Here is a 70,891-nt window from a genome sequence, read left to right on the forward strand (position 1 = left end):
TAATAAAAAAAATAGATATTTTTAAGAGAGTTAAATAAACCCAATATATACAAGAGTTAAGCAGGAATGAAATCTATGGAAAGAAGCCTTTTAGTATAGATAAATGATTTTCCACATAACAGCTTTTATTCAACGACTCTCGAACCTAAAATTAGATCTTTAGCTAAATCCTACTTCACCGGCATAAGAGAAGGGTGTCATGGGAGGAGAGGGTAAAATTCGTTAGCTACAAAAACCAATTAATTGCCAAAAACTATATGCCATCGCTTCATAATTAATTTGCCTTGAGGAGTCCTATATAGTTAGTTTCTTGGGGGATACTTCGGCGGTCACTTTTTTGAGCAAATGAGATGCCTTTCTATATTTTCCTTTCTTGTCTTTAGTGTTTTGTATTTTGACAGTTTTCTACTATTCTTGGATCTTGAGGTTGTAGCACTTTTAGCTTTTAGATCTGGTCGATTTTTAAGTTGTATAAGCTTGGATTTTTTTCTATTAATAATTTTTTTAGTATAAATATATTTCGATTAATAACTTTATATTGCCTTTCACCCAAAAAAAAATTATGAAAAATAATCTTCCTCATAAGTCCAATTTAAAAATATCATTTTTTATAATTATAATTATTTTTAGATAATTTTTTACATGACTTAACAACAATACCTTTTAAATAATTTCAGACAAATTAAAATGATTTCAGTTTTCTCTATCTTGTTATCTAGATAAAAATTTTAAAATTAAATCTCGATTTTTTTCTCTAGTCAAATACTATCTATCTCGCCATCCAAAAAGCATATATGACATCAAGCTCTTTCTTATTTTATTTTATTTTTTTTATGATGGATCTTGGGGTTCTCAAGGGCGATGAATAGCAATTTTACTTTTTTATGGTGATTGCACGCAATATTATGAATGTGGTAACTGAATGCTTTCTAGTGATGATTTGCTTTGAAACGTGTGCTGCGATGGAGATGCCTGCATTAATAAGTTGGATCGGATTGGTTAAGATGATGGGCTCAGGGAGAAGGAACAGCCAAAGCATGTTTGATGGGTTTTATGATGGTTCATGATTTTATTGTGTCTGGGATTAGAATGATTATTAAGTATGTTTGCTAAAGATTTTGATTTTTTTTATGAGATTTTGAGTTGAAATTGTTCAGGGAATATTTTATAAAAGAAGTCTATTTTGTTTTTGTATAAGGAGAGTGAGCAAGGCCCTCTCGATAAGGATATATTTTGTCTTGCATTAGAGGGATATGGAGTTTTATAACCTGTCTTTTATGAAATGCATAATTTCATGGCGTAACAAAAAAAAATATGTGTTTTAGGTTCTTGAGTTTATTAGTTTATTCATAGAACCCAAAAATTGAGGAGTTAAAATTGATTACACTAGATTTTAAGAATTACGAAATTAGTTTTTAGGCATTGCGTGACTTAATCATTGCGTGACTGATTTTTAGGCATTACGTGATTAGTTTTAGCCATTAAGTGATTAGTTTTTAGGCATTGTGTGACTGATTTTTAAGCAATGCCTAAGTCACACAATGCCTTACTGTCTAGTCACGTAATGCCTTACTAACAATTCACGCAATGCCTATCAACTAATCATGCAATGCCATATCAACCAGTCACGTAATATTTAAAAACTAGTTAAGCAATACTCAAAGTCAGTCATGCAATACCTAAAAACCAGTCACGTAATGCTCAAAATTAATCACGCAATGCCTAAAAACTAATCACGCAATGCACAAAAACCACCAAAACCACTGAATTTTATTTAACAAGATCAACAACTTCAAACGGTACACCATATTCTATTTAACAACATAATTGACTAATATACCTACTTGACAAAGAATACTCAAAATATTCAAAGGTTTTTCTTCATATATAAAAAATCTCTCCAAAATGCTAAAAAATGCTCAAAACGCTCAAAGGTTTTCTTCGTGTATCAAAAACTAATTCAAAATACTTCAAATGCTTAAACGTTTTTCTTTCTGGTAAAGAATATTCCAGAGATGAATAGTCTGAGGAGAAAAGCTCAAAGAATATGAGTCAATTTGAGGCACAGATCTAAACATACTTGACCCGTTAATAGGTTTCGGGTTGAGATACGGAACCAAATAAATGGGTTGGCTCATTAAGGGTAATTTTGTTCAAATTTTAATTCTCTTGACTAAAAATAGTTAAAATTATGGAAAGATTTATTGTCAGAAATGCCTTATGCATGAGACCCATTTAAAAAAAGAACAAAAAAAAAATGCAATGGTTGCTAAGCCCATTTCAGAAATGCATACTTGGGTTAGCCTAATGGTCACCATGATCAAACCCTCAAATTCAGTCACCTCTTCTTTAATATTTTATATATTTATGCAATTCCATTGACATTGAATTCTTAATGTTTCTTGAAATTCATAATTCTTCCAAGTTTTCAGTTTTATATGTTATTTAATATCCTTTCCAATTCTAACTACATGTTAGCTTTTTTTTTTTTTTCAATCAACGGAAAAATTTTTTTATTAAAATGTAGACAGGTCAGCTATATTATAAAACTATCAAAGCCCATGTTTTAGATTCCAATTTTTTATAAATTTCATAATTTGACAATAATATAATTAATTATATTAAAAATATATATAAAATAAATTAATTAATAAAATATTTATCTATTCGCTCAATTTTTAAATTAAGTGCTTAATAAATATATATTTTCTCTCACTTCCCACATCACTATTAATCTTCAATTATTTATCAAATTTCTTGTTAAAAAATCAAGATAATTAATAAAATGATATATTTTCTCACTTCTCTAATCATATACCTAATAAATTTCAATTTTTTATGATTTCTCAATTTTTACAATACTATTAATACTCATCTATTTCTCTAATTTCTAATCAACTAAAGATGATATGCATCTAACCACTAATGGTAAAATTTTTATTCCTCATTTGAATATATTGAGCCGCCGGGTCATTCCAATGAAAACTATACATAAAAGCTGCAGTCACATAAGACGTGAAGTAATGGTAGAAAAGAAAACATATAGCGCCTAAACACAATACAACAAAAATCACCCGGCAAAAAAAAAAAATACCAGTAATAATATAGAAGCCAACTCAAAATTTTACCCAGAAAAAACTACCACAGACACCAACAACAACATATATTTACCAATTTTCACCCAACAGGAACGACTATCAAACAATTCCCAAACCAATATAGAAGGTTGGGTATCAAATATTGGATAGAAGCAACCCCAAATGACATCCCAGGACAATCCCTTCTTCCACATCCAAATGGGATGAAGTGAAAATCTTGGCCATTGAAATCAATTGTTGAATTCTCGGACCTCTCCGGGAAGAACTCCTCTGGCTTGTCCCACTAATTGGGATCCCTCTGAATTGCCCAAACATTGAAAAAACTGTGGTGTTGGGAGGAATGTCATAACCTCCCAATTAATATTTGCCATCTTCTCACAATTCATAAATAAAAAAAAAAAAATTGTAAATAGCACATCTTTTGTATATCAGTGATGATTGACCACCCAAATCCATCCTCAATTTCCAAAGCAATGCATCAAGCAATTGACCTTGAATCAAACTTTTGAAAAAAAATATCCATCAAGTCCAATCATGTGTTGCATCCTCCAACAAATTCCATTTTAGAGCTCCAAAACATATATACATAAATTCTTTGAAAACCTTGTTCAGTGCCAGCTAGGGATTTAAGGCTACGTACTTCCCATCTCATCCTTTTAAGAATTCATAATCGAAAGGAAAAATATAAGCCTCGTCCAGTTTTTTTCTCAATTCAATCTTTGCAGTAATAGGTGTATTTGAGCTTTAAAAATTGTGAGAAAAAGTGCTACAATCAGATACTTGAAACTCTCTTTTCCTCACTCACGTAACGAGTGCCACAAGATTTTATGAAAATTGGAAGCAAAGCTACCAAAGCTGATCCAAACACAAAAACTCATATGATCTATGCGAATTTGAACCTCATCTTATCTAATTTGACTAGAAAGAGTCAGCAATCTGAATCCACCCAACCCAAACTCGAAAATGATATCAACTTGAAATGAGTTAAACTTGAAGGAATTGGTCTTGAATTTGAAATGACTCAAATAATGAATACTAATGATTCAAATTCAAACAATCTGAACTTAATTTTAAAAATCAATGATTTAAATAAAAAATAACTAAATTTCGAATGATCTGAATTTAAAATAATTCAAAATTAAAATAACTCGAATTTTGAAATGATATAAAGCCGAAACGACCGAATCCCAAAAATAATCGGAATTTTCTTGATCCGAGCGGACCGAACTTCCCAATTACAACATCTAATCGGAAGTGATGAATGATGATAATAGAACAATATGGTCAACTTGTCCAAGTCCGACGCACCAAAATTTCCATACCATCATAAGAACAAGGGCCTTTGTGGGCCTTCATGGTTGGGCTTTTTCTCTGCCCATAATGTTTAAGTTTTTATTTTTTTTGGAGCTCCGATACTTCGTTTGTTCTCTTTTTGTTTTTTATTTTTACAGATTTCTGTAACATTTTGGTTCATAGTAGTTATCCTTAATTCAACTTTTTCTTACTACCTGGTTCCTTCTATAATAAAATGTTAGGGATGAGATTTGATTAATTTTACCAGGATTGGGATTCCTAGCTAGCTGTCGCCAGTTTTACAACGCTGGAAAAATATCACTCGTAAGTGACAAACATAAATAATACTACAGGTATATCACGATGATCAGAATGTTTTAAGTTTGAAAACTCACTTTCTTTCCATTCAATCTAACGATTTTTAATTTTCTCAGTTTCTTCCTCCTCAACCCTAGCCAAGTTTTTAAGTATGTTCCAAGTGCAAGCGTTTTGATCAAGATTTAAATCGCTCCTCACTAAAAATCAATTTAAATTGTGAACAAAGATTTACGGTAAAATAAAAAAATATGACGCAACAGAGGACACAACAAATTCTAAAATTTTATTGAATCTAACAAACGATACATGAAACCATTTGACTTGGTGATAATCTGTTAGCTTGCACCACAATACAGCTTGTCGCACAAGATGGTGCTAACGTAAGAAGCAGTTCTTGTTAGAAAAACTTTACAAGCTGAGACATTGTCTACCAACCCAATTCCATGCTCATCTCCTAAATTGGTCCCTACTGAAAAAGGGATGCCTCAGTGCTTCACGAGCTGTAAGCCTATCAATAGGATCATACCTAAGCAATCCTTGCAATAGATGAATTAGATCCCCGGCTGAATGGTCCACATGCTGCATTATCAGGTTCTGCAATCATTGCGAAGAGAGTAAATAACAATCCGGTAACATGCTCAATTAAGATGTTTGAAATTCATAATGCAAAAAACCTGCAGACGAGGTAGCTTAAGCACAGCTTTGATACTCCCACTTGAGGTAGCACCATCTGGCCAATCCAATCTACACCTTCTAACATACTTCTCTGCGTGTCGGCTGAATCGCAAGATATCTTATGTTAATTATTAACATTACAGACAGAACAAGATACTGAGAAAAACTAACAGTCCATCACAAGAGTACATACTCTACTCTCTTCAACATGTGCTGAGGTAGTGGACCTAACACCCGCTCCATCATGGCAAGGTGCTCCAAATTCTCATGAGTTTGGAACAGCGCCTCACCCTGTCAAGTTATCAATATTTTACATAAATATAGCTCACATAGTCATATAATCTCCTCATAAAAATCCAAAAAGCAATTTCTATCTCATACCGTGCATAATTCAACTAAGATGCAACCAACACTCCATATGTCACACGGATAACTCCATCCAAGTCCTATAAAATCACAATATCAGAAAAAATATATCCACCCTCTAACCATTTACTAAAGCATCAAGACTTGGCCATAATAGCCTGAAAATACATACCAAGAATAACCTCCGGAGCACGATAATGCCGCGTGGAAACAATGTAAGTCTGATCTTGACGCTCGTAAGTTGTGCTACCAAAATCTATTACCTTAATAGCACTTGACTTTGGTAATCTTTTAAAGTAAGAATTATCCTTTGGGGATCGTGATGTACTCTGAAAGTACAAAAAATAATATAAAAGAACAATTAAGCCAACATATAACTATAAAGAATCCACAAAAAGGTAAAAGCAACTCTGCCATAAAGAAAAATAATAGAGACCAGGAAAAGGATAATACCTTGTAATCAGGAACTTTAACATACTCTGGAGAGACTAGAAGAATGTTTTCTGGCTTCAAGTCCGTGTGTATCAGATGCAAATCATGCATAACTGTGAACATTAACATGAGAAAAAAATAAGCAACCAGTGCCAGAGTGAGCAAAATGAATTGGCAGCATTCTTAATTTATTTTAATGCAACAGCACTTAATTGCTAAAGATGAGACTTTGACAACTTCTAGCAGTTACAGAAATATATTAATGTAATTACATGCTGGAATTCATGTTAAGAGGTATCAATCAGACACAAGGATAAATGAAAATATGGCAACATAAGAAGGGGATATGCAAAGAACTAGCTTAGTAATCATTACACACATGCTACACATTCCAATAGTTGTCTGCCAATCTCACGGACAAGATCAATGGGAAATGAGCGATAATTGTTTTTCCGTAGAAAATCGTATAAGCTTGGTCCAAGCTTCTCAAAGACCTGTTGAAACCATTTGAATTCACCCACAAGTTTTAACCCCCAAATTATTGGTGAGCTGGGGAAAACAATCCATCACAAATCAATCATATACTTACAATACAGATATGGTTACGATAGTCAAACCAGTTCCGTATTTGCACACAACTGCAAGGAATGAACCCATTTAACCATAGAAATAGAAGTTCAAAAATGTTGGTTATGAACTTGGTAGCTGCAACTAAATGGAAATATAATCCATAGATAACTCACCGATTGCCCCCTTTATCATGTTTTCCAAGCTGTTGCAGCATCTCAATTTCTATCATGGCTGCTTCACGATATTTCTTAATTCCACGGACAATTTTGATGGCCACGACATCCTTCGTCTCCCTATCCCAGCATTCTAGAACTTGACCAAAGGTACCTGAATAGAAAAAGTTCAGAGCAAAGATGCCACGTTAGATGAAGGAGCACCTAGATTGGAAAACAAACCGTGCAGCCAGTTTACTAAGGCATACCTTCACCCATTTTACTTTGTATCTTATCTGCAACCATAAAGCACAAAGAATTAGAAACAAAACATCACAACAAATTACATTCAATTCATTGTTATTTTGTTACATATTTCATGTACTTATAAAACTCACACATATTTAACATGACAAGGCTTCAACAAGAAAAAAGCTACTTATCAAAACTTAGATTTGAGAAGCCACAAAGATCTTGACAGAACTTTTCAAAGTTTTTTTTTTAAAAAATAACTATTCCTGTATTGGATTAGACTGTCATGCTTTAAATTACTATATTTCAGTTCATCAAAAAACTTGATTGAATGCATAATTTCTAGACCATCTGGACTTAATCATTCTAATCATTATATTTATCCTAATCACCAACTAACAACAATTATAGTAGTTATAACATTAAAAAAAAAAAACTGATTAAGATTGTTTTCAAGGCAACAACTAATTAATGAACATAAATTTGTCTATAATAATGGTAAAAGCGAAATTACAGCGGGAGGTTAAATTATCTCCAAGCTCAAACATGTAATGCCCATCCTTGTCATCTTCTCGCCATGGGGGAGAACCATTTCGAGCCACTCCTCCCTTTACAACTAGAGAAGAACTAGTAGTAATAGTACTAGTATAATCTGAGGGTGCTCTTGCAGTGGAAGAGGCAAAGCTTGTCAGATTCCCAACCTCTTGTGCACAAAACATTCCTACCTGGGCCTACACACAGCCATCCATTCATTGTACCACTAAGAGATTAACAATCAATATTTTTTTACCTTCCTTAATTACCTTAACACCCCCCCCCTTATTACCCATCAAAAATTACCATGGGTCATAAACGCCCAGCAAGCCAAAAAAAAAGAAAAAGAGACAATATAACATCTAATAGAAGCTTAAAAAAGCATCCTCATCCCAAAAATTATAACAGTAATCCTTCGGTTAATATAAAATTCGTCTTCTTGCCTTCTTAAGGGAAAAAAAAACCTAATTTTTTTGTCACAAAGATCATGAGATTTTATGAATTGACAGAAAGATCCATATCCACGGAATTTTTAAGAAAATAGAATAAATTTATAGTTAGATATAAATTATATAATATCCAAATTGATCCGAAAAAAGAAGGTATAATATAATTGCAGATCTGAGCCAAAAAGGCGCAAAAATAAGCTAGCTTTGCAGGAAAAAATCATAAATTGGAAAACCCTAAATATAGGGGAAAAAACACCTAACCAGATCTGTCATAAGCGAATCAAGGATCTAACCAAGGAAAAGGGATTATACCTGCGGCGGCAACTGAGTTACGTCCCAGCCCAATCGCGGCCTCTTTCTAGGTCGCCGATCCATATGCGTATGAGGGAACTCCGTCACACGCTCCATCTCCATGATCGCAACACCTAGATCTAGACAAGCAAATTCCTTTTACCTCGAGAAAGTGTTAGAAAATCGAAAACAATATTTTTCCTTTTTTGACGATAAAAAAAGGCAGAAGAAGATGATAAGGTTTTCTTTTCGTGAAGAAAACGGGAAGAACCTTACCCTAGTTTATAACCTAACAATCAAAGGAGTGGAGTCGGTTGTGATTATATCTAGCCGTACACGTGTCACGAGTCTTGCCCTTGGTTTGACCGAATATGCTAATGTACGATTTGTTAAATTCGTGTTATTCCCGTCTTTTAAATCAGAAGCAAATTAGATTAGAAACAAAATAGATCCAATTTCTAACCGAAAATTAACTATTGAGAGAAAAATTTGTAAAAAATATTTTAATGCAAATTTTGTTATGAAATGTGGGAGTATTTAAAACGTGTAAAAAGATCTTATTTAAGTATATATTCACACAAATAAAGTAAGAGACTATTTATATACTAATAACTTTTAAATCTTAATTTTAATTTCATTAAATATATATTCAAATTTATATATATATAATATTAAATTTAAGAGTTGAAATCAGATTATACTTCTTGTATATAGCATATTACACTAGTTGACTTCGATTGAACTTCTTGGGTGATAATATAATCGATTTTTACACATATATTCATAACACTCCCAATTGAATGTCAGTTGTATTAAGAATATATTTCATTAAAATCTTACTAAAAAAAACCCATGAGAAAAAATCAGAGCGAAGGAAAAAAAATTACATAATTCTTTTCATATTATAACTCAAAAATTATATCTTATGAAATGAATAATTATTCTTTCATAAGATAATTATTGAAATAAAAGATTATATCTTACAAAATGCAAAAATATTTTAAGATAAAGAGGTACATTAATAAAAAGATTGTGTCCTTGAGAAGAAACACTTTCAAGCCTATATAAAAGACTTGTTACCAACCATCTGACACATCGAAACAATTCAGATAAGAGTAGAAAAATCAAGAGAGATAGATGTGTTATGTTCTACAAATAAATATAAACACGTGAGTTCCTATCATCTATCAAAGGAATCCAAATTCCTTATAATCTACTTGTTGTAGAAAGTATCACATCGAACAACTTTTCAAACCTTCGAGTGTATCTAGCAGTCTACTCTCAAAAAGTACAAGTGCAAAGTTAAATGTTGACGTCATTATATCCGTAAAGCTATTCACAATTCCCTTTTTACATACCGAGTAATGAGAGCGAAATAAGTCTTAAAAATAACGTCTATTGAAAGACTCATTTTGAAGTCAATTTTGTTAGTTCTTTGAATAGCTAGATGATTAGACATGTCATGCGAGAAGCAAATGAGAGAGCTAATAATTTGGCAAAGGAAGGTGTGCAACTTCAATATGATATTATTCGAATATTCTAGTTAGTTTATTTTTACTTATTGTTGTTTTCGTGGCTTACTAGATGAGAACTCGCTGAAAGGTGCTAGACTATAGATGCAGAGGGTTCTATAATTTGGGTTCCTTAAGTATTAGTTTGACGCATCCAGACTATTATGTGCTGATAACTCTCTGATATAGAGCTATTTGAACTTAATTTTGATAGTAATTTAGTTTAATTCTTATTGTAATGTATAAAAATTAGTAAGTTTATTTAAATTATTGTAGGTTAGTTAATTTAGGTGAGTCAATCTAATTTTAGTTAATTTTATAATTAATTTGGTGTTAATGTGATTAAGATAGGTTGTTATTGATTTATTTGTACTTTTTGTAAGTGTTTAATGAAAGAAAAATTTTAATTAAAGAAGAATTTTAATGAAAGAAGAGAGCAATTTTGAGGTGTAGATTTTCACTGCACATATTTTGGTATTTTAACCATAACTCTTTCTGCAGAGCTTCAAATAAAATAATTCTTGAACCATCGGAAAGATAAAAGAAAAATCTACAATTTTCATGTTTACCACTTCACCAGTTTGTCTTGGAAGGTAGTCAAAAATCTTATCGAATTTGGAGCACTGTAGCAATCCTAGAATAATTACGATTTCTGCTATTTAAATGGTCAAGGCCGCAACTTTGGAGGGGGTAGGCCGTGACCCACATAGTCTGATGAGGAAATCATGATTGGAATTGACTTATTTCTTCACTCAACTTGGCCTAACTTCAAAGCCCTATAAAAATAATCTTTTGAAGGTCTTTTAGGAAATAACGAAACATCGAATTGAAAGTTAAGATTCAAGCCTCAAAGTCATTGAAGCTAAGAAGAATTTGAAGGATTCAAGGAGATTTGGAGATCAAGATTACAACTCTTGGTTTTTTCTATCTTTTTGTTATTCTCTTATTTTTTGGGTTTTGCTTTTAATGTTTAAACTTTATTTGATGATAATATGTGACTTGATGATGAACTAAATTATTTATCTAAGATTATGATTAAACTCAATATGTAGTCTAATTTATTTATCTCTCTTTTACTTATGTTTGATGGATTTAAGTTGTTTATTTTATTCTGTTCGTAATGCTTTTAGTTGATTGGCCACCAATTAGATTGAATTGGAAACCTAAGTTAAATCTTGAACAAGGAGATTTAGGTAGACTTTGAATAGAATAACTTATGATCGAATACACTTTAGTTGATTAGGTGATTTAATTTGCATATAGGGTAAACATACACAGATAAGTCATACATAGCCAAAATTAAAGCACGAACGTAATGAATCTGTCTTTAATTTAATTTGCATAAACATATAGCAAATTAATTAGGAGATATTTTTATTATAAATTCAACAGAGACTTATAAATAATTTAAGACTCTAAGTTAGCAACTTAATACATTAAACTAAGTTAAGAGAGAGAGACAATAATCAGATAAAATATTGAGGGACATTATAATTTTAGGTCCGGTAATTACTAGAAGTTAATAAAATAATTTTGCTGAGTAAATTTAGAGCAGTTTTAATTTTTTAATTTCATTTTTTTAATTCAAATTTTAGTGTTTGAATAAAATTAGGGTATGTAATTTTAGTAATTAATAGTAAGAATTAATTCAATTCCTTATGGGATTGACATTCTACTCATTATTATAATATCTTTGTGATACATATACTTGCGTGAGTAGAAAATTGAACAACATGTGCTAAATTGAAATTTGACACAAGAGGGTTCGAATAGCTTTTTGACCGTATAGGATTTCGAGGTTAGGACTTTAAGGAATGCAAGTTGATGCCCCAAGGAAGTGTATAAAACTGTGGGCTATCATCCTTTGATTTTTGTTGTAAGTTAGATAGGAATTTTTTGGGTTCTCAAAAGGGGAAATATTGTGAGGGAGTATTGGATTTCTACACCAGTAGGGGTATAGCTTCCAATATTTCATAGGTTTTGAATTTGTTAACTGATGTCCCTCTGTAAAGGAATGCTTTATTCCTATTTATTTATGAAAGTTCACGAATGCTTTTCAAAAAACAAGTTTGCACCAATATTAACAATCGTAGTCGAATCACTTTCAATCAAGAGATCATAAGATGTAACTTATTTAGAAGCCAAAAAGATTAGAAAAGCTTCCTTTATGGCCAAAAGTTCTACCCTATTAGCATCACCAACCCCCGTAGCTTTACAAAAGGTGATAAAAACCCTTCCTTTATTATCCCTAAGAACGCCATCACTCCTAATTTAAAAACATCTTACAAATATATTATCTCAAGTAATAATAAAAGCATCCTATAAATATGCATCATGCATAATATAAACATCCTACAAATATTCATCTTACATGATAAAAGTATCTAAGGTTGTTACTCTTGATTGTAAACATCTTTGCTTACTTCTCATATTCAACTAAATAATCAAAGGCAGAGGCAAGAAATATCACATCAAACCCTTCCATCTCATCACTTGTTCATAAAACATCAATTTTGTGATGAGATCAGGTTAGTGAAGTTTCAATTCATAAAAATGGTTGCCTCCCTCTGGCATCTTCATCAATTTCATTTTCCAAGTGTTCAAGCATTGAATCGGCTTCAATGTTCTCTTCCAAATCTATACCACCAAAAGATTTGGCGAAACTTCCAATTGATATATCTCTCAATAACCAATGTCATTTCATTATACATGTCAATTTTCTTGTTAATGAAAGATCCATGCTTTAGGATGTGCCTATTTCAATTTATTAACAAAAAAATTTAAATTTTTTAACATATAATCTTAAAATATTAATATTAACTTTAAACAAAGTGTACATACCATCACTTCATACTCATAAACTTGTTTTTCTATAATGCTCATCTTTTAAGTTATCATCCCATCCTAATGCATTGCTAGAATTTTTGTGATAGTAGCAATGTAATTCTCATGGTCTTGAGATGATTCTTACATGGTTTGCTATACATTAAACATTGAGTTTTTCATTTATAATCTCCACAACTCAAATGTATGAGGATGACTTAAAGACATTGGATGGCTTATTTCCTTTTTGAATCTTATCAATAGGATATGAAGTAACATACATTCTATAGCTTTTATCCACCTAAATTGCTTTGACTTTTTATTTCTATCATAATTATTTATATTCAATCAAAATAAAAATACAATAATTAATCATACTCTAAGAAATGTCTATAAAATGTTAATAGCAACAACTTAAAAGTTCATGCCAACATTTTCAAATAAGTAAAAAGCATATATAATAAATACCTTAGTAGCATATCAATGTTTTTTTTTTTTGGAATGTAGTAGCATATCAATGTTAGAAAAGAAAAACAATTACATTCTCGTAGCCTTATAATTAATCCACATAGGATGTGGAATTTTCATTTCTCTTTATCATCCATTTTTTAGGTTCTTTTCTCTTTTCATGCGTTGTTTGAACAACTCTTGTGCTTTCAATCTTTGTATCAGATATTGATTCTTGATTAACTCCCATTATGTAGTCATAGACCATATAAAACTATAGATTTGTTTTTGTTATTCTGATCATTAAAGTCAACAGCCATTACTATTAAATTTTAAAAGCTCTAAAAAAGGTTTGGTGTAGTTGAAATACTTTATTAGGAAAACTCAAAGTCCAGCCCCAGATATATGTGTGTGTGTGTGTGTGAGAGAGAGTGTGTGTGTGTGTGTTAATAGGTAACCAATCAATAACCTGAAATGGTTTTATTTTCCAAGAACAAAGCAAGGTCCAAACAATAACCCAAGAAAACACAACAAAATATGACTATTGCTAAGATATAAGCAAATTTAATATTTTTTTATATAAATTGGGAAAGGGGGATTCGAACCTACTTTTAGGCAGGGGATCATGCACCAACCAATAATCCAAATGCTTGGGTGCATTTTAATATTCTTGTTGGAGTAAATTTGCATTTGAATAAGAAGTTGGATGGTGTTGATCTTATCTTATCAATTGTTTGTTTATGTGATGAGATTTCTACCATCGATTCTCTTTCTCCTTCATTATGAAACACAATGACCATTGCCAAGCAATTATTGTTATAGTTTCTTTTGAAATTTACTATTGGATATAGGATCAAACTAATGATTTTTGGATAATTGAATCTACATTCATTTAGATAAAGTAGCCCAGATTGCTAGAAAAATAACAGAGGACTTTACAATTGTTAAAATTGTAGAAAAGAAACTGACAATGATGAACTGAAGTATCGAGAGATGAAGGAACGAAGAACAGTTGAAGAATTTGTAGAATCTTCATTTAGCTGAACTATCTACAAGAAAGCTATTTATAATAATTTGTTAAAAGAGTAAAGTAAAACTATCAACCTATCAAGAAATTACAACTAACCAACTATTTACTGTTGCAGTAACTTAGTAAAAAATTAAATTTTACAATAAATAAAAATGAGTCACGTGACTTTTATGTGACTCGTTCCATCAACTTTAGTTTTTGGACTTCAACAATTTCAGCCTTTCATTCATTAGACTTTTGCTTTTTATATCTCTATTTACAATCAATGTCTAATACCTCTCTCAAGATGAAATGTGTATGTTGTGCACATTCATCTTGCTGAGTAATCAATGGAATCCTTTGGTGATAAAGCCTTGGTAAAAAGATCTACAAGTTGTGTTTCTATTGAAACATATGCTGGCTCTATAATACTTGTAAGCATCTTTTCCCTAATAAAATGATAATCTAATTTAATGTGTTTCGTACATTCATGAAATACAAGATTTCTACTAATGTAAATAGCAGATTGACTATCACAATACAACCTTACTGCATGTTTATGACAAATTCTAAAATCTTCCAACAAAGTTTTTAACCATATAATTTCACAGGATGTAGTTGCCCGTGGCACGATATTCAAATTCAGCAGAACTACGAGCAACAATAGACTGCTTTTTAGATTTCCAACTAACCATGGAATCTCTAACAAACACAACATATCTTGTGACAGACTTGTGAGTATTTGGATAGCCTCCTTAATCACTATCTAAATAAGCATGAATTTAAATAGCAAAATGTGAACTCATCAAGATTCCTTGTCTAAAAGCTCCTTTCAAGTACCTTAATATTCGAAATGCTACTAAAAGATGTTCATGTGTAGGCTTATCCATGAATTGTGAAAAATCCTGCACAGCATAACTGATATATGGCCTTGTGAATGTTAAATACAATAACTTTCCTACCAACTTTCTATAAATTGTAGGATCTGACAACTTATCTTCCTCTGTAGCCCTCTGTAACTTATGGTTATAATCCATAGGAGTTGATATTGGTTTAGTACCTAACATGCCATACTCTTCAAGCATATCCAAAGTATATTTGTGCTGACAAATCGATATTCTTTTAGGTGAACTAGTAATTTCTAGCCCCAAGAAATATTTGACTATGCCAAGATCCTTTAGTTTGAATTGTGAGTTCAAATATTCCTTTACACTATCAACCAACTAATTTGATGTACTATAAATAGCTATGTCATCTACATAAAAAAGAACTTGTTAGTATAAGCCCTACAAGCCAATCTATGATTGTATGGGATTTGTAATTTTGAGATATTCATGTATAGTATTTTGTTATTCATAATAACATTGAGGTAGTTCTTTATCCATAAGTTTGTGATTTAATTACTTTTTGTACTTATGTAGATAAATCCCATGGAACTATATATGCCTTGTAAAGGAATTGTATTAGGATACAATTATGAGATCCTTATGCATTAAAGCAATTCCTAAAAGTTCTTGATCATTATACTATTGAGACAAGGCATCAATAATGCTCAAAGATTGGCACATGTTATGTTCCTTACTTGTGAAGTAAGAAATCGTTTTCATAGGTTAAAATATAGAGATACTTAGAACTAGCATGTGGGTGCTTGCCATGAGAGATCAAGTTCACTGAACATGACCCGCCATGAGAAGTGCATTTGGTACCTCACTCAAGTGTCTATGCAATACTACTCATTTGTCAGTTATGTAACTACTCCCTAGACTTGAGACACCAAGTTGTTTTGTATGTGGAGTACTATGCTTTGATTTCATCCTTCTGAGTGCTTAATCAAGGATGCCAAAATAAGATATTTTTTAGTATAGTATGAAGCATATGAAGGCAAATGAGTAGTCAAGATAGGAATCATCACCCCAAGTGATTCAAGGGGAAATATCTCATTAGTTCTTGATTGACATTAGCTTAATCAAATTCTTGGCCAAGGTAATTAGGAGATTATGAAATGAGTTTCATAAGTCTCCATAAAACTAATGATCTAACTGCAAGAATAAATATGGAGATCAATAAGAGTAGGCACTACACCAAGCTTTTATCATCTTCGAGATATGATGAGGGAATAAATTACACTGAAAAACTATACACTGAAATGATGTCAAAGAATCCTTTGACTCTCATAATAATTGGGTGGCTATGATGCATTGCTAGATGCCAATCATGGTCTATAAAATTGAATTAGTTAATTTAAAATTGAATATGATTCATTTAAATTAATTAATTAATAATATTATAATTCAATTTTATTGCCAACATATTAGGAACCTAATGGATCACATACAAAGGTTGCAATTTGGATTAAATTGAGAGTGGGATGATTTAAGTTAGACTTAAATCAAATTCTAGGTTTTAACTACTAGGGACCTAATTAAACGAGTTTAATTAGGTTTTGGTTAAATATTATAATTGTTATAATATTAAAGACTTATTTTGTAAATTTTAATAAGTTAAACCTAGATATAAATATCACATTATAGCCACTTTTTTTTTGGAAGGAAACAAAAAAAAAGGTTTTTCTCTTGAGTGCTGCCATTCTTGAGAAGTTTATTTTTTATTTTTTGAAAACTTCTCCTTTGATTCTTTGCTAGAAATCAAAGAAGAAAAAGATGACAAATTATTGTCCACTTGCTAGCACAAGCTCGTGGCATAAAGCTCTCTTCTTGAGAAAGATTTGTTGTAATCGTGTGTACAATATTAGAGGCCAAGCGATTGAGTAACTAAGATTCTTTCACACAAAAGGTGTTCACGTTTTATCAAGAAAAGGATTCCATTTGATTACTATATCACTTGAAAAGGTACAATTTTTCTGATTTTACGTGGTGCTTAACTTTGCATTAAACAACCAAGGTGATCCAAAGGTAGGAAGCATGATTTTTATTTTATTTCAATTTTTTTATTTCGTTGCGTTGATGCTCTAATCATGCCGTTCCTAGCAGCACTGTCACAAAATTTCCATCTGTTGTTGACATAATGAACAAGGAATACTCTGAAATAGATTGCTTGAAGCCATACCTTAAAAGAGAAACAGTGAACTTGGCATTCCACTGCCTGAAAGCTTGCTTGAGTCCATATAGAGACTTGTGCAGCCTGCAAACCAGCTTTGAATCAGATGAATATGAGTGCTCCCTCTGTATTGAATAATCTGGAGGTATTTCCATGTAAACGTCCTCTTCAAGATCTTCATGAAGAAAAGCATTATTGACATCAAGTTGTCTCAAACACCATCCTTGTGCTATAGCCATGGCCATGGAAACTCTAATTGTAGTTTGCTTAGCAACATGACTGAAGGTTTCTTGATAATCAAATCCCTCAATTTGGCTATAACCCTTTGTTACTAAACGAGCTATATATCTTTCCACACTTCCATTAGCCATCATTTTCACTTTATATACCCATTTGCAACCAATGGTATGACAATTTGGGGGTAGAGGTACAACTGACCATGTTTTGTTACCTTCTAAGGCTTGTAATTCAAGAGCCATAGCATTTTTCCAATGAGAATGCTAAATTGCTTGATGATGAGTCAGGTTCATGAATTTGCAAAAGGAAAGAATAAAGGTCTTATGAAAAGATGACAATTTTTTATTGGACAAGTAGTTTGACATTGGATGTGTCGTAACGTGCTGGTCCAACAACCCGACCGCTAGATGTAGGCGAAAATAAAGTGGTTTAGGAGTCGCCACTAATCTTTTTTATCTAGGTGTGATTGGTCACCTATTAACCCGATTCTAATCGACGAAGTCCTAAATTAATTTTAGGTCCGTCGAAAAAACGAGAACTGATCCATGTTTTTTTTTTTTAGAAATGAGTTCGGGAGTGCGGTTACACACGGAGAAGGGTTAACACCTCCGTGGCGCCCGTTCCACGAACGGTACCATTTAATCTTAAGTTATCCTATTATAGCCTACTTTTGATTTAATCTCTACTTATTAACTAATTTTTTATTAAATTGGCCGATTGATTTTTTTATATTTGGTTTTACGTATGCACATGATGCAAGCGTAAAATGATGTCATGACTTGTTTATTTTAAATAATGGGGTCGACAATTTTTTATTGGAAAATCATTCGAAGACCATCCCAACGCTTTGGTGAAGTCTCAAAATTTTTCTCACCTAGAGATATCCCCAGAAAAACTCGTCTCTACAAGCTCCTTGGAGAAATCCCATCATCGAAATTTTTGCACCATTAACAAGATAAATGTGGCATGCTATGACAGGATAAAATGATAATATCTACATGCACGCGTTTATTAACTTAGGTGGTTCATAATTCATGTAATACTATGTTTAATAGTTTAGGTGATTTATTGCTTTATTTATTAATGTATATTATTTTTACAATGATTATTTGAGTTAATAACTATTAGAGTATGGAGTTCGGATTTATCCCGACGCTTCGGTGAAAATCCGTTTTAAACTCCACACCTAAGAAATCTACTCGAAAGAGGCTACTCTTTACCATTTTTAGGTGAAATTCTATCATCGGATCACTTAAAATAATTATTTTATTTTTTTAATAATTATATTTACATCATGTATTTTATTTTATTTTTATTGCTATTTTTATTCATTTATTGATTTTTTAGACCAAACCTAAGAACTCTCATAAATATGAATATTGATCCCAATTATAATATATATATATATATATATATATATATATATATATATACATTTACTATTACAACCATTATCATCTCTTTTTATTTTTTTTTGTATTTTTTTTCTTTTGTTCAAATATTTGTTTATATCTATTTTTTATCAAATATTTACCCATATTTTCATTTATCACTCTATATTTTATTGTTATTTTTCTACTTTTAAATATCACATAATCTCTTCATAATATATTTTTTGTCTTAATTAAATTATCCTTATGCTCCTAATAATATGTCTTTAACATAAACAATTGAGCCACCACAATGAACAAAAAAAAACATTAAAGTAAAAGGCATGCAAGTTGAATCTTACCTTGTGTAGGTTTAGATTAACTCAAAAAGGACAAAATTATGTGGCCAAGGCAAGCCACCAAAGGTACAACAACATGCACCATTTGATGCATTAGAATTTCTCCAAAAACTGCAGTCAAAAGCTCCCTTTTTGTTACAAATCTCTACCTCTTTTCTCTTTTTTCTTTTTCTTTTTCTTTTCTTTTTTTTTTCTTTCTTCTTCTCTTTCTCTCCTTTCCTTTCTCTCTCCCCGCTGGCTTCTTCTTTCTTTTTCCTCTTTCTTTCTTTCTCATTCTCTTTCTCTCATTTCTCCCTGCCGGCATCTCACCCTTCTTCTCTTCTCTCTTCCTCTTATCTCTACCGCCACAGATCAGCAGATCTACCCCTCAAAATCTCGATCCAAATCTCTTTTTTTTCGCCGTTGGTATACCAAATCTGAAAATCTTGGCTTCCACTCTCCTTTAGCGGCGCTCTAAAGATCCAACTCCTCCCTAGAAAACCCAAAACACCCTTCACCGGATCTAACTAACTTTTTTTTTATTTGTGTTATGTTTGTTTTGATTTTTGATCTTTTGTTATTGTGGCTAGGGTAGTCTGTTGGTAGTTTAGGATTTTTGGTGGTTGATTTGTGGTTTTGGTTGTTTGAATCTGGTTTTTTTTGTTCTTGAATCGGGTTTTTTTTTTTTTCAAATCCCCTTCCTTTCAAAATCTTTTTGGTTCTTATAGAGTGTAGTTGTCCAAATTTTGGACAATCAGAGAGGGTAATCGTGCTTTTCAGCATGGATCTCGGATGGGTGCCTTTTAGTCAAAAACAAATCTGCCAGAAGTGATCTTCAAATCCAGACCGTCGGAGGAGCATTTAATGCTCCGTATTTTGTTGACAATGGAAGCAAAACGTGTTTCAGCCTCTTTTTATTTTTTTACTTTTATTTTTTATTTTTATTATATTATATCATTATTTATTTTTATTTTTGTTATTTTTATTTTTTATTTATTGAATGAATGGGTGTCTACAGGATGTGAAGTAGAACATTTTAAGCTTGAAGGTAAATTAGTGTGATATGCCTCTAAGTATTTTGGAGTATGTCTGATTCTGGAGCTTTTTCTAGTTAAAGTAATATCAGATGAAACATGAGTAGGATTTACTTGAACATGTTCAACAATATCAACAGAAGTATTTTCAACAAAAGCAAGATTATTTTGAACATGCTCAACATTATCAAAAGATGAAATGGACAAATCTGGAACTAAATAATTTTCCAAAGAGACATCATTAGAATTTGAAGGGAATGGAACTTGTGAAGACACTACTTAAAATATCAGAATTAACAAAGAAATGATCAAGAGTAGAAACAGGTGCTTGATGAAATGAAGAAATATGATCATCATGATTCAAATTCAAGAAAGGAAACACATGCTCAAAGAAAATGACGTTCTTGGAAATTAAAACTTTATGAGCATTTACATCATATACCTTGTACCCTTTAACACCACTAGGATATCCCAAGAAGACACATTTGGTAGCTTTTTTATCAAATTTCTTTCTATGTTGAGACAAGGTGGAAACAAAACATAGACAACCAAACACTTTAAAATGGTTTTATGTAGGCAGAGTATGGTACAACAACTCAAATGGTGTCCTATTTGAAAGAATTTTAGAAGGCATCCTATTTATAATATGTACTGCAATCAAAGCAGCATCACCTTAGAATTTTAAAGGACAATGTGAATGATAAAGTAAAAACCTAGCTACTACCAAAATATGTTGGTGTTTTCTTTCCACCAACCCATTCTGCTCATGTGTTTCATTACAAGACAAATGATGAATTATTCTTGTTTTTGCATAAAAATCATTCAATCTAAATTCCAGTCCATTATCTAATCTCAAAACCTTAATTGATGTTTGAAATTGATTTTGAACTAATTTTTGAAAAAAAGGAATGATACTTGACACATCTTACTTGTATCTTATAAAAAATATCCAAGTAAATCGAGAAAAATCATCAACAATAGTAAGAAAACATCTATGACCAGATAATGTAGGAACTTCACAGGGTCCCCAGATATCTACATGAATAAGATCAAAAGAATTCTTTGAACTTTGAACATGGACTAGAAATGGGAGTTTTCTTTGTTTTGCCATAGGACATACTTCATAAAGCATATTATTGAACATTGTATGTCTAAAAACTGTATGTGCAACACATTTATTCTTTCCACAAGTGCATGACCTAATCTAAATGCCACAAGTCAAAAGGCATTAACGTTGTAGTACAAACATTGTTTTGAAAAGAATTACAACCATTAATATCTGAAATAGTTGAAGAGTTAACTAGTTTTTCAAGATTGAATTTGAATAAATCCTTTTCATCATTGTTATTCTACATGATATATAGTCCTGAGTATACTTTAGCTACACTAGTAACTGTCTAAGAGGCAAAATCCTGAATCATGTAGATTTTATCAGTGAAGAATACAACATTTAGTTATGAATCAGTGAGCTGAGAAACTGATATCAAATTGAATTTAAAACTGGGTACATAAAGGACATTTTTCAAGACGAGTAATGAAGTTACTTTTACTGTACCAATATGTGAAACAAGGGCTTTTGTATTATTTGGAAGCTGAACATAATGATTGAGAACAAGTTTAGCATAAGTGAAGTTATTTAAGGTACAAGATACATGATCTGTTGCTTTTGTGTCTACAATTCGAGAATTTTCTTAAGTATGAAAATATTCACAAGTTTATATCTAGTAGGAAGATTATTACTTGTATTGAAGCAAGCAATACCAAAAATAATACTTGTAAAAAAAGAATTTACTAGGGAATGTTTGGTCTGCTAAGAACTTGTTGAAGGATTGACTACTGTAGAATTGATTAGAAGACTCTAATCATCATTAACATTCAAACCACTCTTATTGAGAAGACTCATTAGCTTATGAACTTGCTGCCTTTTTATGGATATTCATGTCAGTGATTTAACACTAGTACTTAAACATTCAACTTCATTTTCATGATCATACTGTAGCTTTTCTGTGTCATTTACAGTTCCAGTAGCAATATGATTCACAGCAAATTTCCTTTTCTTAAAACTAGCTCATTTTCCTTTGGTTAACTTGAAATCATTAGGACAACCAATTATTTTATAACACCTTTCCTTGCTATGACCTTTTTTATTACAGTGCGAACATATAATGTCTTTCCTAGGCTTCTTTTTCCCTTCTGATACAACTGCCATAGCTGCTGAAGATTCCAAAACTGGATGAGCCTGAATTAACAGATTTTTCTGAGTTTCTTCCCTTAAGACTAGGCTATAAACTTTATCTAAAGGTGGAATACGATCCATTAAGATAATTTGAGACTTGATTCCTGAATATGTATCATTTAACCCATTTTAAAACCTGAAAGTCTTATCCTATTGGTACTGTTCAGTATATTTTTTAAAACAATTTAGATTACATTTCCCACATTCACAACTTGGTAGGGGTCTAAAATTCCTCATTCCTTCCCAAATGCCTTTCAACTTAATGAAATAGGCATGTACAGATCTAGTACCCCGTGTAACATTACCTAGTGTATATTGCAAACTGCACACCTTAGTATCACCCGACTGTGTAAAATTCTATTTTTATGTGTTTTAAATTTCCATGGCATTATCCATATATAAGATTGTTGAGGCTATTTGTGTAGTAATTGTCGTAACGTGCGAGTTCGGAAACCTGACCGCTAGACTTGGAGTGATTTGAGAGTCGCCACCAATTTTTTTTTTCTAGGTGTGATTGGCCACCTGTTAAATTTGTTCTATTCGACGAAATCCTAAATTGATTTTAGATTTGTCGAAAGAACAATAAACTGGTCCACATATTTTTTAAAGTTGGGTTCGGGAGTGCGGTTATGCATAAGGAATGATTAACACCCCTATGACACCCGTTCCATGAACGGTACCATTTAATCATATGTTATCTTAACCCATTGATTTTATTCTTATGTTTCCTTAATTATTATTTATTTATTTCATCTTTTATTAGAATATTTTATTTCATTTTTACGGGGTTTAACATGCACGTGATGCAATTGTGAAATGCATGACATAAAATCGGGATAATGCCAAACGAAAATATTTTATTGAGTGTATTTTCTGAATCCGCCCATCATACTGATGGAATCCGAAAGTATTCTCTCACCTAGAGAAATACCTTAGCAACCTGCCTTTGCAAGTTGACTAAGTAGATCTCATCATCGGGATAGTAGTTAGTGAGTAAAAAAAAGTATTTTATGAATGTAAATCCTAATACGCATAGAAGTCTTTTGTTAAAGATATTTATCCGGACCCTCCCATCGTATTGGTGTAACTCAGAGGTATCTTTTCACCTAGGGAGTTTACCGATGAAACTCGCCTTCACAAGCTTTCTCAAAAAGTCCCATCATCGGGGTTTAGACCTGTACACAAAATATATCTATATGCCATGACATTTAACAGTGCAACCATGGTACGTGATGCACTTGTAATCTTAATGTTTTTTTTTTTACTTTATTATTTTTTCTTGTGAGCATATATTCCATGACTAAATATCTTATATTTACTTATTGTTCCATTTTTATTTGGTTATGTATTTTGCCATGTAAGAGCTTATTTATTTTACTGTATGAAATTTTTCAAAATCATATTTTTAGATTAAGTATTTTTTTATTTCATAATTGTTACTTGTTTATATGTATATTATCCATTCTTTTTTGTGCTATTATTATTGTTAAAATACTTATTGTTATCATTAAGGCCTTATTTCTTTTGTTTGTATATTGTGATTAATTGATCATTAAGTATGTATAGTTTTTTATTTATTTAAGATTAGGAACATCGAAATTTCAAATCAAGGCCCTCCCATCGTACTGGTGGAGCCTTAATTTGAATTTCGAACCTAGAAAAAATTAGCCTGGGATTGCAACTCCTCGCGTCCCGACCAATTATCCCATCATCAGTATTGGTTATTTATCATTCCTATACATTTTATTACTATGTATATTTTATAAATATATATATTTTTTCGTTGGCATTATTTTTTTTAAAACTAGAAAAAGGGCAGTATTTATGTAATTCAGAACGTTTAGCTAAAGCAACTAAATCATCATCATTCTTAATTAAACATCAATTCTAAGAACCCACCAAAATCACACAACAAATTTGAGAAGAATATAAAAGGATTTACCTTCGTGGGTCAAATTAACCCAAATAGTCAACCCAACCTGCAGTCCGTTCCAAAGCACCATCCAGCCCTTTTGTCCAGCAGTCTTTAGTGTGCCAAAATGGCGCCGTTTGAAGGAGTGAAAATGAACCCTTTGTGGGTCCAAAAACAGCGTCATTTCAAAGTTATCCAACCCTCACTACAAAACCCCTTTTTTTCTCATTTACTTTTCATTTTCTCTCTTCTAGTTCTCTCTCTAGCCGTTGGCTTCTCAAACCTCTCTCTAAAAGCTTTCACCTTTTCTTTCAACCAAAACACTCCCTTTTACTCCCCATCGGTAGCACTTCTCGGATGGTCCCACTTCCGCCGCCGGCTACTCGACCAGCCCTTTGTCTTTTGTTGCCCGAATCGGGCTTTGCTCCCCTCGTCGATGTCGGTCGGATCTCCTCTCTCCGCCTCTTTCTTTTCACCGGTGGCAAGCTCAAACCCCTTTTCTCCTAGACGACGACAAACCCAGCTAATTTCCTCCTAATCGGAGGCAGTAGAAAACCTTAAACTTTCTTTCTTTGTCTGGCAGCAAACTTACAAACCATATCTCTTTTCCCACAACCGGCGGTACTAAAACCCCCTCCAAAGTTTCCCTAAAAACAAGCTACCAACCCCCCAAATGAAACCATTTTCCTATTCCCCATTTCATTCTATATTTTTTATTTTTTATTTTTTATATATATCTTGTGGATTTGTGGTTTTCGACTACTAGACTAGGAGTTTGATCTTTGCAGGTTGTTAGGGTTTTTTCTTTAGGGTTTTTGATTTCTCTGTGTTTTTGGGTTGCTAAGGATTCCTAGGGACTTTGATTGCTGATTCTCTCTAGTTTTTTGTTCTGAAAATTTTTTTGTCTCCTTTCATCATTTTGAAGCCCCCTTTTAAGAACTAGATTGTTCAAAAATTTGGACAATCTAGAGGTGAAATCAAATCATGCTCTTCTGAGCATGATTTCACAAGGCTCTAGCAAACAGAAAGGGTTGGTAGTTGGAAGTGACCACTCCTCCTCAAATCTGGCTACCTTTATGGGGCATTCATGTCCTGTAATGATGGACTGGGGAAGGGGTTGAGCACACGTTCAGTCCTTTCCTGTTCATCCATTTTTTCCCTTTTTTTAAATTCATTTTTTTTATTATTTTTTATTATTTTATTATTTTTTTAAATGAGTGTCTACAGTAACAGACTCCAATATTCAAGCCACAAATAAGTTATTACACATTTTCTATTGTTCAAACAGAGAATCTGTAGGTTTTGGCTTCAATATAGTACCATTGACAAAATCAAGTTTATTCCTAACAGACAATGCAAATAAGAATTACCTACACCAGGGTAATTGTCTGCAAACAATTTAGTGTTTATCATCAATGATCAGGATGATCATTGTGATGCAGGTAAAATGGTGATTGGGGATTCTCAAATCCTAATGAAACATTATTTCTTGGATTCATTGTGTTTACCGTGGGCAAACCCTTAAAAGAAGACGAGACAGATTTATCATTCACCATTGATATCAAAACTCATAAAGCAACAAATCAAGAAGGAGAAAAAAAAAAGCTTTGAAATCTGCAACTAAGACTTGATACTGATTGAATATCAAGCAAGGTAAAAAAAAAAAAAACTTGCCTCAACTAGAGTTGATCACAACAAGATCACATGAAGATCACATGGCTCTGATACCAAGTTAAAATTGAAGAAAAGAAACTAACAATGACGAACTGAAGTATCGAGAGATGAAGGAACGAAGAATAGTTGAAGAATTTGTAGAATTTTCATTCAGCTGAACTATCTACAAGAAAGCTATTTATAATAGTTTGTTGAAAGAGTTAAGTAAAATTGTTAACCCATCAAGTAATTACAACTAACCAACTATTTACTGTTATAGTAACTCAATAAAAGATTAAATTTTACAATAAATAAAAATAAGTCACGTGACTTTTATGTGACTTCTTTCATCAGCTTTAATCTTTGGACTTCAACAATTTCAGCCTTTCATTCATTAGACTTCAACTCTTTATATCTCTATTTACAATCAATGTATAATAACAATCATTTATAGATAACTCATTTGTTAACCTTGTTGTCTTTGTTAAAAACTATTGAACCTTGTTGTCTTTGTTAAAAACTATTGAACCTTGTCTCTTTTGTTAAAATTTTGGAATCTCGTTTTTAACTACCTTCTATACATATTAATTTTTAACAAACAATTAAAAATTCATCCAAAACAAATCTATAATTTGTAATAAATTGTCAAAACAATCAAGAAAATGAACTAAAAATTTTTGAACTATTCAAAAAAAATTCAAATAAGATTTTATTCTTATATTACATTCAATCAAATTCAAGTATTTTTATTGTAAATCAAATAAGTCCTTATGACTAATAGTTGATTAACTGTCATTAGTCAAAATGTCATTTATCATTTTTTATCCACATGGTATTAATGTGGCATTGACATAGAGATTAGAAAATCCAATATGATCACCCGTCATGCTAAGATAGCATATCACGTCATCATTCACTATAACATGTTAACATGTCTAGTGTCTTCTCAGTCCTCTCATTCTCCACCCCAAGAATTTAAAAAAAAAAACGATAATATTTAAATGAGTGCCAAAACAAAGTCCTTTGACCCCCAACTGAGAAAAAAAAAAAGATGACTTAATTGAATGACAACCAAAACCTTACTTTTATGTATAGTTATAAATTATAAATATTGTACTTAGCCGTTTGTCGTTGACAAATATAATTCATGATAATGATAAAATTACCACATAACACGTAAATAATGACGTAAGTTTCATGAAATTATCCATTATTTAATCTCTTATTTTATTTATAAAAAAATTGTTCATGGATTATTGTCTTTATTTTTTCTTAAAATTAGTGATTAGTATAATAAGATTTGAATGGTAAAAAAAGAATTAAACTTATCATATTTGAAAGAAGATAAAATCATTTTCACAGGCTTTCCCCTTCCTTCTTCTCCCTAACTTGGATTGAGATTGGGCCATTTGGCCTTCACTAATTGATTTGGGCTAAGCACTACAATCTCTCTTCCTTTCCCCAATCACCACGCCCGAAAACAACTATCGGATCTTTGGGAAAAGTTTTGTCTGCCTTAATGTGCCTAAATTTACCAAAAAAACAAAAAAATGGGGTTTAGTGGGGGGAAGATTTGTCAAATCTCTTGAAAATGACAGCAGTGGCAAATTATTTGTCCAAACTCGTACAAGTTATTTAATTGTCTATTGAAAGAAGCATCAATCTGATTATAATATTATATACAATTGAAAGCTTGTTAAGGCTTTTTTTTTTTATAAAAAAGAAAAAGCTTGTTAAGGCTTTAATATTTAGTTTATTTAATGTGACAAATATCATGATGATCAGTGAGATTAGCAAATTCAACAAGTTAAAAAAAACGTGTAGCCCATAAATTGTTTTCTAATGCAAATAAAATGATGCAAACAGTGGTTCTTATCCTATTAAATAAATCGGAAGCGCAAATGCATAAGACTAGTTGTTGAACAAAGTTTTTTATAAACATTATTAGGGTTCTTAATTAATCCATTCTGTCCCATCCCTCTTTAATACAAATTGGCGTTTTTCATGCCTTACTTGTACCCCAACCTATCTAATACATAGATGAAGAAGAATTTAACATGGGAAAGTCTACACTATATATAGGTATCTTTTTGCAATTCAAATGGCAGTTTTTGTTAGGGAAAAACACTTATACAGTAGTATATATCTTTGGCTCAATGTCACTTAAATTGCCTGCCACTATACATTTTATAATGGCTATACGTTTATCACCTCTCCTAAACGCGACACAAGAGGCACAGTAATGGTTTATTGGAATATATGCCTTTGATTAAATTAGTATGATATTAAAATTTTCTTTAGATTTAGGAAAAAGTAACACTACATAATATATATATGTAGTTAATATTTGATTAGCTTTGTCTGCCTTGTTACATGGGCTCATTATAAACACTCAAGCATTTGTATTTGATGTATTATCATATCATGTCACTAATCAAGTGTGTTTAAAATCTTTACAAAGAAAACTAGTTATTCGGATAGCATAGTTAATTATGTTTACTAGTAATGTATAGAACTATATGACAGTTGACATGTTTATCATATTCTACATTACGATGTGTCATTAATTTTAAATTATAAAGATTGTTATATATAATTTAATTTGCTTTTTTTAGCTACAAGTTAATTTGTGGGAATTGAATTTTTGTAATGTTTCTCATTTTGTTCATTGCTTTAGAAATTATCAATAAAATCACTAAGAAGGGAATGGCATATATGCACTCAAGTAATATCACAGTTCAAAATTTTAAGCCAAAACACACGAATTGTGCAAAAATTCTATTTTTGGGATCTTAAAAAAATATCTTAGCAAACTTAATAATGAATGTATATATTTTTTGCTTGAAGAGTTAGTATTGAATTTCTTGAGTTTTCCTCAAATAAAAAAAAATGTTGATACAACAAGATTAATATGGACGAGATTCATGATCATTTGCTTTAAAAATTCAAAATTGTCTCATTAAAAAAAAAATGCCATAGTCGACACTCTTTTTCAACATTTTTATATGTTGAACACGATACGATGATCTATTAACAAGCAACACTTTGTAAACGAGGCAATCAGACAAACAACCACCTCAGGCCTCAGCAACTGGTCCTTCAATTAGTATTTGATGAGCCATAACCTCGTAGCCAATATGTTCCACTATTTCTGTATCAATGTCCTTCCCTTACTCCTCTTCGTAATTTTCCTTGTCAAATGGCTCCTTGCTTCACCAAGTACTGCAAATAAAAGCCTACCACCGTCGCCACCAAAGCTGCCGATTCTTGGAAACCTCCACCAATTGGGCCGCCACCCTCACCGCTCTTTAAGGTCAATAGCTCAACGCTATGGTCCTGATTTCATGCTGCTCTATTTTAGTAGCATACCTGCACTTATCATCTCCTCTGCAGATGCAGCCCGTACGATAATGAAAACACAAGATGTCATCTTCTCTGATAGACCCCAAACAGGCGCTGCTAAGAAACTTCTCAATCAGAACATGTCGACTGCTAAGAAACTTCTCAATCAGGACGCCAAGTATTGGAGGCAGTTGAGAAGCATTTGCAGGCTGCAGCTCTTAAAAAACAAGAGGGTTCGAACTTTTAAAACCGTCCGAGAAGAAGACATCTCTCTCTTCCTGGGAAAAAATAAAGATTCCTGTTTGTTGTCAGGGCCTGTTGATTTGACAGGAATGTTAATCGCTCTGATCAACGATGTGATATGGAGGGTGGCATTTGGGAGGAAGTACAGTGGGGTTGGAGTTGGGAAAAATGTTCCAGTTGATGCTTGGGGAGTTGATGAAGTTGTTGGGCACTTTCAAAATTGGGGATTTTATCCCCGTGGCTTGCTTGGATAAACCTTGTCAATGGTACACATTTTAAAACCGAGAGAGTTGCTAAATGGTTTAATAGTTTTCTGGAGAAAGTACTTGACGAGCATATGGATGGAATCAAGAGAGAAGGAAGTGGTAATGGAAGTCTTGAAAGGGAAGACCGGAAGGACCTTGTGGATGTTTTGCTTGAGATTCAAAAGGACATGTCTGGCTTGTCCCTTGGAAGAGATAGCATTAAAGCTGTTGTCCTGGTATGGAGTCTCTAGCAGCCTCTCCATTTTCTAACATGGAAACCGTTCTTATATTTTACTCCACACTAATGACCAACGTCTTTCCTAATTACCCTGGTGTAGTTACGTCTTTCCTAATTACCATGATGGAGTTACACTATTGATTCTCTTATTCAGGTGAAAACAACCAGTAAAGATGGTTCTGTTAACCTTTCAAATTATACGAGTTTTTGGTCGGATTCTTCGGTGTTGATCACTTGTTTCTTCCCTCACCCATCCCCTCCTTAAAGTGTCTCAAAGTTTTTGCAGGGCTAAATTGAGATTTTACATGATTTCGTTTAAAATTCGTTTCTTGTATGATTTGTTTTCCGGTAAACTGATACAACTGACAGAGTCCTAGAATGGGCAAGGACGGAGCTCTTGAGACACCCGAGAGTCATAAAAATATTGCAAAATTAGGTAAGGGAAATTGGCAGTGGCAAACCAAATATAACAGAAGACGATATAAACAGAATGGATTACTTGAAGGCAGTAATCAAAGAGACTCTTCGCTTACATCCCCCACTTCCGCTACTAGTTCCTCGAGTATCAACCCAAGATGTTAATATAAAGGTCTATGACATAGAAGAACGAACACTGGTAATTGTAAATGCTTGGGCAATTGGAAGAGACCCAGTCCATTGGAATGAACCTGAGGAGTTTCGACCAGAGAGATTCTTAAACAATCCTATAGATTTCAAAGGGAATGACTTTCAATACACACCATTCGGAGATGGCCGGAGGGGTTGTCCTGGAATGGCATTTGCAATGGCTATGAATGAGATTATCTTAGTCAACCTAGTCCACAAGTTTGATTGGTCATTGCCTGGTGGAACAACAGGGGAGGATTTGGATATGACTGAGACTACAGGCATTGCCATCAATAGAAAAGTTCCTCTCCCCGCTGCTGCAACCCCAACTTCCTACTAGTGGCAGTCCAAGCTGCAGGACTGTATACCTTTAAAATAAAATCCAAGTGACATGAAATAATTAGACTGAATTCAAATCCAGTACTAGTCGTATTTTGGGCATGGCTCATTCTAATTTCTAATTAATTGAACTGAATAAAGCATGGTGGTGCAGCTCGTGTTTATTTCTAAAGTTGTTTTTACCTTACAGGAAAAGCCTATCATCCTTTGTCATGAAACTAATGGGTTGCAATTCTTTTTTCTTTTTTTGAAAGGTAATGAGTTGCAATTCTTAATTTCATATCTTAGCTATACTAATAAAGTTTTCAATTATAAATTTACAAATTAATAAAATTCAAATGATAATTTAATTACTATGAAACATATTTATGATGGAATTGTTTTTCCCTTCTAAGTTTGATACATGGTTGTGGTTTCAAGAAATTCCAAATTAAGGGTGGAGAAAATTAATGTTTAGTATCCCTTTTTTCAAGAGATAATCTTATAGTTGCAAAAGTTCAGAAAATTTACCTTTCTATAAAAGTTTTGACACGATATTTAAAAGTGAAAAGTATATAATTTTAAAATGAGTTAAACTATTAGTTAGTTCGTGAATTATTTAATTCAATCTCATTCTATGAATATTTAAATTTAATTTGTTATTATCTTATAGTTACTCAATAAATGAGTGAAGTCGAATTCTTGTACTACTCGGCTCAAATGATTTATGAGCTAGTCGAATTTCAATTTTTTAATATTTACATATATAAATAAAAAATAAAGATAGTAAGTGAAATCAAAGACATATAATGTCTATTTTGTTGATTTCTTAAGAAAAATTATTGCAGGAAAAGGTTTTGAATTAATTTAACAATCAATTAGTTAGTATTTAATTTAATAAAAATATTATAAATAAAGGAAAAAAATTTAATAAATCATCAAGGAAATACATATCATTCAATATATTCATTTTGGAGTTTGTTATATATAAAATAATGATAATGATGATAATACTTTTTGGCACAATATAAATTGCTGCTGAGTTCCTAAAAGAAGTTGAACTGAACCCCAGAATATAGATCGATACATCGAGTTTTCTACACTTTTTAGAGCGACATAAAGTCTATTTCATGTCATGTCCATTGTTTTTCTCCATGCTAGACTATTTTCTTTTCAGGGAACAATTGCAATTTCCCCACTTAGTACTTTATGCCTCTAACCCTGACGGCCTCACCCTGTAGAACATTAGAGCCCTCGGAGCTTCTTTATCGACTCTTTGGGATTTCTGTAGTATAAAGCAGCTGGAAATTATAGTAGAAGTATTCTTACATGACATTAACAACTGATATCATCCCTTGACTCTAGCAACGGATGTGCTAATTAAAACTAGTTTGTGTGCACAACCAAGTAGTTTAATGTTTTTGAAACTTTACTTAACCATTGTTTTTGTTCCAGAATTTTTAGCTTTACTTTCACACTAAATGAAGTTGATGTCTTCTTTCATTATAGGATACGTTTGCAGCTGGTACTGACACTACAAACACAGTCCTGGAGTGGGCAATGACAGAACTCTTAAGGCACCCAAAGATTGTGAAAGAACCGCAAAAACAGGTCAGGAAAGTTACCGGAGACAAATCAGACATATCGGAGGATGATCTGGATGAGATGCACTACTTTTTTTTTTTGAAAGAATGAAATGCACTACTTAAAGGCTGTGAGCAAAGAGACTCTACGTTTGCATCCTCCAGTTGCATTGCTAGTTCCAAGAATATCTACTAAAAATGTCAAGATTAAGGGCTCTGACATTGAAGGAGGAACTCAAGTTATTATCAATGCTTGGGCAATTGGAAGAGACACCAAGTCGTGGGATAAACCAGAAGAATATCTTCCAGACAGGTTCTTGGAACATTCCATAGATTTCAAAGGCCATCATTTGCAATTGATTCCATTTGGTTCTGGAAGGACGTCTTGTCCGGTCATCCTATTTGCAATGAAAATAAATGAACTCTCCGCAAATCTTGTGCACAAGTTTGATTGGTCACTGCCTGGTGGAGCGAATGAGAAGGATTTGGACATGAGTGAAACCTTTAGCATTACCACACACAGAAAATTAATCTCCTCTAGATTATCCTACTTGTTGTCAACAATAAAGGATGAGAACCACAAGACTTTGATATCTCAAAATATCGTCACACGTTTTTGGACGAAAGATTACGAAATTAAATCAACCAATAATATTGGAGGGTCAAAAGCACTGAAATGAACTCTAATGGAAACATGCGAAATATCAATTCTGGAAGTCTCTCCAACTTCAGAAATATAAAAAAATCACCATGGCTATTTTGTTCCTTACTGTCACGTAACGACATTTCAACACCTTTGCAGCCTGACAAGACGTCCACGGAACAAATTCTTGTGGTTAGAGAAATTTGTACACCAAACTAAGGCCAGTGGCAAGATCCCCACCACGGAATCAGCCTCCACAAGTGGAGTACCGGAAAACGTGGCTCATTCGCTATTTTTCGAACAGCGGAAAAATACCGACCAAATTAGAAAATGGCAGTGAAAAGGGACAATAAGGCACAGCTTATAGATATATGTTTCTCATTCCATACAATTAATTTATAGCACGATAAATACCCTCAGTCCCCAAGAAGATGTTGAATTGAAACTCAGAAGGGAGAAAGTTATGTCGAAATTTTTGCAATTTTCAGAGCAAGATGAAATCTTTTTCCTGTCATATCCCTGGTTGTTCGCCATTCTAGCCATTTTCTTCGTAGTCCTACTCAAGCATATTTTCAATCCTTCCACAAGCAACGCAAAGCTAGCATTGCCACCGTCTCCATCAAAATTTCCAATTTTCGGAAACCTCCACAATATTGGTTTGCAACCTCATCGGTCACTCCGTGCCTTAGCTCAACGGTTTGGCCCTCTCATGCTGCTTCGCCTTGGCAGTGTGCCAGTACTTGTTGTATCCTCTTCTGATGCTGCCCGTGAGATCATGAAAACACATGATCTGACATTCGCAAACAGACCGAAATCAAGTAGCTCCCAGAAGCTTCTCTACGATTATAAAGATGTATCATCCGCACCTTATGGTGAGTACTGGAGGCAAATGAAAAGCGCATGCGTGCTACATTTTCTAAGTAACAAAAGGGTTCAATCCTTTCGCGTTGTAAGAGAAGAAGAAACCGCTCTCATAATTGATAAGATTAAAGAGTCTAGTTCTTCTGCTTTGCCAGTAAATCTAACTGAAATATTTGCTATGCTGACAAACAATGTTATCTGTCGAGCCTCCTTAGGAAGAAAGTACAGTGAAGGGGAAGGTGGGAAGAAGTTTAAGAAGCTTTTGTGCGAGTTTGGTGAGTTGTTGGGCGGTTTCAATGTTGGGGACTATATTCCATGGCTTGCGTGGGTAAGCCGTATCAACGGATTGGAAGCGAAAATGGAGAAAGTGGCTAAGGAGTTTGATGCTTTTCTGGAAGGAGTGGTTGACGAACACATGGACCGGTATAAGAGGGGGCATAATGATCATGACGATACCAGGCTTCAACATGAAGAGCAAAAAAGCTTTGTGGATGTTTTGCTTGAAATTCAGAGGGAAAACACGGTCGGCTTTCCCCTTGAGAGAGTTAGCGTTAAGGCTCTTATCTTGGTAATCACTTCACCCTCTTCCAAACCGCACCACCTAAAAATGGAAAAACAAAGCAAGAAACAGGGCAAAATTATATTCATTCTTGCAACTTTATTAATACTTTTTAAAGCGATGATCTTCAGTACTTCCCTCTCCTAAATTAGAAGACAGTTGTTTTCTAGTATAAAGGGCAGATAAAAGAGGTGTTACTTTAAGAAGTGTTGATTACATTCATACCTTAATTTTCTCTAGCAACTTAATCTGCTAGAACATGTTTACTTCATGACTTTCTTTAATTATGCACCAACTAGTATAATTATTTTGAAACTAACTTCATTCCTTTCTTTTTCAGTTTCAACGTTTTAGCTTCACACTGAAATGACTTATTGAATTTTTTTTTCCCTTGATAGGATATGTTTGCCGCTGGTACTGACACTACATACACAGTCCTGGAGTGGGCAATGACAGAACTCTTGAGGCACCCAGAGATTATGAAAGAACTGCAAAAAGAGGTCAGGCAAGTTTGCGGTGACGAAACGTACGTATCGGAGGATGATCTGGATAAGATGCACTACTTAAAAGCTGTGATAAAAGAGTCTCTTCGTTTACATCCTCCAATTCCATTGCTAGTTCCAAGAATATCTACAGAAGATGTCAAGATCAAGGGCTATGACATTGCTCGAGGAACTCAAGTTATTATCAATGCTTGGGCAATCGGAAGAGACCCCCTGTCGTGGGCGAAACCAGAAGAATTCCTTCCGGAGAGGTTCTTGAACAATTCCATAGATTTCAAAGGACATGACTTTGAATTGATTCCATTTGGATCTGGAAGGAGGATTTGTCCAGGTATCCTATTTGCAATGAAAATAAATGAGCTCTTCCTAGCGAATCTGGTGCACAAGTTTGACTGGTCATTGCCTGGTGGAGCAAAGGAGGAGGATTTAGACATGGGTGAATCCTTTGGCCTTACCACTCACCGAAGATATCCTCTTATAGCTATTGCAAACCCATCTTCTTTCTAGCGGAAAGGTATTCTTTGTTTACTTCTTATTTGTTGAAAATAGGCCTTGAAGCAGGCTATTTGCTTATCTTAAGTTGAACGGCTGCGCTTTTCCTTGAAGCAGATTTTTATCTCCTGCCTTTTGCGTTTCGAAATAATGTAGGGTTTGGTATTAGGAGCACGTTCTTGTAGTATACTTAATTAAATTATATTACAATATTTATTTTATAATAAATTACTATAATATAAAATTATAATATAATTAAATTATAGTCAATAGATGTAATAAGATTATAATCTAAAATTAATGCAATCAGTTTGCATTGCATTCTATAATTTTATTAAACTTATTTTTACCTTTTTAACTTCGTTATTTTATTAAAAACATTTTGCAATATTATAATTTATTTTTTATATTGATTTCGAGGGATATCTATTTATTACTCTAGCCATTCTTTGTTGGAAGGTTGATGGTGATTGTCAATAAAATTTATATTATCTTTTAAAAAAAAAATTTTAATAAAATATATAAGATTATAATAAAAAATAAAAATAAAATATATGACATTAAAAATATATTTAAGAGATGATATTGTATTAAAAAATAATAATAAAAAAATACAAGTATATTAAACTTTCATTTTAATAAATAGGGATAATCTAAAAAATTAGCATTACATTCACAGTAAAATACTTGTAAATCAAATATTGCAATGTTATTTTTTTTACAATTACATTATCTATAATTATATTACATTATAGAATACCAAATGTCACTTAAATACTTAACGTGAATACTTGTTATCCAAAGTGAAAAAGAAAAACACGGATTCACACACACACACATGTATTGATTCAAGACTTGCACAAATGACATGACGCTTATTCATTGGTCACAAATCCTATAGATATCTTATTAATGTTAATTCTAATTAACACAACCACTTGTTATTTTACAATGAATTTTCATCTTTCAGTTTTTTTTTTTAATTCATTTATGTATCATAAAATTAGGTGTAGATATGAGTATGGCGGAGTGATAGTGTTAATGTTAATTTAAGAGTTATTAAGGGTTTAATGTTCAAATATTCTTTTTATCTTGGTATAATATCTAAAAAAGTCTTTAAATTATTCACAAAAATTCAAATAACTTATAATTCTTTTATTGTACGATCAAGTTTTTATACTTTTATTTTAAGCTAAATAAGACATTTTACGTCAACATTACATGAATATAAAATAACAAGTGACATTTTAATTAATTATGATTAATAATAATTAATAAACTATTAATTATAAAAACTTATTTAATTCAAAATAAAAATATAAAAACTTAATTAATTAAATATAATAAAATTAAAAACTTTATTTAAATTTTTTTTAAAATGTTGTGAAAATTTTTTGAGTATTAAATTTTTTGAGTATTTTGTTTGACTTACAAATGAGCGTAGTGAAGGAGAAAAGTAATGACAACTCGATTTGGCTGATGAGCTATCTACCCTTCTTTAAAAAAATTGGAGTCTAAGTTTCAACTCTCCACTGTCATCTCATACTATAAAAAAAAAAAAAAGTAAAGAAATCAAATCAAAAGCAGTAACTGACAGGTATATGGAGCTGTTGGCTATTGGCTAAAACATTGACTTGAAGATCCCATTATTTTCGTTCTGTCTTAATCCTGGACGGTAATCTCTTGTCGCCATGGAATTACCACCAATAGTTAAAATGGAGGCCCACTCCACAACTTGAGTGGACGGAGTTAAATTAGTACTTGTAATGAAAGCAACGATTCGGCGAGGGCTGCCAATGAATTTTTTTTTTTTTTAATGTGTTTTTATCAATCTTGGTAGTTCATATGTTATTTCAAGTCTTTTACTTGATGCAATAGATTTTTCATGATATATTGATGTGGCCCGATCATTGAAAAGTTGTACACTCACAAAAGATGGCACAGAAAGTCATGGTCGATGTGAAATATGAATCCAAATCCTAGACTAAAAACAAAAGAAGCAAACATACATGTTCCTAAGCAAAAAGATGAGCAAGCAGTGCAATGATAACAGTGACTCAGGCATAAGAATGATGCAAAAGCCCTGGCACAAACCAAGCACATAGAAGCAACCAAAGAGTGTTTTAGGTCCTTGGCGGTGCCAATGAATGTTTTAGGTCCTTAACAGAAAAACTTTAATTGATTTTGGCTTTTTTTGGAAGGCAAATGTAAGAAAAGGTTTCGTAGGAGAGCTGTGTATAGAGAGCTTTCCGTCAATGGCAGGAAGGTTTTCTGGTATCTTTGTCTTAGCTTCAGGGCCATTTGAGGCATGTAGTATATGTTGTTAAGGCTTTGAGGGATGTGTTGTTTCTTCTAGGGAGAGTTACTCTTTAATGGTACCCTCTCTTTTTAATAAAATCTACCTGATTTATCGACAAAAATAAATAAATAAGAGAAGGTTTTTAATTGGTAGTAATTTTTTGGTTAATAATATGTATGTCACGTGACTTTTGTATTTCCAATAATGTCCTCTTTGCATGATGTATAACCAAGTACTTAACCAACCAAAATTGAAGCCTATCTAATTAATCATCCTGTAGTGAAAATTTGACCACACAAAAAGGAAGATATTGGGCAAAATAGAAAAGAAAAAGCATTCATGATATTCACTTAAGGACAAATAATCTATTTTTTGCACTTTTAAGGGCATCAAACAAATACTTAAATGACCTAAAATGCCTAAGTAAATTGAATCTTAATGTACCACAAAAGTTATGCTATTCATGCCGCCTGTAGCCTAGACTAATAGCTCTCGCAAACATCACACAAGGCTTTTCTTGCAATCTTCCTTTCATGCAAACAAATGGTACGTTGCCAAGTTTATATAAAAAGAAAGCAGGTAACCTTACATATTCAGATATTCTAACAATTTCCACTTTCCAGAATTCATTTTAAGGAAGTTCACATTTTTGAAGTTGCTAATAGTAACTCCTAGAGCTGGGCAATAGGAATGCAGTCGATTCCATCCGCAAACTAGATCTCAAATTTTGTAACCATAGCCGTGAATGCAGTCATAGTAGTGTGGGGCAGATGCTGTAAAAGTAACAAAGCCTAAAATTGATCCACAAGGGAAAAGAAACAGGTTAGCATTGTCAAACAAACTGGCACCTCCACTTGCTGTGCAATTTCAATTACAGGTTGGTAAAGATTGTTGGAAACTCTCAAGAGTTCATGACAGTCACAGTTATTGCACTTTAACTATTTATACCTTTGAAAAAATTCTTTTAAACTTTTTTTTTAAAAGGTAAGTCTTTCATTAATCAATCAGGGAGTTGGATGTTCCCTGTTAATCTATACGAAACAGAATCCCAACTTTTGGGGAGTTATAACACGGACCCTACCATCATAACAAGCCAAAGGAGGGCAGCATTTGTTATACACACACATGGAACAAAAAACAGAGACTAACACCCAGGGAGCAAAAAGCACGGCTCAGCCTAGATTAACTATGCATCAACCAGACTTTAAACAAAATTTGCCTATATGGACAGTAATAGATTTAGCTTAAACTTATCACCTAAAAGAATTTAAAACAGTAAGTTTTCTCTTTACCTAAAGAAATAAGGCCAAAAAAAAAATGTTAACTCCTTTGCTGTCCTCCTGTCACAATCCTCTATAGTGATCTCTTGTCACCATGAGTAGGAGCGAAAGAACTCTGGGTAATATTTCCTGCAACAAGACAGAGGATCACTCGACAACTTGCGGAAAGCGATAACAACAGTTACTGCTATTGTAAGAAACTAATGACCACATTTCCTCAGCTTACGTTGCCAAACAAAAGTGAACAACTAAACTGACACGCGAGGTTTTGATTTTCTTGATGACTGCTTAGGTGATTGTTTGAATAAGGATGGTTTGGAAGTTGGCTAATGCCCTGTCTGCATGTTATTCAACCAAGTAATCAATCTCAGCTTAAGTTAACTCTCTTTGGTGAAAATTTATCAAGGGAAAAGAGAAGTCTTGCAGGATATCATAGCTAAAGGAACGGACATTATTTTGTCTTCAAGAAAGAGTAGGGAAAAAGTGAAAAGCACCCTTAAACTGATGGACCTGTTGAAATACTGGTTTGCATAGTGATCAAAGTAGATAAATTCAACTATCATTACGAGAGTGATAACTGATAGTACTTCTTTCACATGGTAATTTGACAACAATAAATTCATTGGTTAGAGAATGTTATAATTAAGTGTAACAAAAGTCAAGCACAAGTGGTAGAAAAAGTACCGTAAACAAGGAATCAGTCAGGTCACGCTTCTGAATATAACTGAATGTAACCTGTAGAGAAGTTTGTGTGTCATTCCCTCAATTCGTCAGAAAGAACTCCAATGGCTTCCCTTCAATGGCTCAAAGAAAGCTGCATTTCCTTCTTGCTATTTGCGTCCATCTTCCTTCTCATTCTCCTGCAATTTCTCCTGAAGGGAAAATCGAGCAAACGAAATCGCAATCTTCCTCCCGGCCCTCCAAAGTTACCAATCATTGGTAACCTTCACCAGCTTGGTAGCATGCCACACCTGTCCCTCCGCCGCCTGGCTGAAAAGTTTGGACCCATCATGTACTTACAACTAGGTGAAGTCCCAACTGTGGTAGTTTCATCAGCTAGAATGGCAAAGGAAGTGATGAAAACCCATGACCTTGCACTTGCAAGCCGCCCCCAGATCTTTTCAGCTAAACATCTGTTCTATGATTGCACTGACGTTGTCTTCTCCCCTTATGGTGCTTACTGGAGGCATATTCGGAAAATCTGCATTCTTGAACTACTAAGTGCTAAACGGGTTCAATCATTTGGCTTTGTCAGGGAAGAAGAAGTTTCCCGTCTGATCCATAGAATTGGAGAGTACTCTTATCCCAGCACCGTAAATCTAAGCAAGGTGCTAGGCTTATATGCAAATGATGTTCTGTGCCGAGTTGCATTTGGAAGAGATTTCTCACAAGGAGGAGACTATGATCGGCATGGTTTCCAAAAGATGCTCGAAGATTATCAAGAGTTACTTGGAGGATTTAGTACCGGGGATTTCTTCCCTTCCATGGAGTTCATACACAACTTAACAGGTATGAAAACAAGACTCCAGCACACATTCCGACGCTTTGATCAGTTTTTCGATGAGGTTATAAATGAACATCTTAATCCTAAAAGACAAAAAGAGGAGCGCAGCAAGGACCTTGTGGACGTTTTGCTCGATGTACAGAAAAATGTCTCTAATGAAATTCCTCTCACCATGGACAATGTTAAAGCCATCATCTTGGTAAGAGATAGAACCTTTTATTTATTGAAGTTCACCAATGTGATGAAGTCCACAGTAGTAGATAGATAGCCGCTGATAAATGCTATTCGTTTTGCAGGACATGTTTGCTGCAGGAACAGACACGACCTTCATAACTCTTGATTGGGGAATGACAGAGCTTATTATGAACCCAAAAGTATTGGAAAGAGCGCAAGCAGAAGTCCGAAAAGTTGTAGGGGAGAGAAGAGTGGTCTTAGAGAGTGATCTGCCTCAGCTTGACTACATGAAAGCTGTCATCAAAGAGATCTTCCGTTTACATCCTCCTGCTCCAGTCTTAGTCCCCAGAGAATCCACCGAAGATATTAGAATTAATGGGTTTGATATTCCAGCCAAAACACGGGTTTTTGTCAATGCCTGGGCAATCGGCAGAGATCCAGAGTCATGGGAAAATCCTGAATCCTTTGAACCCGAAAGATTTTTAGGTAGTCCAATCGACTTCAAGGGGCAAGATTTTGAGTTGATACCATTTGGAGCCGGTAGAAGAAGCTGCCCAGCTATAACATTTGGCACAGCAACTGTAGAGCTTGCAGTGGCTCAGCTACTCCATAGCTTTGATTGGGAGCTTCCCCCAGGTACTGAAGCTAAAGATTTGGATATGACAGAAACTTTTGGCATTACAATGCACAGGATAGCCGACCTGACGGTTATTGCTAAACCACATTTTCCTTAGATCAAGGCATCGTTTAGAAATAAGTAAGATAAATAAATAATAACTCTTTTTTTGACAAGGGATGAACAGGCTAGGTATGTTACAGTAGTATAGAGAAGTCCCTAGGGGAAGCTGTGTGAGATTTTGTGTACTGGTATACCCCTGTTATCTTTTGTAAAGGGCATAGCCTTGCTAAATCAATTGTAATGAGGTGAACTGCGGTTCCCTGCTTTTTCCTTGCTAAATCAATTGTAATGAGGTGAATTGCGGTGTTTTTTTTTAAAAAAAAAAATTGAATTTCTATTTTTTATACAAATAAATCATGTCTTAATCAATAAAATAAACATTCAAGTGCTACGATTCTCTATCTTGATCAATGCAAATTGAAATTGAAAAATAATAAATAATAGCGACCCAAGCTTGAAGGCATTGATAGATTGTCCCCTACTTTTAAAATATCCACAACAGATGCATCGATGACTACTCTGCAAAACATCTTGTAATCAACATGTTTTGCATCATCGCATGATGTAAGAAGTATGTCCTGGACGTCATAGTTGACAACCCGGGCTAGAATGCTCTACTTTTAATTTCTCTGGAATTCTCTTTCTCTTCTCGTTTTCCAAATAAAATCAGACAGAATTAGCCTCTTACTTCCACAACAGATCCAAATTCCAAACAAAATGAAAAGCACATTTCATGCCTTGTCACAATATTAATGGACAATGGTGCAATATATCATGCTGTTGGCCCAGATTTATAATACAAGAAATGAATAAAGAAATTAGGAAGTTTAGCTTGTCCACAGGACTACGACTCTACTACTGCGTAGCATACTCACATGGCTACCTCTGGTAGGCAACTGAAATAGACTTCGAAAACAAATGGAAAATTCTCTTGAAAATTTTGAGGAAAAATAAAACGAATGAATATGAATATATTACAGGCAGTTGCAGTAGAAATCTATATTTCTAGCTAACAGCTAATCCAAGATTTCTCTTACAAGTTAGGATCCTTCAATAATTTTACACATCAATCACTATACACTTAATTCTCTAACAGCCCAAGCAAGAGAATATCTCCGATGCAATGTGATTGAGAACATGTTCAACATAAGGATTCAAACTTAAGAAAGAGGTAACTACATGAACTCTGCAAACTACTCTGGCTTTCAAAATTGGGATCCTGAACAAGTCTCTGGTCTCTAATACGTGATCAACTGATCAAGAACTCAACTGTCATCTTTCAGATGTTTTAATCAGTACCTTCAATCAGATTCACATAATGTCAGTGAGACCTTAAGTCCTGAAGATATCGACCTACTTGCTGTGCACCAATAAAGAAGGCATCAGCAGCCACAAAAAGTCCAATCTGCAACAGAAGCAATATGGGATTATCTTCACAAGTAACTACACCTGAGACTACAGCTGGTGACTTTAATGGAATGACAAAGTGAATAATTACCAGGCGAGCAGAGTATAGTAACCGGTAACCCCAACCTTCTCTGGCAGCTTGAACTCTCTGTTGGTCTGTCCAACTGAAATTAAAGGGGTATTAGAAAAAGCAGTGCTGCCTGATACAATCAAATATAAGTTACATGATCTCAAAAATTTAATTTTGAAATTCAAATTGCACTTGCTACTCAAGGTCACATTTTTATGATTAGATAAATAGAAAGGTGATTTTTTTTTCTTTTTTTTCCCCTACAATCAAATATAAAGGACCTACAGGCCAGAGAAACGTTCAAGTAGAAAAGTTTGTCTTATGAACAAGAGGATACTTGAAGAAGTTATAAGGACACAACGTGAACTGAAACAAAATGGTTTTAACATTCCCAAAACCAGTTTTGGAACTAAGTAGATAAATTATACATAAGAAGTCTGACTTCCAGGCAGGTTAATCTCTCATATTTATTTTAGAAAATGAAAAAGTTATGTGATAATTTCCAAGAAGCATGTCCAACAAACAATGAGATGAGAGATATATGTACCCAAGAAACTCTGAAAGCCCACCAATTCCTGCAAACTTCAAAGGCTGAGTGCCTTCTCTGGCAAGATCCTAAAGAAAACAAGTTGAGATTTGACAAATTAATTGAATTTCTTCAGTTATAATCAAACATAAAAGAAATTAGAATCAGTGGGGAAATGAGAAATATAAAGACTAAAAGGAAATTCTATCCAGCATTACCTCTTCTTCAGCAGCCTCTAGACCCCCTTGAACCCAGAAAAGATTTCTGTAGCCAGCATTACACAATACCTCACACGCAGCTAAAGATCTGTCAGAAAAAGTATAATTTAGTGAAGCAAGAAAATGAATACCATGTTAAGCATCTAAAGGGCACTTAAGATATATAAGTTCACTTTCAATCAGAGTGGTGAAACTTTCCCACCCCCAACCACAACCATAATGTAGTGAAATTTTAACACAAATCCACGGACATGAACTCCAACTGTGAAAAACAACAGTGGGGTAGCACATAAAAGTGAGGCTAGAAAGACCAAAAATCTGAATTGAGGACATAAGATGTACTAATAAGTTGTCCTAATTGACCCATTCACCTGCATCAGATAATGACAATAATTTTGATCAAATTCTATCCATTTTTTCTCCATTTGCCTTTTTTTTTTTTATGATGCTCGGCAACTGGACTGGTGCAGATGCAATGCAGACTTATAACTCCAGCTTTATTTCTGAAGAATATTAACAATTCCAGATCCCTTTTTATTATTTTAGAAAAAGAATATGATTGTTCCAAACCATTATCTGAAGCCTTTCAGTCAAATTAGTCAATGCTGTTAGGAGCTCCCAAGGGCACAGTAATATCAGAAGGTCATAGCAATTTCCAACGCATTTGTTGTCACAAAACCATTCTTTTGAGAGATATTAGTGCATAAAAGATTGAAAACAAAAAATACTGTCCTTAGAAAAACAGGAATAAAGGTTATAATCATAGTTGTATCCTCAATATGGGGCCACATGATTGGCTTCTACCAGGTGATTTAGCATTTTGCTGTCTAAGTAACAAATAACATTTTCAGCTGAAACCAAATTAAAAAGAAGAATTAGTTCATTTCAAAATGAAACAAAAACCAATACTGAAGTGCAAACCCTCTCTGACTCTCTGCCACTTCAAACAATAAAATTACCTCAATCCTTTCTGGCATGCAACAATAAGCTCTGCATCTTTTGGGAATTTTTCCTCAACTTTTGACAGGAACTGTCTGTCAAATAATGCAAGAGAAATAGTACAAAATTTATTCTATGTGCATGCATATGTGAGAGTGGACATGCACGAGCACGTGTGCAGAGGCACGTGCACAAAATAGAGGAGCAAAGGTAACTTATAATGCACCTGTCATAAGATACTGTAGGCGTGCCACTCCACCAACCCCCTACAGAAAAAATAAGTCAATTTTAATTTCAGTCCCAACAACAGATCAGATAGGTTTTATCAAGCAAACCTCCATCAGGCAAACCATTATTATGATCTTTCTGGAAGTTAGAAGATAGCAAGAATTGAGTGATACCCATCACAAAATTGGTGACTTTTCTGGAAAGGGTTCCAACTTCAAATTTGTTATCAATATCAAAGATTGGTACCCAGATGGAGCCTTTAACCCATGCCTTCAAAACAGAGTAAAATAGATTAATATGTTCTAACCACAAATAAAGTTATACTAACCTTGAAGACACCATACGACATACAATTCCTAAAGTAAGAAGGGGAGAAAAGGGAAAAAGCAGAACTTTGTTAATCCATTAATTTTTAGGCACCAACTACTAACCAGTTTCCCAACAAGAATCAATATATTAGAGCAATATGCCAAATTAATGCCTTTCAACATGGAACACCAAAGGAATATGCCAATATAATGCCTTTCAACATTGTATGTCAAACAGAGACTATAGATGAAAATATGTTCATAACGAATGACAAAGACTAGAGTAGCTTCAATGCTGACGAAAGGAGTGCCAAAGGAAACGAGTTGTAACAATTATGTTTGTGAATTGGGGATAAAAAAACAGTGATTGGAAAATAAATAAATAACAACCTTCTCGCGCTCGCTTGATGGACGAACGTCAAGTAGAGGCTTGTTAGAAAGTTGAATTGCATAACCTGCCTCCCTAGGTGTAAGAACCTTTACTTTTCCTTCCCTAATCTGTACACACAAGACAGCTAAAAAATTACTACTACTAAAGCACAAGGACCCCCAAGAAATTTCAATGCGATGGATTTAGAAGTATCATCAAAATCATCCTCATTATACTTATTAAGAACATAAACTCTTTGGAAAAAAAGAATTAGTTCATCAACGATGACAGACTAAATTCAGGAAAATCAGATGAAAGAAAAAGTTAGTTACTTGGTTGGAGATTATAGAAAATATACCATAGCATCCCATCTCTTCTTTGCAGCAGCCATATCTCTCATTTGCTTCAACTCAAAATCTTCTTCACCAGCTTGCATTCGAATAACCCCACATTGCTAAATTCACAAAAAAGAAAAAACAAGAAACAATGAAAAAATCAAAGAAAAAAGGTAAAAACAAAGTAGAAAAACGAAATCCCGTTGAATTAAAAGGTTGGAAAAGTGGAAGGAAAGCATTACAAAACGTTGATTAGTAGAGGTGGGTCGACGTCTGAAAGTAGATATCCTTGAACTTGAAGAATTCAAAGAAGTAGCTTTCTGCTCATTAAGGCGCGAGATGGTTGAAGCATTGAGAGAAGGAAGGGTCAGAGAAGCCATGATTATGATATTTTCTTTTTCTAAAAATGGATCATTTTATCGGATGAATTTTGCTTTATCTTTTCTGGGGATTGCTCTTCAATTTTATCTCTCGGGATGATATCCGAAAATCCAACTGTCACAATTCACAGCAGTCGCAGTCGGAGAAAGCAGCTTCACACACGCGGTTAACGACGTCGTTTCTTTTGCTTTTCGTTTTAAGGCATAGTACTCTTTCTATCACATTTTTTTCTTTCTTCTTTTTTAATGTCCTAAAATTATGTCATGTTTCTTTTAAAATTTTTTACATTTTAACATTTCAAAAAAAAAATTAATTTCTTATTTTTTGATATTAAAAGTCACAGGATATCAATTTTATAAAAAAATTAAAGTTTAATCTTAAATACACCAAAATCAATTTTTTTTCTTCAACTTTACAAAAATCAAAAAAGAACAAACAATTTGAGAAGAAAGAGTACTATATTCCAATTCAATAAATGTACTTTTTTTTTATCTCAATTTTAATAAAATTTAATTCCTACACCTTTATTATAAATCGATTTAAAAATAATTACCAACAGTGTCAAGAGTTTATCACTAATTTGGATTGTATAACATTTTGGTGACATCATGGTATGATGAGACAAATTAAATTTTTTTAGCACGTCCTAAGTATGAGTCTTAAAAATTATATTTGATTTTAATTAAATAATAATTAATATCTTTAAATTTTAAAAAATATTTTTTAATATTTTTATTAAAAAAAATTTATATTAATATAATCAAATTAACATATCACATCATAAAAAAAATCATGTAATAAAAAATTTAAAAAATTCAACACCATATTCTCAATTATCTCTTTTAATAAAAGTATTTAGGTTAAATTCATTACGATTGGAATAGAGTGACTAAAACAAATTGAAATAGTAAAATCGAAATTAAAAACCACTTGCCAGTTGGCTCGACAGCTAGATCGCCTTTCTCAATACTTTTTTTTTTTTTTTAATCTTATCAGTGATATGTTTTCATATACTTTTGAGGGAAATAATTTTCTGCATCTTTATTTTAACACAAGATGAGATTGTAAAACAAAATTATAATAATTTATCAAAAATTTGTTAGTGCTATCATAGTTTTATTTACTTAAAATCAACCAGGTAAGCAACTTGAATGATAAGCATTGGTTTTATTATTTGATAGTAATTAGTTTTCGACTCGCAATTTGTTGCAGGAGTTATTAATTAATATCATTTGAAGATTATTTTAAATAATTAAATAATTTTATAATAATATATATTCTATCAATAAATTGAGTAACAAAGTATAATTAGTAACAGTTGTTTGTTATTGATGTTAACAACATTTTGTGAAAAATAATAATAATTGTAAATAATGTTGAAAAACATTTCTTTTATCTAGAATATAAGTTTAAGAAATTGTTAATACAGATTTAAATAAAATTCGAAAAAAATTACTCAAAAAATACGAAATTTGTACCGGAAGTTCTGAAATTGCGTTCTTGCAATTGAACATGAAGTTTATACAAAATTGACAAAAACTTACTAAATGTGGTTTGAGTGTTCATATCATTTGTGCAACAATTTGTGTACTATTTTTTGCATTTGCAAACCATTTTGTCCAAAAAAAAAAAAACACTACAATTGTAATTGGTCAAAAGATGTATCTAAAGTATACAATGCTTGAGATAGTGATATATGCGGTGTGGCAATTTTTTGATCTAGATGAGATAATTGGTAAAAGTTGTCTAAATCACCTCCTAATAATATTATTTCCCCATCAAAAATTCTGTCCAAATTTTCAAAATAATCAATTATTCATTCTGTTTTGAAATTTGTCTTTTAATGAGCATTAGTCATTGCATGCAAACATTTTGGATACAAAAATTAACAAAAAAATTTTTAACAACACAATCAAAAAGAAAAATTAAGCTAAATATATACAATTAAACAACAACAAATAATAGTACGGATACTTAGCTTTACTACAACTGTCAAAACAATGGTGGCTCAATAATCTCAAGACTTGAGCAAAATATTCAAATAAGACCCTTTTATTGAAATTAAGAAAAAATTTTTTGAAAGCTTTAAACAACCAAATTCATATGTTCGATTTAATATATTCAAATATTTATTATGAAGCACTAAAAATATTTAACTATTATAATTATTTTATATTTTTTAAATGATTGATATAAAATCAACAATCAAAATTTTTAATACAAAAAAATTAACTATCACATAAAATAAATATAATATAATAATATAATATAAACTCTAAATTAAAGTACAAAGTTTTCAAAAATTAGAACAATAGTATTTAATTTTGGAATGCTTATTATAAATCATAAATGAAGCTCATAGCTTTATAAAAATAATAACATAATAAACTTTCTACATATTCTTTGGAAGAAATATGAAGTCAAAAGAAGAAAAAGCAAACGATGGAAGAAAAATTCAAGAGTGAATATTATAAATTGAAAAAAATAGCTAGAAAGTGATAAAAATTTGAGATTTATTAGACATATAATTAAAGAAGTGAGAAAATATGTCATTTATTAATTATTTTTTACTTTTACATATTTTTAATAAAAAATAAAATAATTAATTTAAAATTAATAGGGATGTGGAAGTGAGAAAAAATAAATATTTATTAAACATGAGAGAATGGTTAAATATTTTATTAATTATCTTAATTTTATATATTTTTAATATACTTAATTATATTATAATTATAAAAATATAGGTTCTTTTCAAATCTAGAGCCTAAAGTCCGTACTCGGGTGGTCTTACTCAAGGGTCGTTCCTGTGTCAAAACACAATGAGATAAACCTCATAACATCAAAACAAAGAAAAAAAATATATATCAAATCAAAATCACCCAAAAACACAATCATTAATTAGACTCTAGCACTAAAAAAATATATCACAACTAAAATTAACATAATCAAAAATAAAAAAGAATGATCGTAAGTGGACGGTTAATAAGGTTATTTTAGTGAACAAAAGAGGAGTTCCTAATAAAATTTTGAAATTCCAAATTCAAATCTTATAATGTATGAATTTGATCCAATTTTAAGTTAAATTTTTTAATTGATTGGTTAAGTTTAATTTTTATTAATTTTTTATATAAGATGTAATACTTAATTGTGATTTTAAATTTATTAAAAAATCATATAAAATTACAATTCAAAATTTTAACCCCTAAAAACATTTTTCTGGTGAGATTTTTCATGTGAGACAGTGAGAGTGTCTATTTTGAATTGTATGGTTTGGTTGGTTTTTTGGTATTTTGATATACCTTACAGCTTAGGAAGGTAATATGTTTGGGGATTGTAATGTTGTTGGGTTTCCTTGAGGTGCTCTTTGTTTTGGGGTTTATGGAAAGCATACAACACCACAGTGAATACTTGGTTACCATAGTTCAAACATGAATTTCCTTTTTCTTTTTTTGGTCTGAAAGGCACATTTTTCTTTTGACAGGATTAAAAAAACCAAACTCAAATGCCTCATGAGCAATATTGAATAAATCGGCATGGGTTCGACCACTTGTCTTACGTTTCCTTTAATCTTTTTCTTTACTTTTTTTTTTTGGAAGTTATATGCTAGTAGAGATTTCTTACCAAGCCAAACTGAATTGCAAAATAGTTCTAAAGCCACTTTTTTTCTTTGCTTTAGTTTCCCTATTCATTTCTCCATTTCCATTATCTCTGAGCCTACAATACATACTCTTTGGGTACAACACAAACTCTCTCCCTTGTTTGTTAAGCTTTAGAAGATTTAATTAATTAATAACTTTTTACTTCCAAATAGTTAAATTTTATTTTTTTTTAGTAAAAGTAACTTTGTACTCAATTTTATATCACTTAATTTACTCTTGGATGAGAGAATTTGAATCCAACCCTTTGAGTAGGGAATAAATGCATTTAACATTTAATCAAATGATCAGATGTATCAATTAATATACTTAAATTATATACAAAAACAAAATTAATGTACTTAAGCTATTTATAAAAGCATTAACTAATTCCAACTAGTACTTAAAATTCAGTAAGTTTACATGTTTAACGTCTCTTCTCATCGACGCAACATTGTTAAAAACTCAACGTTGGACTTTCATCGGCATTTAAAGATCATAAATGCGTTTGCAAATTTTAAACAAATTATGTAATTTAATTGTTGGATTATAAGTGAATACCGTTTACTCTTTGTAAAAAGCTAGACCAGTTGTATTACTATACTAAGAAACAATTAATGATTTCCTACTTTTAAGTTTTGTTAGGAAATTTGTGTTTCCATGTGAGTTATAAAAAAAAGCAAACGAACAAAATAAGAACAACTAAATTAAATTTAATGTATTTATAGATCTTACCAAAAATAAATGCGACTAACAGAATTATATTAAACATTGTAATAAATTAACTTTACAATAAAATTAGATATTTAAAAGTATAATGTCATAAACTGATAAGAGGAAATAGTTCATTACTTTGTAAATTTATTGTAAAGAGATAATTTTGTATATATGGTTAGAAGATAGAAGAGATTGAAATTTGTTCGAGATATTGTAGTCGGCTAGGTTTTTATGGTGTTTAATGAGTGAGACATTATAAAAAGGGATATAGATTCCTGGACCATCAGCATGATTTATGTTAAAATTTAAAATTTTTTATTTAAATTCTAAAATAGATTGAGAGAAATTTATGAGATATCTCATTATGTAACTTAAAGTTTTTATAAAAGAGAGAGAGAGAGAGAGAATAAGCTGTGCATGGTTTGCACTGATGAAGAAAATGTCTAATATACTAAGTGGAATATGAAAAATGTTTAGGGAAGCAAAGGGAAGACGTATGTTTCTATCTTATAATTTAAATGATTTCCTTTAGCTCCTCCTACATTAATTCGAAATTACACAACAATATTCTACCCTATCACGAGGGCATTGCTGATTGCATGTTTTAAGATATTTTCGTTGTGTCTTTATCAGTCAGTCTAGCCCTTCTTTTAAGACCAATTTCCATTCAGAGAAGGAAATACAATCATTGGTAAGTTGCGGCCTTTCCCCCACCATTGGTAGAATGAAAGCTCCATTAAAATCATATATTAAATACGTACGTTAGTCAGGAATAGATACATTAACAAATTTCAATCACTTCACCAAGTACATTTCTACTGTAATTAATGAATTTCTTTCTCTCCAAAGTCACCACCATCAGGGCGGAGTTAGCCAATTTTTGTTGGAGGGTCAAAAATTAAAAAAATAAAAGTTAAAAATTTTTAAAATTAATATGTTGAATTTAACCAACGATAAAAAGATTCATAATAGATAATAATTTTATATAATATGTAAATAAAAAATAAAAAAAACTTATAATAGTTATCTAAAAAAGTTATGCTCGACGATGTTTTCTAGATTCAAATTTATCAATTATTAATTATGTACTGAAAAGACTGACAATGACTTTCTTAATATAAACAACTAAATTATCTGCAAGAAACTCATCATCCATTTTATTCTGGAGTCTTATTTTCACAATTTTTATTGCTGAAAAGGCTCTTACTGTAGTTGCTGTAAAAACCGAAAGAGTTAAAATAATATAAATAAAAAGAAGAAGGTAAAAGAAAACTTTACCTCTTCTTAATTTTACACAATAGTCAGAGCTGACTCTTGGGTGAAGCCACCCAAGCAAGGGCTTTAGACCCCCAATTTGGGGAGGCCTCATTTTTAGAGAAGATTTATAATTTTATAATAATTATAATATAATTAACTATATTAAAAATATATAAAAATTATAAAATAATTAATAAAACTATTTGTTCTTTAATTTTTTTAATTATGTACCTAATAAATCTCAATTTTTTATTACTTCCTTATTTTTAGAATGCTATTAATTCTCATTTATATTTTCTTATTTTTAAAAAACTAACAGTCATATGTATTTAATCATCTCTAACAGTTATTTTTTTATCAATTATTTCTTTTATTTCCAATCAATGCATTTAATAATTTTCAACAGTTATTTTTTTTCTATATATAAAACCAATTTTTTTTTCAATGTATAATATCTACTTTTAAAATCTTCCTTTTTCATTTGCTCTTTCTTCCTTTAACTTCAATTTTTCTCCAAAAAATACACAAAAAGTATGTTCTTTTATTATCTTCATAAAGCTGTGAGCCTCATTTGCGGTTTGCAATAAATATTAAACAATTAAGTACTATTGTTCTAATCTTTACAGATTTTTTTACTTTAATTTAGAGTTTATATTATATTATTATATTATTTTTATTTTATGTGATAGTTGATTTATTTGAATTAGAAATTTTGATTATTGATATTATATTAGCCATTAAAAAATATAAGATAATTATAATAGTTAAATATTTTTAAAATAATGTTAACAATTCTAGTAAGTGTTGCTTTAGGAGAAAGAAGTTTTTCAAAACTAAAATTAATAAAATCTTATTTAAGATCAATAATGTCTCAAGAAAGATTAAATGAATTGACTATATTATCAATTAAAAAAGAAATATTAGAAGAACTGGATTATAAAAGTTTAATTAAAAATTTTGTATCTCAAAAAGCTAGAAGAATAAAATTTTAATAATTTTTTTAATTTCAATAAAAAAAGCTTCATTTGAATATTTCGTTTTAGGCTTTTGAACTTATTAGGTCACCCCTAACAATAGTGATGGGTGATCTCTGTATTTCTTTATCTAAACTCACAAGCTCATAAATCTCTTTTGAAGAATAAAGTGTGTTTTAATTATGAGTTACAAAAAAAGAGAAATAAAAATAAAAAGACACTAAAGAGAAGAGAAAAAGAGAAAAAGAAAGAGGTTTGGAGAAACTTAAATTAGGGTAAAGTTAAATAGGTTTGTAAAGTTGTTTGATTTTTTTATTTATATTAATTATTAAATAAAAAATTTATTTTGAGTGGGTCATTAATAATATATAATAAATAAAAATTTTCAAAAATTTTGAGAGGTTATTGATAAAATATATATAAAAAATAAATATTTTTAAAAATTTTGGGGGGGGCCACGCCCCCACTGTTGGCTTACCCTCCGCCCCTGATCACCATCGACCACACCATGAATTTTCAACTTATCTTGACGCTCTTAATGATTGCTATGGCACCTCTGGTGTTGCTGATCAATCAGGAAAAGAAGAACGTTCGAGCGAGAAGGCTTCCTCCTAGCCCGTGGAAGATACCTGTTATAGGTAACCTACACCAGCTCGGTTACTTACCCCATAAGTCGATTCAACGACTGTCGCAAAAATATGGATCGCTCATGTTTTTGCAACTAGGGTCCGCGCCAACTCTTATTGTCTCTTCGGCAGATGCGGCAAGGGCGATCTTCAAAGCCCATGATGTTGTCTTTTCAGGTTGACCAGCTGATTTATATGTTGCAAGGAAGTTTAGTTATAATTTGAACAGTATATCGTTTGCTCCCTATGGAGCGTTTTGGAGGGAGATAAGGAAGATAGCGATATTGGAACTCCTTAGTTCAAAGAGGGTCCAATCATTCCGGGCCGTGAGGGATGAAGAGGCAGCATTTATGCTAACTCATATAGCTTGCTCGTCAGGCCCCGTAAATCTTAATAAACAATCACTTGCGTTAACAAATAACGTTGTATGTCGCGTGGCTTTCGGTAAAAGATTTGGAGGAAATGATGGCACAAGCAGATTCGACGCCCTCATGCATGACACACAAGTCCGTTTGGGGGAATTTCCTTTATCAGATTTCTTTTCATGGATGCGGTGGCTCAACAAGTTTAATGGCCTGGAAGAAAGAGTGGAGAGGAACTTCAGAGAACTAGACAAGTTTTATGACGAAGTGATAGAGGAACATCTTGATCCAACAAGGCCAAAATTAGATAACCATGAAGATATTGTCGATGTACTTATCCGAATACAAAAGCATCCAAGTCAAGGGATTACTCTTAGCAATCAACACATTAAGGGTATCCTCACGGTATGCTAAATATTTTTTTTTCCAATCTTGTTTTCTTTCTTTGGCTCTTTTTACACTACTTTGTTACATAATTCTTTTTAGAGACTGGACTCTGAAAACAAACTACATATTACATATTTCAGGACATGTTCTTTGCGGGGACTGATACCACTGCATCGACTCTTGTTTGGACCTTAACCGAGTTGATCAGAAATCCATCATTGATGGAAAGAGCACAAGCTGAGGTACGAGAAGTTGCTAAGGGAAGAGGGAAAGTCGAAGAGAGTGACCTTCGTAAACTGGTTTACCTAGAATTAATTATAAAGGAGGCACTTAGGCTCCACCCACCTGCCCCTCTATTGGTCCCCCGAGAAACCACCGAGGATTGTACGGTTGGAGATTACACAATTCCAGTCAAAACAAGGGTGCTTGTGGATGTAAGATCAATAGGAGCAGATCCAAAATATTGGGAGAATCCAAATAAGTTTCGACCTGATAAATTCTTAAATAGCTCAATTGATTTCAACGGGCAACATTTCGAGTTTTTACCCTTCGGGGTAGGTCGAAGGGGTTGTCCTGGATCAAGTTTCGCCATCTTGCTTGTTCAGCTTGCACTCGCGAATCTTCTACATTGCTTTGACTGGGAATTGCCTGATGGAATGAGCATAGAGGATGTGGACATGGAAGAAGAGTTCGGGCTTACAATGTTCAAGAAAACTCCTCTTTGTCTCGTAGCTAGGACTGTGGGTGAATAGTGATCGATCGTGTTTGGTAATTTCTTATTCAAAATTTCATGTAGTCCCCCAAAATAAACATTTATCCATATGATTCTTGTTTTATTTTATTGTTAGATTTTGTGGAAAGAGGAGCTAAGTTAATCGAGCTTCCAACCATTCACACTCTTAATACTTGATGGCTCGAATAATTCAATACGTCACTATCTATTGCCCACTAGAATTCGGCCGCTCTAAACACTCCCTTGATAATAGAATGAAACTCATAAGCTAATGATATATTAAATAAAAAAGTTTTTCTTTGAGAGAGAGAGAGAAGGGTGGTCATGGAGATGGGAATGTACCAAGTGTAAAAAAACATAAGCGAGGAGAGAATTTTTGAAACAAATGTCTTTTGCAGCAATTACCCAACATGCCAATTTTGCATCCAAGGGGAGGAAACCCTTGAATCCCCAAAGAAGTGGATCGTCGAAGTTGCAAAGCAGCAGAATGTAATTGCTAACATTGAGTAAGTGTAATCCCATATAATTCACTTCGTAAATAACAAATAATCAAGTAAAAGAGAAGAGAAAGAAAAAGGATCTGAAAGGTCTACCCACGTACATATGTGATTGCTACCAGCGAGAAGTGGTATGCCAAGACGTCGCGGGCAAGACGATTGACGGTATCAATATTATGAACGGAGATGGTGTTGAGAAGAGAGGTTACTGCCTCTACAACGCCCCACCGCCAAGAACACTATTTTTAATTTCCTTTCCATTTCAACATTAAATTTTGCATGTGTTAATACGAAATTAAAGTCTGTCTATTTTTTTAAATTTAAATCAATTTTTTTTTAAAAATACTACTAAGTATATATACAAAAGAGCAAAACGAAAACCTAATGAAATAAAACACTGACAAAAAATTGAAATTTGAAATCTAATTAAATTGTTTTGAAATAATAAAAAAAGCACACAAAGGTATCCAAAGAATGAAAAGCAACAAAAATAGAAACGATAAGACAATTAAAAACACGAAAGAGAAAAGGAGATTTGAAATCTGAAACAATGAAAGATATTGAAAATTTAAAAATACCAACGATTTATTGAAATAAACAGAAATAGAAAAAAGAAAACAAAGCAGAATTAAAAACATCAGGAAAAAAAAGAAATCTGAAATTTTATTTTTAAAAGTCACCAACAACAAATAGATCTCAAAGTATTTCTATCTGCAAAGCAAAACTTATATGTATTTTCACACTTTTTCTTATGTTAATTTAAAAAGAAAAAAGTTAATGACATTTAACAAGGGATCATACAAAATAAAGAAAAATCTACCACTTAAAAGATATTAAAATTACTTAATGGTTTGAATAATTTAATATGTCACTATCTATTGCTTATTGGAATTCGGCACCTCAATGATGGAGTCGAGATTTCATGTTTGAAAGGACAAAAATAATATCTATAAAATAGTCATCTTAAAAGTTCAATCTTTATAAAAATAAAATTATAAAAGTTTAAAAAATTAAAGACAAAATTTTAAAATTTTTTAGGATAGGGCACCTATTAGCCCCCTTCCTTTACCTCCGGTCCCCCTAGACCTCCTAAAAGAGCCCAAAAAAATCTAGATCTTTTTTGGTCTCAACATCATTTAAAATGTAAAGGCTAAATACTTAAATAAATTCTTGAAAAAGTCAATTTAACCCTTATATTTTTATTACGTTCAAATAATCTCTTAAATTTTTATTTTGAATCAAATAAGTTAATCTCACTAATTGTTGATTAATTTTCATTAATTAATAATACAGTCAGTAATTTTTATGCCATGTTATCTACCACATGACATGTTAATATATCATCATGACGACGTCAATGTCACGTGACATTTGACTTGGCATAAAAAATTATTGACTTGAAATTAGTTTTTTTTTCAAATGTCAAAAAATTATTGATTAGGGATTTGAAACAAAAAATTTTAAAAAACCTAATTGTTTCAAATTGATTACCATTGTTTCTTAATTGATTGTTGTCCATCGTTTCTAACAAAAAAAAAAAACTTAACCCAACCTTTCTAATTTGATTGAAACTGTTGTTGCTTGACTAAAACTTGATGTAAAGAAATCTGAAAATACTTAGAAACAGAAAAAGTTAAGGTAGGACACATAACGTTTATAATACTAAAACTAATAAAGACACACAATGTTGATACACAATAAAACAAAATCAAATCCTTTCTCTTCTCTTCCCTAGAATTTGTAAAGAAATTTGATACTTTCTTTACCTTAAAATTTGTAAGAAAAATTTGATGGTATTGAATTTTATTTATTAATAACAATGGATTCTCTTTCCACATCTTTAACAGATTTTGAAAATTTAAGACAACCCAAAGAACAATTTTTAGAAAAGGAATAGAAATTGCATACAGGGAGAGGACATTCTGACTATAAGGTATGTTGGGTTTAGGAAATATTGAAGAAAGTGAAGGCTTTTTTAAGAAGGTTAACTTTAAGAACAAGGGAATTAGTTAATAAACAATAGTAATCAATTTGACGCAATTAGTTTTTTTTTTTAATTTTTTTGTTTCAAATTCTTAATCAATAATTTTTTGATATTTGGATGGATAAAAAGGAAAAAACCTAATTCTTGGTCAATAATTTTTTATATCACGATATTTACCACATGACATTAATGTTATCAAGATAACACTTCAACATGTCACTTGAAACATAACGTAGTATCAAAAATTGCTGATTATATCATTTATTAATGGAAATTAATTAAAAATTAATATGAGAAATTTATTTGATTCAAAATAAAAGTTTAAATGTTTATTTGAATGTAATAAAAAAATAAAGACTAAATTGACTTTTTTAATATAATTCAAAAGCTTATTTACATATTTAGTCAATAGTAAAATATCGTTTTAAAAATTGGACAAAATACAAGCACTTACAATTCATTAATTCATCACAATGTGAATCTCAATTAAACTGAAAAATAGAAAAAAAAGAAATTAAAAAGCTATTTTATCTGTCAACAACTCTCGAGGAACTTGCATGTTTTACGCAATCTGTCTCCCATTTGTAAGATATCCACATCAAATGCATAATAATTGATCAAGCAGATATAAATAAATAAACGAAAAGCCTGCTTTATTTTGGTCATAAAAGGACAAAGAGGGGACCCTCGATCTGCCTTTTATGGAGCATATACAGAGGAATAACTGTTAACTGGGAATGGAAATCTCCTGCCCCTGGTTAGTGCCTCATTGGTGCTCCTTGTCTAATTTAATGTCAAGTGTCCTTTAAGTTTTAATTGAATGATAAAAGTTACACAACGATGTTAAAATTAAATTGCATTAAACTAATTAATAGTGTTATAGAATCATCGTCACTTATTGTTGGGCTGTTGGAATATATCAGGCTCGCCAAAGAGGCACTGCTATTAGGATCGGAAACTTCTCTTCGACGACAACGTTGTTATTTACAGAAAATAAAGAAAATTCGAATTGTTGGAAGAGAGAACCCAAATTTGATCATTTATGGAGACTGTTTTGCTCCATTACCATCGTTTTCATCACCATCTTTTTTCATTTATTTTCCTAGTAAAATTAACAATGAAAAATAAATTAAAAATTGAATAAAAAAATTCAAATTTTGTAAAAATTTTGACAATAAAATGAAGGATTACTGTAAAACGTGAGTCTTTAAAAGATTTTGAAAATTAATCAGATTTATTTGTTGGTTTTTAAACGTGGGTCTGCAGCAAAAGACGCCACATCTTTTTTTATTTTCTTTTTCATCAATTTTCTTGATATAAATAATATTATTTTGATTTTTTTCTTTTTTTATTTTTTTTAATGCTATAAAGGATCTGTTTCATTCCTCAATAACATGTTCTTAATCATGAGTGATGTAGTGAACTCTCGATCTTAAAACTTTTTTATAGAGCATTTGCTTCTTCCTCAAAGCACCATATATGTTGTAATACAAAGGGTGACCTTCCTTGTTTCTGCTAGTTAAGTAAGCCATTGTCTCAGGACCCAAATTTTCTTCAAGGATTTCTGTCAACCTTAAATTCCTAGTGCCATAAACGACCAAGTCTAGATTCTCTCTTTCAACAATTCGATCTTCTTTGTTTTCTGTAAGCAACAATGTTGTGATCGAAGAGGAGTTTCCCGATCGTAAAAGCAGTGCTTCTTTGGTCCACCCGAGGTATTCCAATAGCATAGCAACTAGCAGGGAGGGTTTTATAACACTATTAGCTAACCTAGTGCCGTTAAAGTTTAACACCGTTATCCAACTTCTTTATTCAATTAAACAATTTAGAGGACATTTGACATTAAATTAGAGAAAGGGCAGCAATGGGGCACTAACTAAGGGCAGGAGATTTCCATTCGTTAAGATTTTGGGTTATGATTGCCTATGGTTAGGTCGTGATTAATTAAATTAAGAGTTAATTAAGATACAAGGAATTGAGTAGGAGAATCATGAGGAGATTTTGGCTATGAAGAAGCATTGGGACAAGTTGCAAAGAAAGGATTGTTGCCGCAATCCTAAGCAATCATAATTTTATTTAGAGCTGCAGCATTAACCAAAAAGGAAAAAAGAAACACATCAATCATACCTTTATAAAAGATTATAAGAAGACAAAGAAAATAAAGGGTCCAATTAATCTTGATATAATTATAAAAAAATCCCAGTTGATTGTATTTACTTGTGGGATGCTCCACCAGTGAGCCTCTAATCAACAAGTAGCACCTAATGAACCCCTTTAGAACTTTTATTGGTTTCTTATTCTCTTTTCTGATACTTATAATACTCTGTTTTTTATATAAACTAAAAACGTAAATTTTTTATATAAAATACATTAAAGTCAATTTTTTTTCAAATTTCCATGAAAATCAATATAAAAGCAAAAAAAATTAGATGGAATGAGTACTATATAAGATCAATTAGTTACAGCATGTCGTTTAGAAATTTCAATTTTTGTTTATGAAGAGATGAGTGAGATTTAAATTTAATTTTTTGAGTACGAAAAAAAATATATATATATATATATATATTTATTTATAATTTAACTAAATACTCATGTCCAGAAAAGTGCATGTTTTTAGCTAGTTTCATTGGTGGAGATGATGTCAACAAATTTAGCAGTTCTAAAGAAACTTTAGGCCTAATTTGATAAATTATTATATTTGTTATTATCATTTCGTCCCATAATTATGCCCCAATGATTTTTTGAACACTTAATATTTTAAACTTTTTTATATTTCAAAATTATTTTCATAATTTTATGGGTTACTTTTTGGTGTTACAAGTCATGGAGCATCAACTTTATTAAAAAATTTTCAAATTTTAATATATAATATATTAAAATTTATTTTTTTCTAAACTCTGTGAAAGTCAAATAAGGACAATAAATTTGAAACAAAATGTGCTGTATAAGATCAACCAATAGTTAGAGCACCCCGTTTAGAAGTCTCATTTTTATATAAAATGAGATTAAATCTAATTTTTTGAATATCAATATATATATTTATCATTAAACTAAATATTTATACATATAAAAATTCATGCTTTTAGCCGACTACAATAAATTTAGTGGTTGTAAAGAAACTTTAGGCTTAATTTTATAAATCGTTATTTTTGCTGTTTAGTTTTTGTTACAATATATCTTTTGCTATAACCAAAAGCAAAACTAAATCATATTTGATTAGATAATTGTAGTAATATCAATTTTAATATAAATTATTTTATATAAAAAATATAAAATCATGCTTTTATTTTATTAATTCTCAAAAAATTCAAATGAGTACATTTTATATTTTATATTTTTGATTTCTATTTCAAAATAATTTTAAGTAATTCTTCAAAATAAATTTGAGCTTAAAGGAGATAAGAACCCATAACTCAAATCTAAATCTAATCTTGGCAACAAACAAGTACTTAATTAATGTTGGAAAAGAAGTGGCTTTAGGAATAGATTAAACAGAAGCCCAAATTAGTTTATATTATGAGAATCACCATTGTATATAAGAAAATTAAGACAATGCTTTGATTTTCATATCATTGTTAAATAATTTTTAATGTTATTTAGAAATAAAGAAGAAAAGAAAAACAAGAATGGTTAAAAGGAAGTCAAGGGATGTAAAAGAACGTAGTAACTGATAATAACGGTGGGCAAGGCGGCTTTTGGACACAAATGTGAAACCAGTTGAAAGTTGGGAAGCCTAAGTTAAGTTAGGGGCAAGTGGAGGACGGGTGTCAGTATCAATGTCATCATAGGCAACAAAGGAAACTTCCAAGAACCAACCAGCCAACCCAACACAACCCATCTTCACCGCTCCTTCACCATTTACCGCTTCCAAACACGGTCTTCTCCGCCCACTGACTTAAACTCTTATCACCACCTTCATCACTTTTCATTACCCACCCAAAGGCAACAATGCTGCAGATTCTCTATTCTTCTTCTTAAAGGTAAAAAGACAAGCTACCTTGGCTGACTTTTTATTTATTTGTTTTTTGACAGACTGTTCTTGTTGACTTTGGCTCTGGCCTCTGGGGGTTTACAGACTTGTCATTTTTTTGAAATTTAGTGAATTTTGATGAATGGATGTGGAATTTGGACATCTGAATGTTATGATTTCTTGGGTTTTCAGCTAGGACTGTTCATAAACCTATGATCTTGTTATAAATGTGGTTAGATTCTTAATGCAGTTTTTTCTATTTATTTCCCCCATTTTTTTTGGGGGGGTGGGGGGTTCTTTCTAACCAGATTCATGTGTGTAAAGGAATTTAGAGGTATGAAAATTATCTGTTTAATTTTGGTACTTTGGAAATATGTTTCTTTTCTTGAATCATTTATCAAGAAGCCATTTCCAATACGAAGATTACTGGCTTACATAGACTTCTTTCAGTAAAAATGGTAAACTGGAAAATCTCATGTTGGTATAGTAAGGAATTTCGATGTTGTAGCTTAATTTGAGGTGTAAATTGATTAGTCTGCATTTTGGATTGCTGCGCTTTGAAGCAAGAAGTATTTGAATTAATTTGGATTTAGCAAGAATAGTTTTATCTATTTCCTTTCATTTCTTTTCTTTAAAAGGGTTAGAGAAGTAAGAATAGTTTTTCATTATTCAAAACCAAATATTAGCTGATATACTGTAGAAAGTGTTGATCGTTTTCTTTTTTCATTGAAAAGTTCTTAGTTTATCCATATAAATGCATAACAGAAGCCCAAAGAAAACAAGGCAAATCAATGGCATACAATTCCATAACCTCTGAATGTCAATAGATTTTGCAATTTGGTTTGCTTCTGAGGCTCTCTGCATATGGAGATGGGGTAGTCATTGAATTGCCTTCACATTCACCTCACATTTGAAATTTGAGCATGGAAATCTTTTCTTACTGACATTTTAATTGTTAATTTATGCTACTTGTGATGACAAGTTGGTTTCTCAATTTGGATATCATTTAGTTTTTAATTTCCTTCCTCTCCCCATCACTTTAGACAAGAAATTGGGTGATACTGACTTCCAAAATGTTGTGTAGCCTTCCCTTCCTGTATCCCTATGCTCTCGTAGAATGGAATTTGGGCCCTTCTCTTGTGAAAGGGAAAGAGGTACCACTTTTCTGAAAATGCTGGCTGTTATTTTATCTTATTCAATCCTTTTATTTATTTCTAAGTTTTGTATAATATCTGTGAAATTACATTTTTTGCAGTCCACGTGGGTTCTTAGCTGCATTCATGTTCATATATGTTGGATCTTGCAGAATATCTATAAATTATAGAGCTGATGGGTGGTGTAACATCAAAACGATCAGCCACGGCTCAGTCCTCATCTGTAGGATCTAATTCACATTCATGGGATCATCAAAGATATGCACAGCCTTCATATGCTCCATCAAGCCGAGACTATTCATGGGATCATCAAAGATATGCACAGCCTTCATATGCTCCATCAAGCCGAGACTATGTTCCTCAGCAGCATTATGCCCCTCCACTTCAAAGTTATGGTGGTCGTGCCCCTGAATCAAACAGGAGGTTGGAGAGAAAATATTCGAAGATAGATGATAACTACAATAGCCTGGAGCAGGTAATGTTGTAGTTGTAGTTTTGCAGTAGTTGGACTGTCATGAAGCAAGACATGTTTAGTCAATCCCTGAATCTCTGAGCATGGTCTCGCCAGGAATGTGCTTAGAGACACTCGTTTTCATTATTTAGAGGATATCTGTGTTATCTTTGTTAAACTAATCATGTAAGTTGTGCACCAACCATAGCAGATAATGAATGGGAGTGCTTGCAATGCTCTTGATCAACTTTGACAAAAAATTATATGAAACTTCATATTAAAATTGATTCATACTGAAGTTGGCCTTACTATACATTTTGACTAGCTAAGGATACCTATTTACATGATGAGTATGACAAATATGTGGATGTTTCTTATGCTGGTAGCATTGTCTGAAAATAGCTGTTGTGGAGATGGATATTGAGCACAGTTTGGTTTGAGTCATTTTGCATTGGACATCTCAATTTTGTTTTAAGCATTAATGTCTGGATAAGTAGTTGTAAACCACAAATTGTTGACAGTAATATTCATTTCGTTATTCTGACAACTTTTTCCAACTGAGGACAAGTCAGATGTTTGAACCCTGCAAATTTCTTAATAAGCCTATTTCTAGAATTATCATTGATGTTCATTTTGTTTGATATGCTAATTTTCCAGCGAGTCTGTGTTCTGCCTCCTCACTAACAGGTAATATTTGTAACCCAAAGATCATTGGAACAAATGTACGTATAGCAGGGATTTTTTAACTTGTAATTTGAATATGGAATTGATTCCCCATTTTTGTGTTGTTACTTTTTGCTGTACTTGAGTTTTTGTTTAATAGTTTTTAACTTATTTGTCAAAATGAATATAGATGATTATTGCTTTTGTTTCACCGTCTGCTGTTTACTATGTAACACAATGCTACATATGAAGGAGCTGTGGTTATTTTGAACCTCTCCTGGGACTGTGTAACACGTGGAAAGGCCATGAATTTATCTATGACTTCTTTGAGAGACTATGCATCGTTCTTATGAAACTAAGATATATTTATTTCATAAATCTGCCAAAAAGAACTTGTAATATTGTAATTAGGTTGGTACCCTCTTAATATGGTGATAAAAACCTGTGATTCTCTTCTTTTTCCACAGGTCACTGAGGCGCTGGCCCGTGCTGGCTTGGAGTCTTCCAATCTTATTGTTGGTATTGATTTCACAAAGAGCAATGAGTGGACAGGTTTGACCTTGTCTAGATGCATTTAAAGTTTTTTCTTTTGTTGCAGTGTAACATCTTTGATGTGCTTTAAATTAGGTGCCAGATCATTCCACCGAAGAAGTCTACATCACATTGGAGATGAGCAGAACCCATATGAACAAGCAATATCCATTATTGGAAAGACATTGTCTTCCTTTGACGAGGATAATTTAATTCCTTGTTTTGGATTTGGAGATGGTATACTTTTTGAAAGATTTTTCAATTGGATTCTTTAGCTTAATTTGTTTGGTAATTGAGATGATATGAGATTCTTTGAGCTGGCAGCATCAACACATGATCAAGAAGTATTCAGCTTCTATCCAGATGAGACATTTTGCAATGGATTTGAAGAAGTGTTGAGACGATACAGAGAATTAGTGCCTAATCTAAGACTTGCAGGTTATACTTCATTTCACTTCTTCCTTTTCTTCATTCTTTTTTCAGCCACTGCTTATATAATTTTCTGAATATTTTCCTTCCCCTCCTCACCTACCTGCAAGTATTATCTTTGACAGGACCAACATCATTTGCTCCTATTATTGAGATGGCCATCACCATTGTTGAGCAAAGTGGTGGCCAATACCATGTGTTACTGATAATAGCTGATGGGCAGGTAACTTGTCTGCTTTGTGTTGTACAATAACCCATTTACTGTTGAATACTTGGTAAGTCCTATTAAAACAATAATAATAATAATATATTGGTTAGGTACATGGTTCCACATTCCTTCTTCCGTAGTTAATTTGTTAGAGTACTGCATATCAGTTGTAATTGGTCCCAGTATTGAATGACCAAAGCATTAGTCAATTTTTTTTTCATCATTTTAACCCCCTTGAATTACAAGACTCCTCTAGCTGATCATTTTATTTTGTGTTATAACTGAGACAAATGGCAAAGTTTGAATGAAAAACGTTATAGGTACAATATTCTATTGCTGAAATTTGAACTTTCTTATCCAAAACACATTTGTATGTGAAACGCGTGTGTAGATGTTACAGGACTTTGTAACTCAAGAAACAGGCTTCTGAATAAATATGGAGTGTGTATGGGGACGCTGATGAGGTGTGTACATAAATATCTATTTGGAAATGCTATAAAAACTTATTTTCAAGTGGCCTAAGATTATAGTAGAATCAAGAGCCAAATGGACGTTACATGGTCCAAGAATTAAAGAATTAAAATTAGCTTTACAAGTCAACAGCTAGTTAGCATGGGCTTTATAGTCAGTCCACAAATCCATAGGTTCCATGTTCTAGGCTGAGTTCCCTATTGACAGAGGATTAGCATATTTAGTAGAAGCAGATAGAGAAGCAAAATCTCATCAATTAGTTACTTAAGAAAGCTGAGATTACACCAAACACTAGGAAAGAAAATGCCAAAACTCGATATTTATTACTGGCTGTAAGATCAAGACTGAAGTATCAGAACGCTTTGTCAATAATTTCACAAACTTAGAACGTCTTTTACACTGAATGGGGCAGGTGACTAGAAGTGTTGATACAGAGCGTGGCCAATTAAGTCCACAAGAAATGAAAACAGTTGAAGCAATTGTGAGAGCAAGGTACTATATGGTTGTTTGTGTTTCAAATGATACTTTCTTTTATATGCAACTTCCTAATATTCTAATTACTTTGCAGCGACTATCCCTTGTCAATTATATTAGTTGGAGTTGGAGATGGACCATGGGACATGATGAGAGAATTTGATGATAACATTCCTGCTCGTGCCTTTGATAATTTCCAGGCAAGTATGGCTTGTGGACATTATTGTTTTCATATTTGCTTTTTGAAGCTGGTAAGGATACATGTATTAGTCCTATTCACTGTCTAATTTGACATGCTGCCTCCTATAGTTTGTGAATTTTACAGAAATAATGTCGAAGAATACGGATAGGTCCAGAAAAGAGGCAGAGTTTGCTCTTGCAGCACTGATGGAAATTCCTTCTCAGTATAAAGCAACACTAGAGCTTAGCATATTGGGGTAATACTAAAAGTATTGTTTTAGTAGGTTTCAAAGGCATTTAAGCATTGTTACTGGGGATAACAGTCAAATGCAACTTACTTTTTCTTTATTGGTTTAACAGTACTAGCAGGGGCAAGGATATTGATAGGGTTCCTCTTCCCCCTCCTCTGTATGGTGCGGCTTCTTTTAGCAACTCAAAACCTTCACGGTCAAGCAGTTTTCGTCCAACTCCACCTTCTTCTGGTAGATATGATGCACCTGTCAGAACAACTCCTTCTGCAAGTTCTGCTTCAGATAATCATGTACTTTATCTTATCCTAATTGCTGCAGCTCAACCTAAAATTTGGTTTTAATATTTGCTTTTCAATGCAATCTTAAAAGACTGAACTGCATTTACCTGTTTTCTTTGGTCAATACATCTCTGGTCAATGTGAAAATTTTGACTTTTTTCCTTTTAATTCAATTCTGACAGGTTTGTCCTATTTGTCTTTGCAATCCAAAGGATATGGCCTTTGGTTGTGGACATCAGGTAACTTAATTAAGGGTTTTATTTTGTTCCTTCCTCCCTTCGTGGAGCATATGTTGAAGAATGCTTCCCTACTTTTTACTTCCATGCAGACTTGCTGTGAGTGCGGGCAAGACCTTCAGTTGTGTCCCATTTGCCGAAGCACCATCGATACTAGAATAAGACTCTATTAAGCAAAATATGCATGCCTGGATTATCCTCTGCCGTTTCTATCTTCTAGCATTCAGAGAGTAAGTACTTTAGTTTCTTCTTGAGCAAAAGACTTGGAGCTGGGCATGACTGGATGGGTATCAGGTCTCTTAATTGAATAAGAGAGAAGGGATACCCATCATATTTATAGTTTTGTACATATTTGTGGGTTTCATTAAACTACAAAAACATATTTATACATCTCAATCTATTCAAGAGATTATATAATTGTAATGTAATCAGCTATAGAATGACTGAGAGCAGACATGTCTCATTGTAGGACATCCTTGGATTGGCATCAGTGCCACGTGCCATCTGTATTCTGTACTATTTTTCATGCTGCGAGGGTTCACTCAGCCCCCATATAAAAACTTGTCTCTAGCTATTATTATCATTATTGGTGGTGTGGAACCCTGGCCTGCAAAATCCCCTGTTGGGCACTGTGTGTGGAGCCAAAACATGACCTGTAGCTCTGCTAACTTGGTTAGCAACCATAAATCAGCACAAAAGGATAGTTTTATCTCTTCTCAATCTGGTAAGTTACTCTTATTAGCCTGGTCTTTCCGACGTGTTGCTACTGTCCAAATCTAACTGTTTGTATGGTGGCTTTGATGGCGGAAGCCACTTTCCAGAGTGCAGCTAAAACTGGTCTGCAACATTAAACCTGCACCTAATTTAGTAAAGGGAAAGGAAAGGGGACATTGGTGATACTGTATTGGTGCAAACCTTCTGCCTAAAGACTGGTGTCACTCTTTTGCCTTTCTTTTAATTGGTCGCACTTTGCTTTAGCAACAAACATCATTGTCAGCGGTTGCAACCTTTTTTCCGTTTGGCCCAAACCCTAGAGATTTGACTTATTTTCTGACTTTTCATTTTGGGGCTTGTTAAATGCAATTGGAGCTATCATACGTTGGTCAATAATGGTCACGCTGAGAACCTAGTATGATATACAAGCAGGATGGAAGACATTTTAAGACGGGAATGGCATGCTACTGTTGCTTTCTGTAATTTTGCAGTGGCTTGCGGTCATCCAAAAGTTGTGCAGTGCTCCGTAGATTTATCTGGATGGGCAAAGAAAATCTTTTGTGTGCTGCTTTGCACGGAAATCTTGTTCTGCTCACGTCAAGATTGCTTTGAATAACTTAAAAACTTTTTAGGATCAGCAATCTGAATTTTAGCGAACCAGTCATGTCTCCCACAACTGCCTGGTGAACTCCGTCAACCAAATAACATTATATAAGAAAGTTTAGAAACCCCACGAGCCACAAAATTAAAACTCTCACTTCTCTAGCATGGAAGACAAGAAAAACTTGCTCTCCATTATAATTCCTGCTGTCTTTGCTTTGCTGCATTTTGTTGTTAGCGGTGCAGTTGGCGCGTCCTCTGGCGGGAGAAAAGGGACATGGCAGCTACTACGACAGAATACCGGGGTTGTGGCCATGCACATGGCTTTAACAAATCGCAACACTGTTATTATTTTTGATCAAACTGGAGCAGGCCCCTCCCGTTACCGGCTTCGTAGACGCTATAGTGGGAAAAGGTGCACTCGTGCCCGTGAAGATTTAGAAGATTGGTCGTGCTATGCTCATTCCGTTGAGTACAACATAGATGGTCATAATGTTAGGTCGCTAAGGCTTGACACTGATACCTGGTGCTCCTCAGGTACGTTCCTAAGCAATGGTACACTTCTTCAGACTGGTGGACACGGTAGTGGTTCTCAAAAAGTACGATACTTCAGTCCTTGTAGCAATGGCCAGTGCAATTGGAGGCAATCAAAGAGGTCATTGTCAGATGACCGATGGTACGCATCCAATCAGTTACTGCCCGAAAATGATAGAGTCATTGTTGTCGGTGGAAGGAGGGTCTTTAGTTATGAATTTGTTCCTAAATTGCACTCCAGTGACAGGTCTTTTAATCTTCCCTTTCTGCGTAAGACGAACAACAAGAATGCTGGCGGAAACAACCTCTATCCTTTCCTCCACCTTTCTTCAGATGGCAACTTATTCATTTTTGCCAACCGTGACTCAATCCTTTTCAATTATAGACAACACAAGGTGATCAAGACCTTTCCCCGGATTCCCGGGGGAGGTTCAAGAAACTACCCAAGCTCAGGGTCATCAGTAATTCTCCCGTTGAACCATGAAGACAGGTTCCGCAAAGTGGAAGTCATGGTGTGTGGAGGTGCAGCCTCGGGAGCTTATGAAGTAGCAGAAAGAGGGACATTCCTCAAGGCACTGAGCTCCTGCGGTAGAATGGTCATCTCAGGGAACAGACACAAATGGAAGATGGAAAACATGCCGGGACCCCGTACCATGCATGACATGTTGATCCTCCCAACGGGCCATATACTGATCATCAATGGTGCTAAACGTGGTTGTGCCGGATGGAACAATGCAGCAACTCCTTCTCTCCAGCCTTACCTGTACAAGCCAAAGAAAACGCTAGGCAAAAGATTTTCAGTCCTGAAATCCACCAAGATTGCCAGAATGTATCACTCGTCAGCTCTTGTTTTACCTGATGGGAGAATCTTGGTTGCTGGTGGCAATCCTAATAACAGGTACATTTTTAGAAATGTGTCCTACCCAACTGAACTAAGGTTACAAGCATTTATCCCTAACTATATGGATCGGCAATACCATCACTTAAGGCCAGGTAATGTGTCTATAAAGTATAGAAGCAGCTCAGATGGCATTGCATATGGAGAAGAGTTCGCTGTTCAGTTCTGGCTGGGAAGAAGGCCTAGCAAGGAGGTGGAATATAGCGTCTACGCACCGCCATTCACGACACATTCCATTTCAATGAATCAAAGACTGCTGAAACTGAGGTCCAAGAATACGGTGAGGGATAAGGGTGGTTGGATGGTTGCCGTTTTGGAGGCTCCTCCATCTCCAAACGTGGCACCCCCTGGTTACTATTTGCTGACTGTTGTGAATGAAGGCATTCCCAGCTTATCTCAATGGATTAGATTCATCCATGCTTGATCCTTTCTTATACTAAGTCTTCACTTCTTAATTTTTTTTAAATTTGCTGAAAGATCGTGCAATGAGATATTCTGTGATCATTACCTATTTTTGTTTTCTCCCTTCTTGTTTACCTGTATTGCAATTTTCTATAAATCAGCCATTTTTCCCGTTCCCGGGGCCATGGCAATTCTATGACCCAAGAAGATTTGGGTCGCTTCCAATCAACATATTTGTACCCAAGTCTATCAATTGGTTGGCAGACCCAAATAAACAGTTTTCCTAGTGAAGTGACCCAATGCTTTCATTGATGTTGAGAATTAGGTACAGGCTTTAATCGAAATCAAGAGTTTGAAAGATGATTATTTTTTTAATCTTAATGGGGACAGTCATTGGTTCTAGATTAAGATGTACATATCTTCTGTGCAATGAAGAAAAATGCGGTCAAGTTTTGGAGCGAGCCAATTTTCAGGTGCTTTCTTTGAGGGGCTCGGCCATAGGCACTTGGGCTTCAACAGCGACAACAATCAGTAAAGGAAAATAACCAGCTGCAGCTACTAACAATATTATTAACGTCAATGTAAAGTTGTAGTATCCGAAGTTGTCTCGTCAACTACCATTACCAAAAAATTCCAGCTCCCCTGTTTGCCTTAATTGCACTCAACTCGTTTCTGTGCCGTTGTCACTTTCGTTAGAAATTGAAGAGGAAAAAGAAAAGGTAAAAGAAATGATAAAATTATCAAAATCCCGTGAAGGTAAAGAAAAGCAGACCCATCATCTCTCCTTCACAAGCTCATCCTATATCTACCCTGTATCCTACTTAACTACTATCCATTAGTTATGAAATGGCTTCAATGCCCAAGTTT

The 70,891-nt window shown here is 32.8% G+C and overlaps 9 protein-coding genes and 1 pseudogene across 13 annotated transcripts in view; 8 read left to right on the top strand and 2 right to left on the bottom strand.

Moving 5' to 3' along the window:
• Nucleotides 4,971–8,698, bottom strand: LOC18604982 (serine/threonine-protein kinase AFC2). Of its 2 annotated transcripts, XM_007037715.2 has the most exons (12): nt 8,452–8,698; nt 7,671–7,887; nt 7,174–7,200; nt 6,926–7,079; nt 6,772–6,820; nt 6,562–6,676; nt 6,204–6,295; nt 5,923–6,079; nt 5,766–5,830; nt 5,578–5,675; nt 5,384–5,486; nt 4,971–5,303 (listed from the first exon to the last, which is right to left on the bottom strand). In XM_007037715.2, the coding sequence occupies exons 1-12, from the start codon at nt 8,551–8,553 to the stop codon at nt 5,157–5,159; spliced, it is 1,326 nt and encodes a 441-aa protein (XP_007037777.1). In that variant the 5' UTR covers nt 8,554–8,698; the 3' UTR covers nt 4,971–5,156. The 2 variants fall into 2 exon arrangements, with proteins under 2 accessions (XP_007037777.1, XP_007037778.1); XM_007037716.2 differs by lacking the exon at nt 7,671–7,887 and having other exon boundaries at nt 4,972–5,303; nt 8,452–8,693.
• LOC18604983 lies at nt 29,028–31,038 on the top strand (annotated as a pseudogene).
• On the top strand, nt 30,609–33,312 carry LOC108660446 (cytochrome P450 71A1-like). Its single transcript, XM_018117083.1, has 3 exons — nt 30,609–31,050; nt 32,559–32,660; nt 32,761–33,312. The coding sequence occupies exons 1-3, from the start codon at nt 30,616–30,618 to the stop codon at nt 33,310–33,312; spliced, it is 1,089 nt and encodes a 362-aa protein (XP_017972572.1). The 5' UTR covers nt 30,609–30,615.
• Nucleotides 33,557–35,864, top strand: LOC18604984 (cytochrome P450 71A26). Its single transcript, XM_007037719.2, has 2 exons — nt 33,557–34,704; nt 35,094–35,864. The coding sequence occupies exons 1-2, from the start codon at nt 33,739–33,741 to the stop codon at nt 35,703–35,705; spliced, it is 1,578 nt and encodes a 525-aa protein (XP_007037781.2). The 5' UTR covers nt 33,557–33,738; the 3' UTR covers nt 35,706–35,864.
• Nucleotides 39,928–41,935, top strand: LOC18604985 (cytochrome P450 71A1). The gene is made up of 2 exons (XM_018116933.1): nt 39,928–40,972; nt 41,070–41,935. Exons 1-2 carry the CDS (start codon nt 40,055–40,057, stop codon nt 41,679–41,681), a joined length of 1,530 nt encoding a protein of 509 aa, XP_017972422.1. The 5' UTR covers nt 39,928–40,054; the 3' UTR covers nt 41,682–41,935.
• LOC18604986 (rhodanese-like domain-containing protein 11, chloroplastic) lies at nt 42,573–46,545 on the bottom strand. Its single transcript, XM_018118586.1, has 10 exons — nt 46,270–46,545; nt 46,051–46,146; nt 45,713–45,820; nt 45,188–45,284; nt 45,013–45,052; nt 44,807–44,881; nt 43,848–43,935; nt 43,651–43,718; nt 43,125–43,197; nt 42,573–43,031 (listed from the first exon to the last, which is right to left on the bottom strand). The coding sequence occupies exons 1-10, from the start codon at nt 46,405–46,407 to the stop codon at nt 42,948–42,950; spliced, it is 867 nt and encodes a 288-aa protein (XP_017974075.1). The 5' UTR covers nt 46,408–46,545; the 3' UTR covers nt 42,573–42,947.
• On the top strand, nt 53,539–55,118 carry LOC18604987 (cytochrome P450 71A9). Its single transcript, XM_018117084.1, is given in 2 exon segments — nt 53,539–54,384; nt 54,507–55,118. Coding segments are annotated over 2 exon segments (1,458 nt in total).
• On the top strand, nt 61,346–67,462 carry LOC18604989 (E3 ubiquitin-protein ligase RGLG2). Of its 4 annotated transcripts, none has more exons than XM_018117785.1 (13): nt 61,346–61,560; nt 62,635–62,704; nt 62,806–63,179; nt 64,286–64,370; nt 64,446–64,586; nt 64,674–64,787; nt 64,904–65,001; nt 65,870–65,949; nt 66,026–66,131; nt 66,241–66,368; nt 66,472–66,652; nt 66,823–66,879; nt 66,969–67,462. In XM_018117785.1, the coding sequence occupies exons 3-13, from the start codon at nt 62,880–62,882 to the stop codon at nt 67,047–67,049; spliced, it is 1,371 nt and encodes a 456-aa protein (XP_017973274.1). In that variant the 5' UTR covers nt 61,346–61,560; nt 62,635–62,704; nt 62,806–62,879; the 3' UTR covers nt 67,050–67,462. The 4 variants fall into 4 exon arrangements, with proteins under 4 accessions (XP_017973274.1, XP_017973276.1, XP_017973273.1 ...); XM_018117787.1 differs by having other exon boundaries at nt 62,857–63,179; XM_018117784.1 differs by lacking the exon at nt 62,635–62,704.
• Nucleotides 67,684–70,891, top strand: part of LOC18604990 (aldehyde oxidase GLOX) — a 3,716-nt gene continuing 508 nt past the window's right edge. Inside the window, exon 1 of the mRNA XM_018117783.1 lies at nt 67,684–70,891. This exon is cut by the window's right edge and continues 508 nt beyond it. Coding sequence (XP_017973272.1) covers nt 68,358–70,046 — 1,689 coding nt within the window. The 5' untranslated portion in view covers nt 67,684–68,357 and the 3' untranslated portion in view covers nt 70,047–70,891.
• Nucleotides 70,871–70,891, top strand: part of LOC18604991 — a 363-nt gene continuing 342 nt past the window's right edge. The window contains exon 1 of the mRNA XM_018117086.1: nt 70,871–70,891. This exon is cut by the window's right edge and continues 342 nt beyond it. Coding sequence (XP_017972575.1) covers nt 70,871–70,891 — 21 coding nt within the window.

The sequence above is a fragment of the Theobroma cacao genome, chromosome 3 (genome assembly GCF_000208745.1).
Source record: "Theobroma cacao cultivar B97-61/B2 chromosome 3, Criollo_cocoa_genome_V2, whole genome shotgun sequence".
NCBI classification, from domain to species: Eukaryota; Viridiplantae; Streptophyta; class Magnoliopsida; order Malvales; family Malvaceae; genus Theobroma; species Theobroma cacao.

What these genes read in the sequence shown, in the direction of transcription:
- LOC18604984 (XM_007037719.2), top strand. Translation starts at nt 33,739, where the DNA reads ATGTCGAAATTTTTGCAATTTTCAGAGCAAGATGAAATCTTTTTCCTG. An exon ending in GCGTTAAGGCTCTTATCTTG is followed by an intron (nt 34,705 to 35,093) that starts GTAATCACTTCA and finishes TTCCCTTGATAG; the next exon opens with GATATGTTTGCCGCTGGTAC.
- LOC18604986 (XM_018118586.1), bottom strand. Translation starts at nt 46,407, where the DNA reads ATGGCTTCTCTGACCCTTCCTTCTCTCAATGCTTCAACCATCTCGCGC. An exon ending in AGAAGAGATGGGATGCTATG is followed by an intron (nt 45,821 to 46,050) that starts GTATATTTTCTA and finishes TTGTGTGTACAG; the next exon opens with ATTAGGGAAGGAAAAGTAAA. An exon ending in CCTACAGTATCTTATGACAG is followed by an intron (nt 44,882 to 45,012) that starts GTGCATTATAAG and finishes ATTATTTGACAG; the next exon opens with ACAGTTCCTGTCAAAAGTTG.
- LOC18604982 (XM_007037715.2), bottom strand. Translation starts at nt 8,553, where the DNA reads ATGGAGATGGAGCGTGTGACGGAGTTCCCTCATACGCATATGGATCGG. An exon ending in TAACTCAGTTGCCGCCGCAG is followed by an intron (nt 7,888 to 8,451) that starts GTATAATCCCTT and finishes GGCTGTGTGTAG; the next exon opens with GCCCAGGTAGGAATGTTTTG. An exon ending in ACTATTGGAATGTGTAGCAT is followed by an intron (nt 6,296 to 6,561) that starts GTGTGTAATGAT and finishes TAATGTTCACAG; the next exon opens with TTATGCATGATTTGCATCTG.
- LOC18604985 (XM_018116933.1), top strand. Translation starts at nt 40,055, where the DNA reads ATGGCTTCCCTTCAATGGCTCAAAGAAAGCTGCATTTCCTTCTTGCTA. An exon ending in ATGTTAAAGCCATCATCTTG is followed by an intron (nt 40,973 to 41,069) that starts GTAAGAGATAGA and finishes TTCGTTTTGCAG; the next exon opens with GACATGTTTGCTGCAGGAAC.
- LOC108660446 (XM_018117083.1), top strand. Translation starts at nt 30,616, where the DNA reads ATGGATTACTTGAAGGCAGTAATCAAAGAGACTCTTCGCTTACATCCC. An exon ending in AAGTTCCTCTCCCCGCTGCT is followed by an intron (nt 31,051 to 32,558) that starts GCAACCCCAACT and finishes CTTTCATTATAG; the next exon opens with GATACGTTTGCAGCTGGTAC. An exon ending in TGAAAGAACCGCAAAAACAG is followed by an intron (nt 32,661 to 32,760) that starts GTCAGGAAAGTT and finishes CACTACTTAAAG; the next exon opens with GCTGTGAGCAAAGAGACTCT.
- LOC18604989 (XM_018117785.1), top strand. Translation starts at nt 62,880, where the DNA reads ATGGGTGGTGTAACATCAAAACGATCAGCCACGGCTCAGTCCTCATCT. An exon ending in GCCTAATCTAAGACTTGCAG is followed by an intron (nt 64,788 to 64,903) that starts GTTATACTTCAT and finishes TATCTTTGACAG; the next exon opens with GACCAACATCATTTGCTCCT. An exon ending in TGATAATAGCTGATGGGCAG is followed by an intron (nt 65,002 to 65,869) that starts GTAACTTGTCTG and finishes TGAATGGGGCAG; the next exon opens with GTGACTAGAAGTGTTGATAC.